The sequence below is a fragment of the Bos mutus genome, chromosome 5 (assembly GCF_027580195.1).
Source record: "Bos mutus isolate GX-2022 chromosome 5, NWIPB_WYAK_1.1, whole genome shotgun sequence".
NCBI classification, from domain to species: domain Eukaryota; kingdom Metazoa; phylum Chordata; class Mammalia; order Artiodactyla; family Bovidae; genus Bos; species Bos mutus.
The window spans coordinates 14,716,433-14,771,872 of NC_091621.1; the positions used below are offsets into that span (position 1 = coordinate 14,716,433).

General features: G+C 53.3%; 5 protein-coding genes and 1 long non-coding RNA gene across 12 annotated transcripts in view; 3 read left to right on the forward strand and 3 right to left on the reverse strand.

The window, feature by feature from the left end:
• The first annotated feature begins 1,715 nt into the window (after positions 1 to 1,715).
• Positions 1,716 to 4,576, forward strand: TMT1B (thiol methyltransferase 1B). Its single transcript, XM_005905882.3, has 2 exons — positions 1,716 to 2,490; positions 3,807 to 4,576. Exons 1-2 carry the CDS (start codon positions 1,993 to 1,995, stop codon positions 4,041 to 4,043), a joined length of 735 nt encoding a protein of 244 aa, XP_005905944.1. The 5' UTR covers positions 1,716 to 1,992; the 3' UTR covers positions 4,044 to 4,576.
• ITGA7 (integrin subunit alpha 7) lies at positions 4,523 to 27,598 on the reverse strand. 6 transcript variants are annotated; one of them, XM_070370335.1, is made up of 26 exons: positions 27,194 to 27,556; positions 22,563 to 22,690; positions 22,383 to 22,462; positions 21,066 to 21,321; positions 20,088 to 20,207; positions 19,048 to 19,255; positions 18,754 to 18,947; positions 18,292 to 18,380; positions 18,043 to 18,170; positions 17,815 to 17,910; positions 17,613 to 17,674; positions 17,317 to 17,486; positions 16,761 to 16,910; positions 15,831 to 15,946; positions 14,556 to 14,748; positions 13,609 to 13,689; positions 13,423 to 13,502; positions 13,209 to 13,283; positions 12,947 to 13,049; positions 10,568 to 10,744; positions 10,246 to 10,377; positions 7,760 to 7,873; positions 7,458 to 7,556; positions 7,234 to 7,359; positions 6,143 to 6,254; positions 4,523 to 5,247 (listed from the first exon to the last, which is right to left on the reverse strand). In XM_070370335.1, the coding sequence occupies exons 1-26, from the start codon at positions 27,397 to 27,399 to the stop codon at positions 5,045 to 5,047; spliced, it is 3,498 nt and encodes a 1,165-aa protein (XP_070226436.1). In that variant the 5' UTR covers positions 27,400 to 27,556; the 3' UTR covers positions 4,523 to 5,044. The 6 variants fall into 6 exon arrangements, with proteins under 6 accessions (XP_070226436.1, XP_070226438.1, XP_070226435.1 ...); XM_070370337.1 differs by lacking the exon at positions 6,143 to 6,254 and adding an exon at positions 20,486 to 20,563; XM_070370334.1 differs by lacking the exon at positions 20,088 to 20,207 and adding an exon at positions 20,432 to 20,563.
• Positions 27,599 to 34,556: 6,958 nt separating this feature from the next.
• BLOC1S1 (biogenesis of lysosomal organelles complex 1 subunit 1) lies at positions 34,557 to 38,227 on the forward strand. Its single transcript, XM_070370344.1, has 4 exons — positions 34,557 to 34,720; positions 35,437 to 35,509; positions 37,605 to 37,737; positions 38,019 to 38,227. The coding sequence occupies exons 1-4, from the start codon at positions 34,660 to 34,662 to the stop codon at positions 38,127 to 38,129; spliced, it is 378 nt and encodes a 125-aa protein (XP_070226445.1). The 5' UTR covers positions 34,557 to 34,659; the 3' UTR covers positions 38,130 to 38,227.
• A 141-nt stretch (positions 38,228 to 38,368) lies between these two features.
• RDH5 (retinol dehydrogenase 5) lies at positions 38,369 to 44,115 on the forward strand. 2 transcript variants are annotated; one of them, XM_070370341.1, is made up of 5 exons: positions 38,369 to 38,614; positions 39,617 to 39,944; positions 40,112 to 40,370; positions 41,987 to 42,150; positions 42,415 to 44,115. In XM_070370341.1, exons 1-5 carry the CDS (start codon positions 38,423 to 38,425, stop codon positions 42,636 to 42,638), a joined length of 1,167 nt encoding a protein of 388 aa, XP_070226442.1. In that variant the 5' UTR covers positions 38,369 to 38,422; the 3' UTR covers positions 42,639 to 44,115. The 2 variants fall into 2 exon arrangements, with proteins under 2 accessions (XP_070226442.1, XP_005905940.1); XM_005905878.3 differs by having other exon boundaries at positions 38,475 to 39,045.
• Positions 44,116 to 44,255: 140 nt separating this feature from the next.
• CD63 (CD63 molecule) lies at positions 44,256 to 47,504 on the reverse strand. The gene is made up of 8 exons (XM_070370342.1): positions 47,424 to 47,504; positions 46,752 to 46,828; positions 45,586 to 45,774; positions 45,348 to 45,422; positions 45,151 to 45,246; positions 44,901 to 45,038; positions 44,570 to 44,653; positions 44,256 to 44,405 (listed from the first exon to the last, which is right to left on the reverse strand). The coding sequence occupies exons 2-8, from the start codon at positions 46,815 to 46,817 to the stop codon at positions 44,340 to 44,342; spliced, it is 714 nt and encodes a 237-aa protein (XP_070226443.1). The 5' UTR covers positions 46,818 to 46,828; positions 47,424 to 47,504; the 3' UTR covers positions 44,256 to 44,339.
• A 1,069-nt stretch (positions 47,505 to 48,573) lies between these two features.
• LOC138987812 (uncharacterized) overlaps positions 48,574 to 55,440 on the reverse strand; it is a 9,768-nt gene continuing 2,901 nt past the window's right edge. Inside the window, exon 3 of the long non-coding RNA XR_011464106.1 lies at positions 48,574 to 50,834. This is a non-coding gene — a long non-coding RNA (uncharacterized lncRNA). The remainder of the gene's footprint in view (positions 50,835 to 55,440) is intronic.

Genomic DNA, 55,440 nt, shown 5'->3' on the forward strand with positions numbered 1-55,440 from the left:
TTGCATCTCTATACATGAACATAAACAATATGGAAAAAATCCATTTACAATAGAAAAGAACAAAATATTTCAGAATTAATCAAGGAGGTGAAAGATGTACAATGAAACCATAAACTACTGCCAAATAAGAGACTCCCATGGCAGTCCAGGGGTTAAGCCTCTGAACTTCCACTGCAGGAGGCACAAGTTCGATCTTTGGTCAGAGAACTAAGATCCCACATGTTGTATGCAGCCATAAAAAAGAGAGAGAGATTATCCAGCCTTAAAAAGGAAAAAATTCTTCTATATGCTACAACCTAGACAATCTTGAGAACATTATGCTCAGTGCAATAAGCCAGTCACGGGAATATAAACACTGTATGACTTCACTTATGTGAGGTGCTTAGAGCAGTCACACAAAATCACAAAGGCAGAAAGTACAGTGGTGCTTGCCAGGGGCTAGGGCAAGGAGAGAATGGAAAGTTACTGTTTAATGGGTGCAGAGTTTCAGTTTTACAAGAAAAAAAGGGTTATGGGGAGGAATGTGGTGATGCCTACACAACAGTGTTAATAGATTTAACACCATTGAACTGTACACTTAAAATGGTGAAGATGGTAAGTTTTATGTTATGTGTATTTTACCACAACCAAAAAAAAAATTAAATGACATTGCCGAAACAAAAGAATATTTGTTGCTGCTGTTGTTCAGTTACCAACTCTTCAGTCCAACTCTCTATGACCCCATGGATTACAGCACGCCAGGCTTCCCTGTCCCTCACCATCTCCCAGAGTTTGCCCAAGTTCATGTCCAAGAATAATTACACATTTTAAATAAATGAATACATAGCCATTCCACATGCAGGTATTTACACATGGGAAATGCAAGCATATATCCACACAAAGACATGTATAAAATGTTCATAGCAGTTCTGTTCATAATAGACAAAAACTGGACACAACCCAAATGTTCATCAACAACTGAATGGATAAATAATTTGTGGTAAATCCATAAAATGTAATACCACTCAACTATTTTCCATAAAAGAGAATACCACAGATCAGTTTTGCTGATTATCAAAAGTTGTTGATTTTCTTTCTCTAAATGAAAACTTCCTTTGGCCACTGTGCATGGGGACTATACAAGAGAGAAATGACAATCATCTAAAATCTCACAAACAGCCTTTTCCAGGGCCAGTGATGGGGAGGATGAGTTTAAACAAGGTCCCTGGTTGGGGCAGGTGCTCTGTCAAAGTCCATTGCCTCTGCCCTGCTGGTCAAACCCACTGCCCGGTCCAGTGGGGGCGCTTAGGGGAAAGGTCTGGGGACAACTCCTGAGTCAAGCAGGGCTGAACTATTTCAGGAAACTGTCCTTTACACAGGGCTGCAGTTGGTGGAGCTGGGGCAGCCCCTGGGCCAGTGCCCAGCAGAGAAGTTTTGTGACCCCGACGCGCCCCCCTCCCAAAGTTAAGACACTTTCGTTTCTGTGCTTCTATCTGGGGCAGAGGCCTGTTACAGTTTACAAAGCCCTGGGGGTGTTCCAGGGGCACTCAACCAGAATCCCCAGCTTACATAAACTGAGCAGAACCTGAGGCCAGGACGTGCCTATGAGTCAGCTCTGCCTTGGCGTTTGGCCCCCCGAAGCTGTGATCTGAGATGGAACTCCCTTCCCCCTCCCTGCAGTCCTCTGAGATGACCACACACACCAACCTCTTCAACCCAGCAGAGCGTCCCAGAACTCAGGACACACCAGCACCACCTGTTTCTTCGCCCCCACTTCCCCCACTCTAATATGCCCCTATGTAATAAAATTTGTTAAAGAGCCTGTGGGACTTTGAGATTGCTGCTCTCTGGAGGAATTCAAACATCCACTCAACCCCAGCAGAGAGGAAACTGCCAATTAGGAAATGGAGCAAAGTCCTCTTGCAAGGTGAAAGGAGACAAGCACAGGTCAGTGGCAGCTAAGCAGAGACCGGCCAGTCTCCCCAGGGAAGCTCCACTCGGGGCCAGGCTGCCATGGACGCCCTGGTCCGACTCCTGCAGCTGCTGGTGTTTCTCCTGACCCTCCCCCTGCACCTCATGGCTCTACTGGGTTTCTGGGAGCCCCTGTGCAAGACCTATTTCCCCTACCTAATGGCTGTGCTGACGGTCAAGAACAACCGAGTGATGGAGAGCAAGAAACGGGAACTCTTCAGCCAGATAAATGGGCTGGCAGGTACCTCAGGGAAGGTGGCCCTGCTGGAGTTGGGCTGCGGCACCGGTGCCAACTTCTGCTTCTACCCAGCTGGCTGTAAGATTACCTGCCTGGACCCCAATCCTCACTTCGAGAAGTTCCTGACAAAGAGCATGGCCGAGAACAGGCATCTCGAGTATGAACGGTTTGTGGTGGCTTTCGGAGAGGACATGAGACAGCTGGCCGATGGCTCCATGGACGCAGTGGTCAGCACCTTGGTACTGTGCTCAGTGGAGAGTCCAAAGAGAGTCCTGCAGGAAGTTCGGAGAGTTCTGAGGCCGGTGAGCAGAAAGGGAAGGATCTGGGCATGGAGCAGCAATGTAGCATCAGCCACCCCAGTGTCCAGGGCACCCAGGATGGTGTATCGCATGTACTAGAGCATGAGTCACCCATCCCCAACTGCTTTTGATCAGGAGATATGATCAGGGCCTGGATGGAGCACGATAGGAAGCACACAGCAGAGCCACCGAACAAAGTGGGGGAAGATCAGTGAAGGACATCTAGGGACATGGTGTTTAAATTGAGACCTGAGGGATTAAGCAGGGGGTGAAGAGAGTGTGGGGAACAAAAGCGTGTTCTAGGTAAAGATGTTAGGAGACATGGAATCCATAACAGGACTTCCATGGTGGCTCAGATGGTAAAGAATCTACCGGCCTACCAGAAGATCTGAGGTCGATCTCTGGGTCAGGAAGATCCCCTGGAGAAGGGAATGGCTACCCACCCAGGTATTCTTGCCTGGAGAATTCCATAGACAGAGGAGCCTGGCAGGCTTCAGTCCATGAGGCCACAAAAAGTCGGACACGACTGAGCAACTAACACACAGAATCCGTAAGATTGGGAGCTGGACTTGGAGAGGAAGGAGTTTAGGATGGTTTCCAGGTTTCTGGCATAAACGACTAGTGGGGGGAGTGAAGGAGGGTAGAGGGAGGTGCCATCTGCAAGAAAGGAGAAACCTGTTCTGGACTTATGAGGTCTGAGGTGCTATGGAGACAGCCAGGCAAGAGACACAGAGGCAGCTGGATGTCTAGATCTATAGGTCAGCAAAAGATGTAGCCTGGAGATTTAGATTTGGAAGTCATCAGCTTGTAGCTGGTAAATTCCAAGCATAGGGGTGAGATCACCGAGGGAGGGTATAGTGAGAAGGAAAGAGCTGGAGAAGCTCTTGCTTAATAAGGAGCCCAAGTACAAGGTGTCCCTGGGATGCTGGCTGAGATGTCCGGAATGCAGGCATCTGGGTCTCTGGGAGGGCTCTGGGGGAGCATCTTTGTATCATCCAGTGAGGTCTGTGCCCCTGGTTCTCCACCTCCCCATCTGTCTGCCCACAGCTAAGCTGTCCTTCTGGTCATCATTTAAAGATCTCTCACCAGGCAACCCCCTGGGTCACCGGAGGCTTTTCACATTGGCTTCGAGTAGACTGGTAGGAGTCAGGGGATGCAGAGAAAGTAAAGAGCAGGATGCTCTCTGCTCCCTAAACTCGCAGACTGGCACCTCCCACTCCACCAGGAGGCTCTGATCGGGCTTGGTCAGCGGGATGGCATGAGGTCAGAGGAAGGTTGCAGAGTGGAGCAGGTAGGTGACGCGCTCTCTTCTCTCACAGGGAGGAGTGTTCTTTTTCTGGGAGCATATGGCGGAGCCGCGTGGAAGCTGGGCCTTCTTGTGGCAGCAAGTTTTAGAGCCCACCTGGAAGCACATTGGGGATGGCTGCCACCTCACCAGAGAGACCTGGAGAGATCTGGAGAATGCCCAGTTCTCTGAACTCCAAGTGGAACAACACCCCCCTCCCATCAAGTGGTTACCTGTAGGGCCCCACATCATGGGAAAGGCGGTGAAATAAGCCTTCCCCAAATCCTGCCTCTAGTCGGTCAGTCAGACGATCCCACCTACCCAAGTCTCCCTTCTCCTAAGAGGGATCCAGGAAGACAGAAACCATCCCTCGCCACCCCCATCTCTCCTTTCCCCATGTCTGCTGGGGGGACATCTAACTTCAACCCTTCTTCAGTGAAAAAGCTCTATTCCCATCCTTACCACAGGAAGAAGAGAGTTATACTCTGTCATCTCCTCAACTGCAAAGTCATGCACTGGGTCTCCCAATTTTTTCCCACCCACCCCTAGGACACCTCCCCATCCCTTTCCCATGTTCCCCCTCCCCTGCTTCTAAGACCACACCCAAGTGCCCCCTGGATGTGATCACAAAAGTCACCAAAGTCCCTGCCAGGCCCCTTCGCCCCCTCCCACCACCACCTGAGCTGTGGGGATGCAGACAGAACAGGCCTCTCTGGAGACCCTGGGCATGAGGAAGCAAGACTCAGCATAAAAGACAGAGGTTGTGTCCTCAAATATTTTTTAATAAATAGACAAAATCCACTATATTGATGCAGCAAACTAAGGTCAGAGGAGAGGGGAAGCTAGGGAGGGAAGAGCCCCTGAGTCAGCAATGTAACCTCCTCCCCACCCTCTGGGCTTAAGGCACTTTCGGGAGACAGGTCCTTGGGGTCCCATTATACAGACTGAGTGGGAAAGGGAGGGGCTAGGGTCCCTTCTCCCCACTTTTGAATCAGGACACCGCTGCCCTTCTCACCCTCCCCCACGACCCATCCCTGATTTACACCCTTTCATCTCACAGCATCATAAGGGGAAGTTTGGCAGGGGGGTGGTCCTCATGGGGGACAGAGATCTGTGCCCCAGAGGAAAGAGATCCTGCCAAATCTGGATGGGACACCAGTAACCCATTCTACCCTCGTCATCCCCAGGAGCCATATCTGGGGAAGGGGTGCAAGGGGCCTATGGGCCAGGCCAGGTGGAGAAGGCTAGGCTGTGCCTGGCACTGTGTGCCCATCAGAGCCCAGCTCTGGGTGCCCATCCCCAGCCAAGATAGGGTGGGCGTCTGGGCCCTCCCTCCGGGGGCTGCCCCAGTTGTTCCTCAGGATGGTACCCGTCTTCTCCTCCTTGAACTGCTGCCGGTCTTCCCGCGGGATCTTCACCGCATGGTACTGGGGTACGGTGGCTTCGGGGTACCGCGCTCGCTTGAAGAATCCCATCTGGAAGAACAGCAGGCCAGACATGAGGAGCCTGTGGGGCACAGCCCTGGAGCACAGGCCCGGCACAGCCCAGTTGCTGTCCCACCATCCCTGGGACAGAAAGAACCAACAGCAGCCTGTGCCAGAAGCAGCCCACACAGGTGCCAACCATCATGGCTGGGTTCCCCCGGTCCTCATGCACAGCAAGAGAAAGACCAGGAAGGGCCTGAGCTGCAGGACCGAGGACGTCTCCCTTGGCGCCTGAAAGAGGGGTTGAAGGTAGAACTTCAGGACCGCTGTCCCAAAGATTTCAACACCCCTAAGCTTTTTAAGAGATGCAACAGCATCCCTGAGAACACAAACAAGATCTAAGGGAAAATATGGCTTCCTAGACTCCTGCGAATTCCAGAATGATTCTTCTCAAGCCTCATACACACAATGCCTGCCTACTGGGCAGCATCTCCCTTAGGGTGGGCCCTCTCCTCTATGGCCCCTCCCTAAGTCATGAGCATGCTGGCCCTTACATACCAAGATGGAAGTGTGCCCCTTGCACACTCACACTCAAGACTTCCTAGGACTCCAACATGCTGGACTGCATGGCATCTCCTTGCACTTGTGTCTCTGCACTCTCATGCCCAAAAAAGGCATGCAGGGCACCTCCCAGCACTCCCCACATGCTCACACTCCAGGAGCCCACCCAACCCTTTCACATGCCTCAGGCTGGGTTATGCTCACCCTTATAACCTCACCCTAACAGTTACCTCCCACCCCAGTTCCTGGAACTCACACCACCCTCATGCAATCTCCTTTCTTCGCTTTGCATATTCCTGAATGCTGGGAACTCGACTTACACTCACATACGTACTCCCTGACACATACAAATCTGGACACACACATGCTCACACCCAACAATTACCCCACAGTCCCTGGACCCCAGCTTCCACAGCTGAGGGCTGCACAGCCAGCCGGGCCCGGTGATAGTTGGTGGGAAAAGATGAGCTCTGGCTGCTCCGACGGAAGAAGCCACACTGGGATATAAGGGAGGAGGGGAGCAGAGGAGGTGGAGGATGGGAAGGCTAAGGAAGGATGGTGGCCCCTATCTCTGCTTTGTCCCCCTTCCATGGGAGTGAGAAGGAGAGATCTTGGATCCAGTTTCTCAAGGGCCTCAATCTCCCTGAAGAATGGCAAGGTTCCCAACAGTCTGGATACCCAGAGGCCTGATGATACACATTTGCCAGAGGCTGTGCCTGGTCTGTGACTGGTCCTGGGGAGGGAGGCAGCTCTCCGGAGGGCCCCCAGGGCATTTGTGGTTCCACATGGCTCAGATGTGGCATGTGGTTCAGGGGATGGCCGCTGATAATGGACGTGATTCTCAGTACTAACATATACATGTGTGTGCTCTTATGTGGAGCCCCGGATGCACACATGATTCTGGCTACACTCTGATCAAGAATGGTTCCATGTAAAGCCTGGTATGTGGCGGCTCAGAGTTCAGTCCTGGAGACAGTTCCCTGGAGGCAGTTCTCCACATTGGTTGGCTTTCTTGAGCCTGGCTTTCTTCCCAGCCTTAGCCACCATGCTCTAGTTAAATCAGACCACACTTCCCTGCCTTCATGACTTTCCCCTCCCATGGTCCTTTTGAAAGGCCCAGACCCACATTCCATTCCCCACATCCAGATCCTACTACCCCACCTTCTAAGGCCCTTCCAGGGCCACCTGCTCTCAAGCTTTCCCTCCCCTGAATTCCCACTGTGCTTTCTTGACTCAGTCCGCTACCTCGTCCTGGACAACAAGGCTCCCCTCCCTGGCTAGACTACAAAAGCCCTGAGAACAAGATCCACATCTGACTTATCCCCGAAACATCCAGGGCCTGATAGAGATGTTGGCACACGTGGGTAAGTGCTCAACACAGATTTGCTGAATAAATGGGACAGTGGGTACAAGAGCCACACCACAGCCTGACAGGAGAGCCCCGCCACCAGTGGCACCACCCTCCCCAAGCCTCACCTTCCACATGAGCAGCACCAGCAGCGCCAATACCAGCAGCCCGGCTAGTACAGCCAACAGGATGACCCACCAGGGGACTCCTTCTGCTGCCACAGCCGCGGGGTCCAGGTACACCATCACCGGGATCTGGGGAGGGAGGGGCGAAGGGCGCAAGGGCTGGAGCAACTGGAGAGACAAGTTCCCCTGGCCGCACTGCCCCATGAGCCTTGCGCCAGGCAGCTCACCACCGTGGAAGCATCTCTGAGCAGCAAGTTCTTGATGGAGGATTTCACAGTGATGTTGGCTCGAACAATCACTTCCAGAGACTTCACAGCTGAGTACTCCTAAGGGAGCAGGGAAGGAGAACCTCCTCCTAATGCCTCCACCTCCCCCCAGCTCCTGAAGCTGTAAATGGAATGGCGCCCAACACAGAGAGTGTTTCTGCCTGCCTTGGGTTGAGAGCATGCTGCCTTTGGACCAGAAGGAAGGAGAAGGACAAGTGGGTCCCAGAGGGGCTACTGGGGAAGAGAAGCTCAGCTGTGCTCACCTCCAGGAAGGTGCTGTTCCAGAGGCGGCCCCAGACGTGCAGCACAGCTGCGCGGTCAAAGCTGTAGAGAGGGCAGCTGAACACCACGCAGTTGGCCGTGCCCCGGGCGCAGTCCTGAGGACCAGAACAGGCAGGGCTCTGAGCTGCTTGGCCCCGCCCCACCAAGCTGCCCAGGGCCCAGCAACCCTCACAGATGTGGTCACCCAGACACAGTCTGCTCAGAGCCTCCCCTCCATCCCTCTAGGAGCCCCCCTTTACCCCAGCTCTTCAGCATCTCTCCTGTTTTCCTTTCCTGACTTTAAACTCTCCTCCTCCAAGAAGTCTTCCCAAACTAACCCTGTGGTCTAGAATAGCAGCCTACCCCAAATCTGGGCTATTTGGCTTTGAAAATGCATGGGGAGCAGGGAGGAGACCTCTTGACAGCAGCAGGCAGGCAGAGTAGCTTCCCCAGTAGATGCATATGTTACCTAATGATGATCTCATTTATTGAGCACCTACTATCTGCAAGGTACTTATCTCATTTAAATTCACAACTGTCCTGCAATGCGCAGATTATTATCATCCCCATTTTTCAAACTAGGAAATTAAAGTTTAAAGAATCCAGTGACCAGTCTCAGGTCACACAGCTAGCAAAGCTGGTGGAGCAGATACTTGAACCCAGGTCCAGAGTGGGCAAAGTTGCACTCCTCCGCAAAGCCCAAACTCACTGAAGGAAGATGTGGCTGCCCCAGGAGCTGCTAAGGGGACAGGGGACTGAGACACTGCTCCTTCCAGGTCTGACCTAAATCTATTTGGTCCAATCTCACCTAATGAACCATCTGCCTAAAAACTAATGTTCTATTCATCACACTTCCCATACAGAAGAATGGCTCTGAGAGTGTTTGAATTCTCTGCGTCATCCCGTATTTTGCCACTGTAGAATAATTCAAGAATCCTTTGTCAATTTGTCTAAAAGTCATTTTAAGTAAAAGAATCCATTTCAAAATGTTTTTAAGATTTTTTTTTTTGATGTGGACCACTTTTGAAGTCTTCGCTGAATTTGTTACAATATTGTTTCTGCTTTATATTTTGGTTTTTTGGCCAAGAGGCATGTGGGATCTTAGACCAGTGATTGAACCCGCACCTCCTTCATTGGAAGGCAAAGAACCCCTGGACTGCCAGGGAAGTCCCCCATTTCAAAGTATTTATCAAGAAGGGTGGCCTTGGGACTTCCCTGGTGGTCCAGTGGTTAAGACTCCATGCTTCCCATGCAGGGGACGTGAGTTCGATCCCTGGTTGGGAAACTAAGATCTCACATGCCACAGGGCACCAGAAAAAAGATAAAAGGTAGCCTTTCAGTAGAAATCAGGTACCTGGAGAAAGCAAGACTATCCATGTAACAAGGAAACAGCAATTACACGAGCTCATACTACCCCCTGGGGGCTTCTTTGGTGGCTCAGGAAATAAAGAATCCACTTGCAATGCAGGAGACTCGAGTTCGATCACTGGGTCTGGAAGATCCTTTGGAGAAGAGAATGGCAACCCACTCCAGTATTCTTGCCTGGAGAATCCCTTGGACAGAGGAGTCTGGCGGACTATCGTCCATGTGATCACAAAGAATCGGACATGACTGAACGACTAAGCACAATCATACTATCCTTGTGAAGCTTCCTGCCATGCTTTCAAGGGGGCCAGGGAAGCTAAGGGCCCCCAGGAAGGATGGACTGTGGCAGGGGAACTTTCACCCAGACAGATACCACCAGAGTTGCCCAAATGCTGCCCTCCCCCTGCAAAGGTCTCTTTTGCCTGTTTTTGCCTCTATTGCCCATCCTTCCGTATGTAGGAGTCACCTTTTTGCCACCAAGCCAAGCACCGCCCTGATCTGTCCCCCGCCCCCACCCCCAACTCTCACTGCCAGCGCCATCCTAGAACGGACAGCACAGAGCCTGCGCTAACCTGCTCAGTGAGTCCATTCGGGAACATAACTACGTGAAACAAGTACAAAAAGGGGAGGCCAAACTGCTTGAAAAGAAAAAACTTAATGAATCACATAAATATACTATCAAGTTAATTATTAGAACTTTTAAAAACCTTTTTGACATGGTGTTTTTAACATGGTGAAAACCATGTCAAATTTCCTTATGCAAACTGACTTTTTGTCCTAAAAGAATTCAAAAGAACTACAAAGAGACCTTAGAGGTGGCTAAAACCATCCCACCCCCTCTAAAATGTGACCTTCCATTTAGGCAGGGAGAATCATCTGCACAGGGAAACAGCTGTAGCTAAGTGCCCTGGTCTCTAGTGAACGGGTGTTGGGGAAGCTGGGGCGGCGGCTGCCCCCTAGGTGAGACGTGTCCAATCAACTTGCCCCAGGTGCCTGACCATCACACCTCGCCACAGGCCACCTCCACCCTGAAGCTCCACGCCCTCCCCTTTGCCCCCACCCTCTGTCATACCACCTCCCCTCGCCCACCATCCTGGCTGTACTGCGTTTGCCCTGTCCTCACCAGGGTGATGTTTTTCTTCTTCTCAGCAGAGGACACTGGCCACCAGGACGTGCTGGGCTCCGGCTGCTCTTGAGGTTCCTGCGACTCCGGAGGCCCCAGCTCCCGCCTCCTCCTGTCCCTGCTGTCCACATCCTGAGGCGGGGGAGGGAGCCCAGTGAGGGTCCCTCCAAACGCAGCAAGGAGAGATGGCACCTCTTCCCCAGCAGCTTCCTCCACAGGCCCCCAGCCCCACGGCAGCCCTTTCAAAGTCTGAACCCCACGCCCCCCACCTCCACACCCCCACTCTGCTTCAGCGGCCCCACCCACCTCGCCTGAGCCTCACCAGCTGGAGGATGTTGGGCCTGGGGGAACAGAGCCCCCTCTGCCCAGGCCCCTGCCCGCCTTCCAGCTCCACCCTCATGGGGTACAGCAACCACTTCCCATTGGCAATCTCATGGGGCCACATGATGTTGAGGAAGGCTGAGCCCAGGGTGTTGAGCGACTGGCCTTGGTTGGAAACCTGTGGGCACAAGAGAGTGTGAAGTAGTAGTGTTAGTTGCTCAGTCATGTCAGACTCTTTGCGACCCCATGGACTGCAGCCTGCCAGGCTCCTCAGTCCAAGGGATTCTCCAGGCAAGAATACTGGAGTGGATTGCTATTTCCTTCTCCAGAGGATCTTCCTGACCCAGGGATCAAACTCTGGTCTCCTGCATTGCAGGCAGATTCTTTACCATCTGAGCTACAGGGAAGTCCCTTGATACTGTAGAAAATGAGATACATTTTGTATCATTTTGTAATGACATAGCCTTACAATTTTCACACACCTCTAAGAATATCTAAGACTAAAATCCCACTATAAGCCAATTGGATTACCAAGTGAGGAAGAATATTCTTTGTTTACTGCTACATTGACTTCACTTCTTTGTGATTGTGAAGGCTGAAAGCGATACAGACGTGACTATTCAACCTTTCCCTGAAGGTTGGTAACCTGGGGGGCAAGGGCATCCAGAGCATGGTGTAACTTTACTTGATCTCTGTTTCCTACTGTGAACTGCAACCCACTGGCAGTTTACTATTTAGCTAGCGGAATCAATTTTACGGGTTGCAATCAGCATTTGAAAAAAAATTAATAGAATAAAATTTAAAAAACACCTGGTTATATCACATGCAGTAAGGAAGGACTGTTCTATAAAACTTTTATTTATGTTAGATATATACATGTTTGGGCTTCCTTGGTGGCTCAGATGGTAAAGAATCCACCTGCAATGCAGGAGACCTGGGTTCAATCCCTGGGTTGGGAAGATCCCCTGGAGGAGGGCAAGGCAACCCACTCCTATATTCTTGCCTGGAGAATCCCCATGGACAGAGGAGCCTGGAGGGCTACAGTCCATGGGGTCACAAAGAGTCGGACATAACTGAGCAACTGAACACATATACATGTTTACTAGAAAATGATATAAAATGTAGAATACTCTAAAGATGCTTGAAAATAGCTGCATTATAGACAATATATAGAAAAAATCGTGAATAAATCAATGAGGACACTCTCATATAGTGTGATTCTTTAATAACATGAGTTCATAGATCAGTAGAGACTTGAAATGCTCTTGAAGCGCTTAAACGTGAAGTCTCCTAGAAAACCCTGGATCACGGTTTTTATGTGAAAGTGCAAGTTGCTCAGTCATGTCCGACTCTTTGTGACTCCATGGACTATAGAGTCCATGGAATACTCTAGGCCAGAATCCTGGAGTGGGTAGCCTTTCCCTTCTCCAGGGGATCTTCCCAACCCAGGGATTGAACCCAGGTTTCCCTCATTGCAGGAGGATTCTTTACCAGCTGAGCCACTAAGGAAACCCAGTTTTTATATACTTTCCCCAAAAAATTTCCATACCCACAAACCCAAAATGTTTTATACATGATTTAGTGGATTCATAGACATGGTAAATTCAATCTAGAATTGTTTAGAACTCCTGCTTTAAATATTTTAAGCTCCTAAAATTTCCTTAGAAAGTAGCAGAATCTCTTTGTCCTTACAAGGGAGCAAAACTCTAGATCTAAAGATTCTGAATGTACTTATGTAAGTAAATGCAAATTTTTATTCTAATCTAATATTTTGCAAAATTCAAGACAGGTAAACAGAACAGTTCGAAGGACAGAATGACATAATCCTAATACACAGAACTTTGAATTCTAATGGACAGGCAAGGAGAGAATCATGGAGGATCCACTGGGAGCTGGTACTTTTTGACATCAACAGAATCAAAGGGTGGGTTCTAAATCCATGAGATGGAGGGGACAAGGCTGCATGGAAGGCTCAGGAAGCATAACTTCCACAAAGACTCAGGATCCTAGATCACACACCATTCCCTGCCCACCCCAAATCTGGGAAAACCTGGAGATGTCCCTAGGAGGTGTGGGGAGGCCCCAGGCAAGCAGGGGAGGGTTCTGAGAAGAGGCACTAGCCCTCCCCCAACGTCTCCATCCTCCAGCAGATGGCCCTGTGCTCTCACAGTGAGATGAGACATTCAGTCAGGAACGAGCAGTAAATGGTCACCTGAGGCTGCAACACAAATACCTGCCCGCAGCCAAGGCCCAGGAGCTAGGGGAGGCCTCAGGCTCGCTGGACCACCAGGCACCAGACGGGAGAAGAGCCACAGCCCCTGGAACAAGTCTCAGCATCTTTTCTGTGCCAAGAAGGGAGAGACCTCACCGGGACACTCACCGTGACCTCGTACTTGACCTTGCTGCCCACATCCCGCTCAGACCGCATTGCACTCTCGCCCCGTACCACACCGGAGAAGAAGAGCTGCTGGGGAATGGCCACCCTGGCGAGGAGGGGTCAAAACAGGGGCTGAGGAGGGGTCAAAACAGGGGCTGAGGAAGGCTGGGGTTTGATAGAGGGTCAGGAAGGTCAGGCCAGTGAGGCAGAGCCCAGGCCTGGGTCTGGAAGTGGCAGTGGAGGTGCGCACCCAGGCAGGGCTTACCCCGTGATGGACAGCGGCAGCTCAATGAAGACACGGGCACGGGCCAAGACTGGATGCAGCTCCTGCTCGCTGATGCTGGTGAGTGGTAGGGGCAGGTGTGGGCAGCGAGCCCAGGCACCACCCCAAGGGGTCACAAGCAGACAGCAGAGCCCCTACTAGGTGGACTGCTAGCCAACAGTCCCCGTCGTCACCCACCCTGGACCCCCAGCCTTACGTGGCCAACAGCAGCTCCACCTCCAGCTCTGTGGTTTCAATGGTGATCCCCGAGGTGCTAAGGATGAGGTAGAAGGTGACCTAGACCAAGAGTGGAGCAAGATGAGAGTCTGGAAGGGTGAGGGGCTTGAAGGGGGGCCACGGGTTAGAGAGCCACTTGGACAGGGATAAGGGCAGCTGTGGCAACCTGGGCGCCTCTCTTCATGGGGTTCCCCAGCTCACACTCGACATGGGAGGCATTCTCATCAGACAGGCACAGCGGCTTCTCCTGGAGTGGAGAGAAAAGGAGAAGTCAGCCTGGGTTACCGAAGCCCCCAAGACCGCACTTCTGAGAAAGTAAATCCTTAGGTAGGTTGATAAGGAGTTTGGGGCCCTGGAGGAGGAGAAAGGGATCCGGGCCCTCAAGGAGGAGAAAGAGACAAACTTTTTTTCTAAATTGCTTTGTCTTAGTCACATAAGACTTAAACTCTGAGTTGTTATGACAACAATCTTTAAGACTAACTTTCATGAAAGTGAAAGTGAAGTCGCTCAGTCGTGTCTGACTCTTTGCGACCCTAAGGACGGTAGCCTACCAGGCTTCTCCATCCATGGGATTTTCCAGGCAAGAGTACCAGAGTGGGTCACCTTTTCCTTCTCCAGGGGATCTTCCTGACCCAGGGATCGAACCAAGGTCTCCCGCATTACAGGCAGATGCTTTACCCTCTGAGCCACCAGGGAAGCCCAGAGCTAATGATTACACAACAAAACAATGCATCTTGCTCAAGGGTCTGTTTTTCCTTAAGCTCTGTACCAGTGATTATATAACAACAATATATGTTGTCCGAGGACATTTTTCTCCTTTTTAACAAGAACCTTCTGACTAATCTTATTAATTTAAGACGTATGTTGTGGGAATGGGTCTGGTAAAAGCCTTGATTAGACTAGGGAGGGGGCCAATCTATCCCATGCCCCTTCTGATGTCTATGTCAGAAGATTTCTCTGTCCTTTCTCACTGTAATAAAACTTTTGCCACACAAAAGCTCTGAGTGATCAAGCCTGATCCCTGGTCCCGAAGCTAAATCTTCTTCAGAAATCACGAATCCGACACAATCGTTCACTGTAAGCTATCACTGCCACCCTGCCCCAGGTCCTCACCACAGGGTCCAGGCCCCGGACTCCGGAGTAGTGCAGAGCAGCAGGGAGGGTGACCAGGAGCTGGGCTTCATGAGCATCATCCCCATCAGCCTGGGGCTGGGCTGGATCCGAGGGTAGATTGGTGACCTTCAGCTCCAGGCCGATGACTGGCTGCCCACTCAGAGCAAACAAGGCTGTCGTCCCATCTGCATCCCTGCAGGATCAGATCCCAGTTGCTCTAAGACCTGAACACCTGCCCAGCCTCTCCCTCCTGCCCCCTCCCCCAATGCATGGGATTCGCCTCCACCCTCTGAACCTCTCCCTCCACCTGGGCCTCCCTAATCTCCACACACTCAAGAAAGAGTCAAGACTGGAGTCAGGGACTTCCCTCGTGGTCCAGTGGCTAAGACTCCAAGCTCCTAATGCAGGGGGCCTGAGTTTAATCCCTGGTCAGAGAACTAGATCCCACTTGCTGCAACTGAGATCCAGCAGAGCCAAATAAATAAAAATTTAGGGGGCTTCCCTGGTGGCTCAGTGGTAAGGAATCCACCCACCAATGCAGGAGACATGGGTTCAATCCCTGATCTGGGAAGATCCCACATGCTGCAAAGCACCTAAGCAGTGGGCCACAACTATTGAGCCTGTGCTCTAGAGCCCGGAAGCCTCAACTACTGAAGCCTGCATGCCCTAGAGCTCATGATCTGCAACAAGAGAAGCCACCATGATGAGAAACCTGCACACCACAACTAGAGAGCAGCCCCGGGCTCACCCCAACTAGAAACAGTCTGTGTGCAGCAATGACAACCCAGCACAGCCAAAAATAAATAGTAAAATTTAAAGAAAAAAAGCACTGAGTGGTTAGCACTTCAGTATATAAAATAAAAATTAAAATTTAAAAATACATTAAAAAAAAAGAAAGACTGGGAATCAGGGAACCACCCTTCTGGTCCCTGGTCTACCGCTTGCTGACCTTGGGCAGGTAACTAAACCTCTCTAGGCTTCCAAGTGGAACTGATAGTAATTCCTACCTCATGGGTTGTGAAGACTGAACAGTGAAGTGTATGTGAACTATATAATTTCAAAAATATGATGAAGGATTATTCTTCCCTGCCAGGTGAGCTGCTATGGGCCCGTCACCCTCCTCATCCTGCAAACTTCCGAGCTGTCTGCAGGCCCTCCCCACCTTCCACCCTCCCCTCTGCAGGTTCAGGCCCCTCCAAGCCCTCCCCAGGGGACTTCCTCTCATACTTTGAACTTTTGCCTTCCCACCCCACCTGCTCCCTCACTCCCCCTCACATGGGCAGAGGCTGAAACTCCGTGTCACTGACGCGGGCGCAGAACCGGGCTTGGACCAGCTGCAGATTGCTCTGGCAGATCTTGTCTTCACCACAGCCTTGCTTCAGGAAGTGGATCTGAGCGGAGATTTGAAGAGGGGGTCCTTCTCAGGGAATGAATGTGTCGCCAAGGCATGTGGCGGGGTAGGGGACCAGAGGAGTAAACAACCTGGACTCAACTTGCAGATCTGCTGCTTGCTAGAAACAGTCTGTGTGCAGCAATGACAACCCAGCACAGCCAAAAATAAATAGTAAAATTTAAAGAAAAAAAGCACCGAGTGGTTAGCACTTCAGTATATAAAATAAAAATAAAAATTTAAAAATACATTTAAAAAAAGGAAGACTGGGAGTCAGTCAGTGTGATATTGAGCTGGTCTCTTAACCACTCTGAGCTGTGTCCTCATCAGTAAAATGATGTGAATCACAGTAAAGTGACTACCAGGCCGTGGCAGAGGCCAGAAGGCTAGTCCACAGCAAGGACACATTTCCTCAGCCTTTCTTATGTGTAACCAAGTCCCAGACTTAGAACATAAAGAGAAGGGAAGAGCATCACTTTTGGACTGGCCATAAGAACCATGCACGGAGCTCCCCTGTCCTCCTCCAGCAGACCAGGTTAGAGATGACCTAAGGACCTTAGAGGCCACATTTGAACATGGCAGACCCCCAGCTCCATGGACATCTGAAAGACTGCCTGACCCCCCTGACTAGGAACACATGATCATCTAGGCCATTTTACATCTGGGGTCCACCTGTCACAGCATCTTGAGATATGAGGAACAACTAGGGTAACAAGGGAAAGAATTCTGCAGGCTATGAATGAGTGTCACTGGCAAGGGGCCATGATGTCTATTACTCCCATCTTTTCCTGGGCTCAATCAGAGCACATGCTCACCTCTGTCCGCTGGGTGCTGGGCTGGTGGGCATTGAGGATGGGGGCCACTGGGGGCAGCCCCTGACCAGGAGCCTGTCGTCGGAGCCGAGGGGTCTGGAGACCATAGGACAGGGTCACGACGATGGCCCGAAGCTTGTCTTTGACATTCTCCTGGGGAGGGAAAAGACAGAAGTGGATGCAAGAACCATCCCCCAGGCCCCAGCCCCACCCAAAGCCCCAGCCAGACCTAGGACAGATCCTGAAGCCTGGAAAGAGGCTCTGGGAGATGAAGGAGAGAGGTGGAGAACTAAGCTAGAGAAGGGAGAAGAGCCAGGACTCAGGGCTTTGAGGATCACACAAAAAGATGGACTTGCCATCACCACCTCCAGGGAGAAGAGAACTTGACAGGAGACGCAAGACGGCAGCAGGTAAGGGAGAGGTCAGCCCACAAGGGAACCCTCCCAAAAGTTGAGATTTTACACTGAGGTGTGAGTGAGTTAGGGAAGAAGCTGAGAGGAATCCAGAAAAAGATGATGCGATGACAATGACCCTCAGAGGCCAAGGGGTCAGCATCCACCTGAAGCTGGAGCATGGTGTCTCCGCAGACTCGGTCATGCTGGTGTTTCAGCCACACGGTGCCTGAGGACTGGTGCTTGGGGTCATCGGGGCCACGGCTCAGGAAGGTCACACGGGGCACCTGGCCCCGGAGCCTCCGGTCTGTGTCCCCATCTAACATGTAATCCAGGGCTGTGGCAGGTGGGAGAGGAGGAGCCAGTGAGCTGGGGTGGGGGCGGCTCCAATGGGCCCTTCTCTGCACCCTGGAGTGACCCACCCTGAAACCCAATGCGGTGGGCGTGGAGGAGCCTTACTCACCCACAGTAGGGCTATAGCTGCTGGGCGATGCAATATAGCTGAAACAGACCCTTAGGTCCATGCTGTGGGAGCAAATGTAAGGTTGATAGGCCAAGGCCTCTCCCCTACCCTGCCCACTCCTGCCCCAGCCCCAAACTGGGCAGACAGGGGAGAACTAGACCCTGGAGGCTCCCCTCCACCCTCCCATCGGATCCCGTCTCACCAGACCAAGTGGCCATTGGCACAGTTGGGCTGTTCTAGGTCGATGGCTCGTGGAAGAATAGAGACCTCGTGGGAGACATGGAGGACGGGCCTGGCCCTGGAGAACAGGGAGTCCAGAGCACAGGAGACATGAGAACGTCAGGCTAGGAAAGGAGGAAGGCCGAAGATCTCGCTCTGCAGAGGGGCTCTGGCCTCGGGAGGGTGAGGGCAATGGGGATGGAGGACTCACCTGAAAAGCACAGCAGTGTCGTCCAGGGAACCCACCAGCAGGTCCGGGTAGTGGTTCCCATCCACGTCCAGGCCGCCCGACAGGGAGTAGCCAAAGCTCTTTATGCCCACGGCCTCACCTTCCAGCACCTGTGGGACCATTACGTCAGCCCCCGACCCATCATCCCCAGCCTCTGCCTCCTCCACCCTCTGCTGCCAGGCCCCCTGGATCCACCCACACCCATTCCCTCACCCCAACCCCTCCCCTCACCTGAGAAGGCTTGGTGACAACCCCCAGACTGCTCCCATGGTAGATAAAGACCTTCCCGTCCCCATCGAAGGGAGCCCCCACAGCAAGGTCTGCAGGCATGGGAGAAAAGCAATCAGACCTGAGGGTGGGGGTGAGGAGGCGCGAGGTCCAGGCCCCAGCTGTCCTTCAGTCACTCAGCTCCAAACCCTGTTTTCTATTTTATTGAGAGGCTACTAAGTCCTGGACACCTTGCATGTGTCATCGTTAATCTCTCAACTACTTTCGACAGGTATCACTAGCTCAGAAAGGGTGTACTTGCCCAGGGCCACAAAGCTGGTAAATAGTAAAGCTCACACAGGAGCCCAGGTTGCTCCTCTCCCTGAGCCCTCAGGGAACCTTGCCCTTGACCTTAGAGGCCTTTCCCCACCTACCTCCCCACCCCCTCTCTCCTCGTCCCCCAGCCTTTCCCATTCCCAGTCACACCTGGGAAGCCATCTTGATTGAGATCCCCCAGGACTGCCAGGCTGATCCCAAACATGGAGTCAAGGGAGCCGCAGAGCCGGAGAGGGGCGACCCCGGCCCAGTGACCCCCCTCGTTCATGTACACATACACGGCACCCCCCAGTTCTTCTTGACGCTCGAAGAAGTAGGGGGCACCCACTACCAGGTCTGTCCAGCTATGGAGACAGGGAGGCAGGAGAAGGAGTCAAGAGGAGAGGCCAGAGGCCCCTCCCAGCCCCAGCCTCCCCCGGCTGCCCTCGCCTCCCTCACTCTGACCCATCATTGTTGAGATCAGCCACGGCCAGCGAGTAGCCAAAGCCGGAGGTCAGGCGCTCCCCGGACAGCGTCACTTCAGGCACCAGGCGACTGGCACTGTCTTTGCGTAGAATGACCACGGCACCCTTGTGGTTGGCACGGGGGGCCCCTGCCACAAAGCTCAGCTCCTCAGCTCGCACCAGTCCCTTCCCCGAGTCGATGGAGAAACCTGGATAGGGGAGACTCACCGGTGAGTTCTCCCCACCAGACTCCCAGCCAGAGTGGGTCTAAGTTCCCCCACCCCGCCCCACCACACAGGTGAGAGCCTAAAGGTGGAGGTGCCCCCCGGGGTATCTCTATCACAGCTGGACCACTCCTCTGCCCCTCCAGACACCCGGTGGTCCTCCCCATCCAGAGACTGGAGCTGGGCACGAGCCGTGGATGGGGTAGCCTTGGGGACTGGGAAGGAAGGAGGAAGGCAATGGCTGGGAGGCCCAGGCGGCTGGGCAGCAGCAGGAGCTGGGCCAGGGCAGCCCCCCATATGATTCCCTGAAACTGCTCTCCCCTCGGCATGCCCAGGAGCCCCCCATCCCTCCAATGCACGCCACTCCTGGCAGGGAGAGGAAGTCTCCACATGGACAGGAGGGGAGGAAACAAGGGGGAAATGGGGAAGAGCTGGAGTCAGCAAACATCCCCCAGGCCTGGTTTCCTCCCCTTCGGCAGAACAATGCAGATGAGACAAGAAGAGGAACTTACCAATACAGCTTGACCTTTCTCCACACATGCCCGCCATCCACCCCTCAGAGCTCCAGCCTCCTTCCTTCCCACTACAGCCTCAGCCCACCTGGATCTTCCTCCATGGAGACCCCTGTTTACAGCCCTCTAGGCTATCACCCCCGGGGCCTCTTCACCTTGGGCCTGGCCACCGGGCTCAGCTCTTCTCTGCAATTTGGTCCCAATGGGTGTTTCTCTGGGTAGGTGCTGGGGGGCAGGGCAGGAGAGGCAGGGAGGCCAGGCCAAGCCCCCAGGGCCCAGGGGTACATGGAGGGGAGCTTACAAACCTAAGTAGCTATTCAGGGCCAAGTCGCCGGCCAGTCCTGGGAGCCGGTCAGCAGGGTCCAAAGTTTTATACACCAGCTGGTCAGGGTCTGAGCTATCAATGTTGGTCACAAAGAGCAACCCTGCGGGGGCGGGGCGGGGAGACACCAGGGCAGGGACATCCAGAGGACGGGCCACAGAGTGCGGAGACAGAGGCAGACAGAACAGCAAGAAGGCAGAAGAGGGAGAGGGAGAAAGAGGACAAGAGAGACAGAGAGACAGAGACAGAAGGATGGGAGTGTGGAGGGGGGGACAAGAGAGAGGAGCAGAGGGTTAGAGTGGCTCCGGGCCGGGGAGGGGTCCCTACCAAAGTAGCTGTTGGCAGGGACCGGGATGAGGCGGGGGTCCTGCTCCTTCTCACCCCCCGCCTCGTAGGGCCCGTCGTCCAGGTGTGCCAGGTCCGCTGAGCCCTGCACACAGAGCTCCACCCTGGCCGTGCCTGCAAGGACAGACCCATTAGTGCCCAGGATGGGGCGTGAAGACCACCCACAGGCCTAGGTGCTCATTAGGCACCCAGGGAAGCCCCTCCTCTCCTCTCCAGCCCCATCTCCACCCTCTTCCCAGTCCAAGCTGCCTGGGGTCTCTCTCTACCCCTGGGCGTGGCATCACACTCACCACGTGTCAGCCCGGCCAGCGGCAGCGTGCGGAGATGGGAATGGGAGTGATGAGGTGTGGGCTGGTGTGTTGGAGCATGCAGGCCCCGGTTGGGCATGTGGGGGCTCATGCCAGCATGTTGCAGAACTCTCGGCCATGCGGAGGACAGGAGATGGATGGCCCCAGTCGTGTGCGTGCCGGCGAGACGCGGTGGGAGGCGTGGCGGGGCCCCGGGGCTCCGTGGTGGTGAACACGCAGGCATGCTTGGCCACATGCTGCCCCCAACCCCCTCTCTGAGGTACTGGGACATTTTGGTTCCCTTCTCCCCTCTCCGGGGAGTGACTCACCCTTCCAGTTATAGGTTCCTGGGGCCCCAAAGAGGAGATAGTGGCTGTCAGGGGAGAAGGCAGCCGCCGTGCCCTGCTGGCAGAAGCCGAACTGTTCGTGGCCCTGGGGGCGTCCCTCACAGAACTTCCACTCCCCACCATCCAGCTCATCTCGGATGGCCAGGTCCTGGCTGAGAACAAAGCAGCGGCCGATCACATCCCTCGTCTCCAGGATCTGGTCTACACGCTGCCGCGCCTCGTATCGGTGTGCACAGGTCTGTGGGAGGAAAGCAGATTTGGTCACTCCACCGTGAGGGCCAGGACCCTGCTTGAGCCACGCTGCCCATGTGCAGGAATTTGGCAGATGCTGCTTCGAGTGCATATACACACGCATGCATGCACGTGCACACACACACACACACCTCTGCCAGCGTCACTTGGGCGCCACCTCCCAGCCTAGCATTAGGCAGGTATATAGAATACATTACCCCCATCCCTGTCTTCTCTGCACCCACTTCTTTGCCCTGGCAGCAAGAAGTCCTTGCTCCACATTCTCCCCTGGCGCCCACAGCATGACTCGGTCACAGAACTCATGCCTCCTTGATCCCGCCAGATGGGACTGTCCACAGCATGCCCAGCTTGGTCCTGTTCCTGAACCTGAGAGCCACCGCCTCGTCTGAAAACAATTCCCTCCCTCTCCACTCTCCAAAGTATTGCTTATTCTGGAAATCCAGACTCAAATCACCCCCACCTGCAGTAGTCTTCACTCTCCGCCCCTCCCTTGAAATGGTATAGACTGGGGACCATGTCACTCACCTAGCCTTAACCATATTCTGCCCCAAAGGGACCTGTATTATCGTGTTTGTGCATGTCAGTGATGAGAATCTCTGTAACTATGCAGGAGGCTCTCTGAGGCATGGACCAGGCTTTTCCCTGTGTTTACATGTCTTCTCTCAGTTCAATGCCCGATACTTAAAAGGTTCTCAGTAAGTTTAACACATGGATGGGTGGATGAACTGTTAGATATTTTTAAATTTGTAAGGACGGAACCATGCCTCACACCTGTTTACATCTCTCAGAAGTTCTTGGAAGCAGACAATCATATCATACTGCCAACCTGAGTTCTGTAAGCACATCTGTGTGTATGCACACACCATACATACACACAAATACACCCTCAACACTCTTGCAAAGCATCACAAGAAGTGGTACCCATCACCATGATATTACTGTTACAGAGTCAAACTGTTTTTCCCTCTTTTTAAAAACAAAATTTCATGTCTTTTTCTATAAAAATGGTAAATATCAAAAGTCAAAAAAAAAAGATATGGTACTCACAACAATCTTGCCCCCAGGCCCCTGGCTCCGAACACTGACTCCCAACCACTGGTTCTCCTTACTCTCCTTCTGCACATCAGCTGGTGGCAGGACACTGGGAATTAGGGGAGGAAAGAGGAGGCCAAGTCCTCCCCTCCCCTCCTCACATGTCCCCCCATCCCAGCCCCACAGAGCCCTCACCTCCCTGGTCGATGTCCACTCTGTAGCAGTCAGTCTCTTTCAGGCTCAGGGAGCAAGCGAAGAGACCTCCAGTGCGATTTGCCTGCTGCCCTGGCAGGGCCAGAGCCTGAGGAGCGCCCACCAGCAGCCTGCATGATGGAGGAGGGGCAGGAACTAGTGGCCAGCGCCCTCCACCTCCCAGAGCCACCCAGGCCCAGCCCCGCAGTACCAGGCAAAGTGTTGAAGGACCAAGGCAAAGGGCCAAAAGTCAGCTTTCCCACGTCCGGTTATGGGCAAATTCATACACTTGGCCACGCAATCATCACATTACGTATGCGCATACTATCTGGGTGAGGGACCGCATAATAGTAGATACACACACACACATTGGCAACCCGAGCAGCCTGGCCCATGCTGCGGATTTGAAAGAACCGCCTGTTCCCAGCACCTGTTCCTGACCAAGCCTTCCTACCCCCCCACCCCCACTCCCTGGCCCCATCTCCGAGCTCTGCCCTCCTCCCCAACCCCAGTTCAGTTGAAACCTTCCCAGAAATGCCAAGAATGCTGGGAGCAAAAGTAACAGCACCATGAGGTGGCCCGGAGATCAGCTTCCGGGGCCAAGAGAGAGACTAGATGTGGGTCCCACTCCCTCACTCCCTATAGGGGATCCATCAAAACCCACCACTCAGCAACCCTGCCAGCCCAAGATTCTGTCAGTCACTTGAACTGGCATAGAGGTGGAGGCCAGTTTCTCATTCTGTCTCCAGTCCCAGCCCCGTTCGCCCCCTACATCCTGAATCCCCTTTCATCCTTCCTGCGGCTCCCCATGTCCACGATTTTCCCCATTCCTCCCCACCCTGCCCCTGCCCAGCCTTCTCTCCTACCTCCCCCTCAGACTCTTTCCCAGCTACAACGTTCTTGGCAGGACAATTTTCCATGATCACAGCCAAGGCTTCTTCCCCAGGGAGGACTGTGCTGGGAATGGAGGCTGCCTGGGTCCCCTGGGGGGCAGACCCTCAGGCCAGGAGTGAAGGAGAGGACGAGGCAAGGTGATGGGCACCCGGCTGGCTACAAGGATCCTCTCTTCACAGAAGGAGACTCAAAAGTGTCAGCAAGACGAACCTTGAGGCCTCTCTCCCCAACTTATTTTCTCCATTTCCCCCACTGGGGCATGGGGCGATATGGCAGACAGGCATCTGTGGGGCGCTGTGCCAGTTCTGATGGGCACAGAGCCACTCTCCCTTCCCACAACTCCTCCTCGTCTCCAAGCAGCTGTCATCCTGCGTCAGAGCCAATGTCACGAGAGGAGGATGGGGAGTAGAAGGGGAGACGGCATACACCGGGCGTATGTTAACAACTATTTATTGAGACTCTATCATCTGAAAGAGGAGGGCATGGCAACCCACTCCAGTATTCTTGCCTGGAGAATCCCATGTACAGAGGAGCCTAATGGGCTACAGTCCATGGGGTCGCAAGAGTCAGACACGAACAAAGTGACTTAGCACAGCACACACATTATCTGCCAAGCCCTGTGTCAGGCACTGGTGAGACAAGGAAGTAATATTTATTCATCACCTACTATGACTCAGGTCCTAGGCTAGATGCCAGGGATGTGAGGAACTAAGATTTATGACTCTACTAGGTGCCAGGTACCAGGCTAGGCATGTTACCTGCATTATCTCATTTAATCTTCATGACAGTCCTATGTAAGGGTTCTTTGCTGTCTTTCAGATGAGGAAACTCACTCAGAGACATTGGTAGCACAAAGGAATTCAAACCCACATCTGCTTAATTCCAATATCCCTACCTTTTCCACCTGATGACTATGACTGACCACCTTCAGAAAAGGAAGAGGGAGATGGGGAGAGGAAGATACTCCGAGCAGAAAAAGAAACTAGGTGGCCTGGCTAACCTCCAGACAAGTCTGTGGTGCCCCCACCTGTAAACACAGAGATGGTGAGCCTTTGGAGGACCCAGGCGGCTTCATTCATCTGCATTTGCCCCATAGGAGGCGTCAAGATGTGTTTGCTGGACCCACATGTCATGCAGATGCACAGAGACACACAGTGTCTCAGTTGGTCAGCGCAGAACTAAGTACCAAGAGAGGCTAACAGTCCATGTTCAATGCTCACATCTCGCCTGGAGGTCACAAGTAGGGAGTTGAAAGAGGGGGAGGGGTCCATACGGAGGAAAGAAGCTGAGTGCATAGCTATGCCCAGCCCCTCTCTTGATGGAGAACAGACCAGACCATCCTGCCTGGAACAAAATTTCCCACACACAGCCTCTACATTCCCTCCACCTCTGCCCCAGCCACACACTCTTTCTTGGCTTCATCCCACGATCCCCAGCCACCCCAGACCTCTGAACAAACAGTAGCCACAGTTGCAGCCACTGTAGAGAGAAAGGCAGCTAGGAGCAAGGGACTATCTGGGAGGCTGGCTAAGTGGAAGTGAAGGAGTAGCCCACTACCTCTGCACCTCTTAATTTCCCACTCACTCCAGGCTCTGACCCAAGTCCAGCCCTCTCTGACTCTCTCAATCTGGGTGGCCCTCTGGGGAGGGTGCTTGGCCTGGAAGGTTGGCTCAGCCCTGGGGGTGCTCCGGCCAAGCCTTTGGATCCAGGCTCACTGTAAGGCACTAAAGCTATGCTCCAGCTCTGTGGATCACCATATAAGAAAAAAGGTACCAACACTTTCATACCACCCACACTGGGCCTTGTGCTATGCTCAGAATTTTACATATGTTAACAAACCTCTCAATATCCACAATTACTCTATCTGGTGGCTTCCCAGATGGCATTGGTGATAAAGAATCCGTCTGCCAACGCAGGAGGTGCAAGAGACATGGGTTCGATGCCTGAGTCGGGAAGATCCCCTGGAGGAGGAAATGGCAACCCACTCCAGTATCCTTGCTTGGGAAATCTCATGGACAGTGAAGCTGGTGAGCTACAGTCCATGGGGCCGCAAAGAGTCGGACATAACTGAGCGACTGAGCACACACACACACAGTCTGTTTGGTAGTACCGTTGATGGTATTACAGTTGATGGAAACAGATGAGGCTGAAACCTCAGAAGGTTGAACTTCAAAGTCTCATCCCTGGGCCACACGGAAAGACATCCAAACTGGTGAGGTTTTTTTGATCAGAGAGTGGTGGGGACAACAACCTGCAACCCCAAAGCCAGGGACTTAGCCAGGGTATCCCACCCTTCACGTGCCACCAGACAGCAAAGCACCCCCTGCTGGAGCAAGAGCAGGGTGAGGGGGTGAGCAGGCCCTTCTGGGAATGCCCCCAGCTTGGCTCTGGGAGACAGAATCAGGGGCCACCTTCAGAGACAAGGGGGAAATGACAAGAGACCAAGCCATTAAAAATAACCTAGAATTTGTCTGGAAATAGCTCAGAGACTTCAGCATGTCCTAAAAAGGCCTCCAGTCCTGGAACTCTGGCAGATGGGGAGAGGGGGGGAGGAAGAGAGACAGAAATGAGGGAGGAAGAGGATAGTAGACTGAAGAAGAGATGAAGTCAATAGCTTTCCATTGCTCCCAAAGTGTAGGGGATCTCTGACCCTGCTCCCTGATGACAGAGATAATGGAAAAAGAAGATCAGAGCTAGCCTCTAGTCCCCGAGCCAGGGAAGAGAAATGAGCTCTTGTCCCTTCCCTCTGCCCCTAGGCCAATAGCAGAGGGGAGGAGATGGTCCCAGTGGACAGCACTGATCCCAGTAATGGACACTGACTGTGGCTTAGGCACTAGCCAAGGAGAGAAAAGTCCCCTGGCAGGAAGGGGTGGGACGCTTTCTCTTTCCTGCCTGTCTTTTTAAAATCGCACACAGAGATGGGGCCAATAGTACAGGAATCGTGACAGTCACAGTCCCCACACACGAGTCTGTCTTTCTCCCACGGGTCCTGAACTGATTAGAAAATAACCAGAATTGTCCTCTGCCCCTCACCCCTCCCTGTCTCCCCCTACTGATGAGATTCTTGGAGCTGGAAATTTCCTGAGGAGGAGGAAGGGGAACAGCCTGGCCAGCATCCCCTCTAGATCTCTCACTGCTGCTGCTGCTACAATTCTGGGGGGCTCTGATTTCTGCCACCCTCTATCTCCAAACTCCCTAGTGCAGAGTGCCAAACCCTCCCAGGTTCCCTCCCAGCCTCCCTGTAGTCTTGAGCCACAGAAGCTCAGGTCTCTCCTGGCCTCCCAGAGCCCTGCTGTTCTCATAACCCCCCATGGCAATGCCCTCGCAGGAAGTTATTTCTGGAATCTATCCTCTATCCCTCCCATGGTACCCTCAGTCTCTCTGTCCTCTCCTTCTTCACCTGTCCTAAGCAGAGGCAAATTGCTCCCTCTCTGAGGGAGTTCAGCCTCCTAAAGAAGGAGGGGAGCCACAGGCCCTGGGACTGGAACAATGAGCAAGTTGGGGTGAAAAGCGAAAGGGATAGCTCCCAGCCAAGACAAGACTCTTGCTCTCCAACTCATCCCCAAAGCGAGATCGCCTGGGTCTCAGATTCAAGGCAGACAAGGCTTCAGGCTGGGGCGTGGGATATCTGGGGGCAGCCTGAGTCTTGATAAGGTTGGAAGATTGAGAGATGGGGCGGAACAGCGGGATGGGCATCTGTGGCTCGGGCGCTGGGATTCTGGGCGGGTGCGGTGACTCACCAGCTCTGGGGTCGGGGCTGCAACTGCCGGTGCAGAGCCACCGAAAAGCCAAAGAGGCTCCCCGGCTCGCCCTCCTTGCGGAGGGCGCCCATCACGTCCAGATTGAAGGCGGCAGCCCCTGGGAAGAGCAGTCCGGCGAGCAGGGAGCCAAAAAGGTAACAAATCCCAGGGGTCCCCCAAGGATCGCGGCCCGGAGTTCCCGCCATGGGGCAACCCCCTGCTCGCGCTCCCGGCGAAGGCAAGGAAATACGCTGGCGCCCCGAATCTCAGATCTCCCGAGGAGGATCTCTGGTCTCCGAGTCTCGCTGGTCCTTCAGGGGGTCCTCCCAGTCTTCCACCTCGCTGCCCCTTTACCTCTCTCCCGCCGCCCCAGCACCGGCCAGGACGACTGCAGCGGCCGCAGCCCCTAGTCCCCCAGCGGCTCCCGCCTCCGCTCCCAAGGGCGCCGCCCCGGCCCCGCCCTCGCCCCGCCCCCCGGCCCGCGGCAGGTGGAGGCCGCCGGGAGTAGCGGAGGGATGCCCAGGAGGGCGGCTCCGGGTAGGAGCAGGCCTTGCTCCCCACGTACCCCCAGCCCCACCCCAGCGCCGGCGCCGCCCCTGCCAGTGCTCTCCCCTTTCCCCCTAACTCCTGCCCTAACCAGCGAGTGATGGAGGCGGCGCCTGGTAATGGGGTAGGAGAATTACAGATAGAAAGGGGTCGAAAAGAGAAGGGGCGAGGTGGGTGAGCCAGGAATGAGAAGTGGATGAGGCTAAAAGACAGTCTGGAAAGAGAGAGACAGAGAAAGAGATGCAGATGAGTCCGGTGTGGTGCCTTAATGCTCCCTTCTTTACCCAAGGACACAGAACACCTCTCCTGCTCTCTGAATCAAACCAATTCCCACCACATCCCATCCCATCCCATCCCATCCCATCCCATCCCTCCGAGCCCAGCAGTGGCAAAGGCTCTGCTAGACACATACATCGTCAGCGTTCGGGGAAATAAGGAAAAGACAGGCAAGAAGAAAGAAAAACTCAGCAGGCCTGGGGGAGGGGAGCAAAGGAGGCGGGTAGAAAGAAAATAGAGCTGGAGAAAGAAGGGTAAGAGTTTGATCAACAAGGAAAGAATGGAAAAAACAGAGGGGAAATAGGGTGGCAGCAGAAGAGGAAAGTGAGCTGGGGAAGGATCGACTGTCAGAGAAGGCCAAGATGAGAGAGATTGCACCCAAGAGGCAAAGGGATGGGAACGATGTCTCCACCTTCCAGATCCTTCCCAGAACCGTAAATTTCCTACCCTCCACAGAGGAAGGGACTGGAGGGAGCAGCGTCCTGGACTGGTCCTCACAGAATCGAGGTGGGGCTTCCCAGGGATGTCCACAGGGACTCACAAGCGGTGTCTCTACCTCTCCCTTCCCCCCAGGCTGAGACAAAGGCAAAGGGGGAGGACATTTTCCAGCTCTGCTATTTATAACTCCAACCCAGAAATGGGGCCAAGAAGAGAGATAGGAAATAATTTGGCACAACTGGAACGTCACTTGCTCCCACCTCCCCTTCCTAGGTCTCTCTTACTGGGTGTTGGTCTTGGGTATATCCATGTGTCCATCTTTCCCTTCTGTCTCTCCCACTCTCTGGTTTTGTCTCATCCGAAACTCTGTCTTTACCCTTCTTGCCTCTGTCCATTGGAATCCTACTAGATTATTTCTCAGTGTCTCTAATGTTTCCTCTGCCCCCTCATACACTGCCATATTCTTAAGATTCTCTCTTCTCCCTCTTTGTCTTAAAAGCTCCAATACATGTTCTTCCTATTCCTCTTCCCAAGTGTCCATTTTCTCTCTTTCTTCTTTTTCCAGGATTATACTTTTTAAAAAATTGATTTTTAATAGGCTCTCACTCTGCTGCCTGGTGGGACAATCCTTGCCCTGGGTGAGTTACCATACATTTGAAAGTTTGTGCCTCCATTTTGGCAACACTACACTTGTGTCCATCCCCTCCAGGGGGAGTAGCATACCTCTAAACAGGTGCTCTCTAAACAGGTAACACAGCAGACTGGCCCTGAGATCCTACTTTTATCATCCCCCAGACAGGCCTTCTGCATCTCTTTTCTATCTCAGAGCCCTGACATTGGAGAAGAGCTGATATGAGAATGCAAAAGAGTAAAATCAGGATGGAAACCAGACTCCTGACTCTCGGCCCAAATATCATCCAACTGGGGTCAAAATGCCTTTAGAGGGGTGGGGGTGGGGGGGAAGGAGAGGGTGGGATATATAGAGAGAGTAACATGGAAACTTACATTACCATAAGCAAAATAGATAGCCAATGGGAGTTTGTTGTATGACTCAGAGAACTCAAACCAGGGCTCTGTAACAACCGAGAGGGGTGGAATGAGGAAGAAGGTGGAAGGGAGGTTCAGAGGAAAGGGACATAGGTATACCTATGGCTGATTCATGTTGATGTTTGGCAGAAACCAACACAATTCTGTAAAGCATTTATTCTTCAATTAAAAAATAAATTGATTAAAACTAAATAGAAGTTTTTAAAAAATGCCTTTAGAGCCCCAAATGCCTCCCTCTCTCCACCTGCAGCTCCTGCCTCCCTCCATCTCTACTCTGCTGATTCTTGCTAAATCCGAGGTTGAGATCAGATGCCAAGAATCTGCTTCTGACCTCCTCTGCCCAAATATTTGAGAAGTCACCTCACCCGCCACAGGAGGAAGGAGAAGGAAAGAAACGAGAGAGAGAGGCCACCCAAAATTAGCCTGGCTATAAATAGTGGGGCAAGGGAGGGCGGGGAACACGCAAAAGTCCCAGACCAGCCTAGTAAATTTAGACTTGTAGATTTTCCCTAAAGGAGAAATGAGGCCAGATTTGGAGTGGAGAGCAGCATTGCAGATTGAGGAGGGAAGGAAGAAGCCGGAAGAATCCAGAGAACAGAAGAAGCTTAATATTTAAATAAATAATCTGCCAGAGAACCTTTCTTTTGAATTCGGAGGGAATGAAGAAGCCGGAGGAATCCAGAGAACAGAAGAAGCTTAATATTCAAATAAATAATATGCCAGAGAACCTTTCTTTTTAATTCGGAGTTCAGGAATTCATTAAATTAAAACTAATGCTGATGCTGTATGATTCCACTCACCTGACATTCTCAAAATGAAAAACTATGGAGATGAAGAACAGACTAGTAATTGTCAGGGGACAGGGATGGGGAAGTGGAGGTGTAAATATAAAAGGGTAGTACAGAAAGTTCCTTCATGGTGATGGAGAGTTCTGTAACTTAATTTTGGTGGTGGCTATTGACCCGTCTAGTCAAGGCTATGGTTTTTCCAGTGGTCATGTATGGATGTGAGAGTTGGACTGTAAAGAAAGCTGAGTGCTGAAGAATTGATGCTTTTGAACTGTGGTGTTGGAGAAGAGTGTTGAGAGTCCCTTGGACTGCAAGGACATCCAGCCAGTCCGTTCTGAAGGAGATCAGCCCTGGGATTTCTTTGGAAGGAATGATGCTAAAGCTGAAACTCCAGTACTTTGGCCACCTCATGCGAAGAGTTGACTCATTGGAAAAGACTCTGATGCTGTGAGGGATTGGGGCAGGAGAAGAAGGGGACGACAGAGGATGAGATGGCTGGATGGCATCACTGACTCGATGGACATGAGTCTGAGTGAACTCCAGGAGTTGGTGATGGACAGGGAGGCCTGGCGTGCTGCAATTCATGGGGTCGCAAAGAGTCGACACGACTGACCGACTGAACTGAACTGAACTGAACTGATTGAATCCATCTGTGGGATAAAATTACATAGAATTATAAATGAATGCATGTTAAAAAAAAAAACTGGGGAAAATTGAATAGGCTTATAGCCTAGTTAACTGTATAATATCTATGTCAGAGTCCTGGTTTGGATATAGTGCTACAGTTATATAAGGTGTCGCCTCTGGTGGAAGCTGGATGAAAGATACACAGGATTTCACATACTACTTTTTGCAATTTCCTCTGAGTCTACAACTATTTCAAAATAATTTCAAAACATTTTTAAAAATTTATAAATGTCCAGACCCAGCAAAGACTCTTGCCCTTTTCTGCCAGCCCCTCCCCCCTCTAAGAGCCCTCTTGCCCTCCATCTGGACTCCCTATTTTTCAGTTCCCCTGGGCCACACACTGCCCGGCTGCCATCTCTAGGTGAGCAGCAGACGCTTCCAGAGCACACACTGCGGGGTTAATATCTCCCCCCACCTCATCTGGCAACAGAGCCTTGGAGCAGATGTCCCAGGGTCAGCCTCTTCCTCCACAGCATAGACAACATGAGGACTTTCTCACCCCACCCACCTCTCCAGCACTGGAATCCTTCTGCTGGCCTCTGAATGTCTCCTGTAGCCAAAGTTTGAACTATGGGCGTGGCTGGGAGAGAAAGGCTATACATGTGATTGAGGGCAGTCAGTGGGGAAACGACTTGACCGCTCTGGTCTTTGAAGATCCCAGGGAAACCCCTTGTGCTTGGGGAGAAGGACTGGGAGATCACTTCCCACGGTGAGTCATTTAGACTGGGCCCCTTTTCTCTGAGCACTGGCCCCAGGCCAACATTTGGAACTCGGCCACACCACCAACGGCCCCCTCTTGAAGCCCAGCCAGATTTCCCAGTATGAGAAGCCTTCTCCACTCACACCATGTCCTGCCTCAGTCCTCACCCAATCCCTAACAACTCAGCAGCTTCCGGCCCGAAGGCTTGGCCCAGCCAGTCAGCCTGAAGCTTGCTAATTAAAGCAGACTCTGAAAGAGAGGCTGAGAAGAACAGAGAAATGAGTGAACAAAAGGAGTATGGGGGCACATTCACTGATTCTAAGGAGAAAAATAATCTGGGTGGGAAAGTGTAAGGAGAGGTGGTCAGAAAGAGATTTCAGATTTCAAGAGTCATTTTCCTACTATGTATGCAGCCTGTGTCCATCTCTACCAAAGGCAGGTGGAGCTGAGTTTCAACAACACTAGAGACTGAGGTTAGACAGTGAGCCACAGGGGCCCAGAAAGAGTAGGTAGAGGAAGACCCTGGAGAGATCAGCTGAGTCTCCAGATACAGGTACCCAGGTCTTCTGCTCAGCTCTAGGGCAAAGGAACAGCCGGTGTGTGGGAAAGGAGGGTGGGGCTGATGTCTGCAGAGCCCTGGCAGTCTCTATACTGATTGTGAAAATGTCAGGCGGTTGTGCCAAGGGGGTGAGGGTAACACAGGATGGGCCTGGCACTCACCATGAGTCACCCTAATCTTAAATTACAGACTCACCACTGAAACCCCCAATGCCAACCCCCCTCATTAGCCCCCACCCTCTGTTTCACAGGTCCACTTGTCACCATCCTCTGCCACCCCTTCCAACCTCTGCTTTTCTCTCCCAGCTTTGGGAGTGAGGCACCGGGCATCTTCCAGTCTGCCTCCAATTTGCTTGCTCACTGCAGTTGGAAGCAAAAGCCAGAAGGGGGGAGGACTGGCAAGGCTGCCCTTCGGTGCTCTCATTCTTCCCGCTTCTATTGATCAGCTCCTCTCTGGAGTGGCACCTCTTCCCAAACATTCCTCCCCTGCTGGTATTCCCTTCAACTGATGCTCCACAGGCATAGAGAGTCATAGTGACAAGAGACAGGGAGCTGTCCCCCAAAGAGCTCTGGGCCTGCCCCTGCTGGGGTCTCTCCTGTAGTTTCTGCAGTATAGTACAGGGGTTACACTCAAGCTCTGGCATCAGATAGCCCGGCTCTGTATCCTAGCTCGACCACTTATGAGCTCTATCACTGCACTGCTCTGTATCCTAGCTCGACCGCTTATGAGCTCTATCACTGCACTGCTCTGTACCACAGATTCTTCATCTGCACATTGTTATACTTCACATGACTATTCTCAGAATTACATGAAATAATACATGTAGAGTGATTCACACATGGTATTACTCAGGAGATATTGTTAAAGAAGTATCCATATAATAAGCACAGACACACAAACACAATATCCAACACTTTTTTTAATACTTATTTATTTGCCTGCATTGGGTCTTAGTTGCGGCACATGGGATCTAGTTCCTCAACCAAGGATCAAACCCTGGGCTTCCTGTATTGGGAGCGTGGAGTCTTAGCCACTGAACTACCAGGGAAGTCCCAGCCCAACACTTTTTATTCAGAGTTTTTATTTTGGCACTTAATGTTCTGCTTTCTGCTGCCAGTTAACCACTTCACTCACTAATCCTTTGACAGCTGGGCAGCTCCCTGGGATTTAAGATGCAGTTCTGCAAAGAGTTGAATGAACTGATCAGTAATCTTCAACTTTGACTCAGAAATTCAAGAATGTTCTATTCTAAATCAGTCAGCAGCCATTTCTCCTCCCCCTGCAAGTACATATAATGAAGTCAATTTTCAACCATGTAACTGAAGTGAGAGAACACCAAAGTTTTGAAAACAGCTTTAGATATGGTTTAGTGCAGTGGTTCTCAACCTTGGGGGCACATTACATTCACTTGAACAACTTTTTAAAAAATACTTATACCAGGCCTCCACCCTCAGAGATTGGTCACGGACCAAGGCATATTTTTTAAAACTTCCCCAACTGAGTCTAACGTTTAGCTAAGGCTGAGAACTGCTGATTTAATCCAATCTTCTAATTTTACTAAGGAGAAAACCAACATCCAGCGTAGATACACAACTTGCCCAAAGCCACCCAGCATGTCAGTGTACGGCGCACCAAGAGAGAATGTTGTAAGAGCGAGTACATGTTGGTGATGTTTATATTTTTTTCTTGTTGGGGTTAATCCCAGAAACACTTCATTAGTTCAGAGAGGTGTTATATAATTTACCTTCTACTTTGGCAAGAGCACTTGTTCTGCTGGTAAGACTGAAATAAAATGGGCTTGCATTCCCTGACCACAAAAGGACAGAGATGGAATGGCACATTCACCACACATAGCCAGCCAAATTAGCAAAGCTCCCTAGGAGGCCGCTGAAAATGCCTAAAACGCTGAGGGACTCTGGCGGGGTGGCGAGAAGAGACAGGGCTTGAAGAGAGAGGACAGCATTCCCCCTCTGGAGGGAGGAGCTGAGGATTCACTGAGAACCGGCCAGAGCTGCCAGGAGGAAAAGGCCAGGGAAGGAAAAGAATTTCAATGAGTCCTGGGAACCTCTGCTCCCGCAACAACCGAACCATGATAGACAGCCTGGCAACAACAACCCTCCTAGGATCCTGGGATCCAGAGGAGATTAAAAACTGTTCTGCAACCTGAGTACTAAAGAAAACGTCTTCCCACACTTAGCAAAGTGAGTTCCCAATAAAGACAAGAGCTCACCTGCCCCTACTATCACCTCCCTTCCCAGCCAAGATCCTCTCTACCTACCACCCCAGGTCTCAAGAGGAGGGCGGTTCCGGGCCTCACGTGACATTGCGGCCACGTGACCCCGGCCCGGCGGGAGCGGAGCTGCGAGGTCTAGTTCCGCGAGTCGGAGGGGGGCTGGGCACGCCCTACCCCGAGCCCGCCGCGACCATGCTGTCCCGCCTGCTGAAAGAACACCAGGCCAAGCAGAATGAACGCAAAGAGCTTCAGGGTAAGCCGAGTATCCAGCCCGCCGTTTTCTCTCCCTCCGCGGCCTAGCCTCAGCCCGGAGCCTGGATCTCAAGTAACGGCCCAGATCCGGGGAAGGGCGCGGGCTTGGGGTAGAGGAAATTACAGGAGCTTTGGTGGAGGTGAGTTCCGTTCCCCTGCCAATGGCTCTGGTCCCTTTAGCAGCATTAGCGTCCCCCTTGGCAACGTCCCCCGCGCTGTGTCCGCAGTATCCTAGCCCCGCCCCCTGTTCACGGAACGCTGTGCCGATTGGTCCAGGGGGCCGCTCGTCCTGGAAGTGGGAAGGAAACCTCCTGAAGAGAGGAGGGTGTTGAGGACCCGACAGGACTGGGATTCTTGGAGGCCTGAAACTGCCGAAATGGGGATGGGCCCCTTGTGTCCTGAATCCAGGCTGGGAACCCCAGAGTTACCAACCTTTAGGCCAAACCAGTGGGGAAAATGTGCCTGAGAGTCTGGAGTCCTGGTCGCTGCCAAGGACTTAGCGTCCCTGGGCGAATCGCTTCCCTTCTCAGGCTACCAGTTTCCTCACCTCGAAAATGAAAGAGCTTGCTTTATGTTTTGCAAGGCCCTGTCAGCTCTGGCACTCTGGAATTACTTGAGGTGTTCCCATAGCTAGCAGAATAATGAATGGGTGGGGAACCTTAAGCATCACTCCTCAAAAAAACAAGTCTATCTAATCCCTTTTCCCCCTCCACCCAGAGAAGAGAAGGCGAGAGGCCATCACTGCAGCGACCTGCCTGACAGAAGCTTTGGTCGATCACCTCAATGTAGGGTATGAACCTCTTTGCGTCAACACGAACACTCCTCCACCCAAGTTTAGGCACTGGCCTAGCCTTCAGGCTGCTCCTGAGGGGATGAGCTGTTCCTCTCATTCCCCTACCCTCCCCCACCCAGCTTAACTTTTATGGAGAGAGTCTTGAGTCAGCTCTGACCCCTAACATTGGGCAGGGGGGAGCAGCTGTGGCCAGTGGAGAAGCAGCCAGATTTCCCTTTCCCAACAATAACCTCCCTGGTGCTCACGACTTGATGCCATCTGGCCACGTCCCTTCACCCCTCCAAGTCCAGCTGTCACTTCCAGCAGGAGGGAGAGCACCGTCCTTCCCTACAGCTTCCCACCCTCTCCTTCTGCACCTCCCACCCTCTGGCAAGTCTGGAGAGCAACTGGCAGGAAAGAGATGACACAGCTGGTGAGGGTGAGGGCAGAACCTATGCCAGGAGCCACCGCAGAGCCAGGCTGACACTCCCTCATCCTTCCGGGTCTCCAGAGACCACCCCTTGCTCCCATCCTAAGTAAGGATGCCAGTAATGACCAGATACATGGGAAGGAGTAGAGAACATTGCCTCTTGACCCCAAGTGACCCAGAAAAGTGCAGAGATGATGATTTGATAGCCAGGCCATCTGTTGGGAGAAAGGAGGCAGTGTGATGCCTTCTACCCAGGGCAAGTGGAATAGCTTGGTTGTGAATTCAGAGACTGAGTCACCCAAGTGAGCCAGGCAGGGACTATCATCTTCATTGCTCATCTCAGGAAGATTAGGGGAAGAGAAGGCTGTGGTTGGAACCTCTGACCCCCCATCCAGTTCTCCCCCACCACTCAATGTGAATGAGAGAAAGCAGGAGGTCAATGGGGTAAATGGGGATTTCAGGAGCTCCCAGGGGAAACTTGAAGCATTGGGAGCCCCCTGCAATTCCTGTTTCAGCTCCTATAACACCCCACACTGTGACCCAGCTATCTCCCAAAGAGAAGGGACAGGGTCGACGCCTTCCCTCCCTCCCACGTCGGCGCCTCCTGGGCTCTGCTGTGAGGTTGGCCCAGGTTTCTCCCGCTTCTCTTTCTTTGCTTGGGGCCACCCTATGTCCAGCTTAGAGGGCAGCTAAGCCAAAGCCAGATTAGAAAGCCTTTTGTGTTGCTGCCCACAGCTCCTCTCATTCCCGGGAAAGGAAAACAAAGGCTCAGTCTATCTCAGCCCCTGTCAGGTGTCCATCCCACTCTCTGGAACAACCCCCCCACACACAACCCCCTTGCTCCCCTCCAGCCCCGACAGATTCCAGTGGGTGGGGGCACCGGATGTGGAGTCTCGCAGCTGACCTAGAACTTTGGGGCGGAGAATGAAAGATTCATCAACCAATTAGGGATAACAATTGTTGCACAATTACTGGGGGGGTGGGGGTGAGTGGGCAGAGGACTGGGGATACCAACCTCATGGCAGTAATGGAACTGCAGCGAACTGTGATTAAGGAGAAAAGAAAGACTATTGCCTAGAGCAGAAGGAAGAGAGAGAGAGTGCGTGTGTGTGTTCGTTCATCTGTGTGGGCGAAAGGAGGATTGGGAGAGAGACAGAGCCAGGAAGCAGCCCTTGGGATGTCTTCTCTTGACCCTGAGTTCCTGGGGAGGGGGTTGCTCTCCCATCCCACCCCAGATTCAGGGAGGGGCCCGATTTCCCTTCCCAACTTCTTGCACTGATCCCTGGCCTCCCAATCATTGCCAGATGTGTCCCTGCTGCTGGATTTTCCCAGCCTCCCCATGGCCTCTTTTCCCTCCCAGCTTCTTCCCCAGTGGTACCCCCTCCACCCCTGCCGACCAAGTGCACCCTCCCTTCTCTCCCCCAGCTTTGGGAGCTCCTTTTGGGGCAGGAAATGGTCTGTATCTAGTTAGCTCTCCTGGGAATCCTGGGAGTGGAAGGAAGGGACCGGGCTCACTTGCATGCTCTTGTAGTCACTTGCCTTACATCCAGGAATGGCTGAAATCCCAAGGTTTTCTCCATCCTGACTCCTGAGCAGCCTCCTACTGCAGCCCTGGGATGTTAGTTCTGGAGACCACTCCCCACCAGCTGGGTGATATGGCCTCCCTCCTCCTCCAACCTCTAGTGTGGCCCAGGCCTACATGAACCAGAGGAAGCTTGACCATGAGGTGAAGACCCTGCAGGTCCAGGCAGCCCAGTTTGCCAAGCAGACAGGCCAGTGGATCGGGATGGTGGAGAACTTCAACCAGGCACTCAAGGTAAGCCACACTGCCTGCCTCACCAGCCTCATCCTATGACTCCATTGACTGCACCCTCAGGGGCTCCCCTCTGGCCTAGGGTTAAAAAGGAAGTGCGGATAGTCCCAGAAAGCCCAGAAATCTATGGCCCCAGTGCCACAGAAGTTAGAGGAAGAGGTAAAAGCAGCTGGTGGGTCCAAGCAAAGCCCTTTCTAGGGGATGGATGGAATGTGCCCCCATCCAGCCCCTGGAGCCACACCCCACCCACCCTGACTCCTGGGCTCCCACCCCCTCCCTTCCAGGAAATTGGGGATGTGGAGAACTGGGCTCGGAGCATCGAGCTGGACATGCGCACCATTGCCACCGCGCTGGAGTACGTCTACAAAGGGCAGCTGCAGTCGGCCCCCTCCTAGCCCTGCCTGCTCTCCCTGCCCCGAATCTCCCACCTGCCCCGGGCGGGCAGGAGGGAGGCTGACAGCCCATGAATAAAACACAAGCCTCCATTTCTTCATGTTTGTCTCCAGGAACTACTAGCTTCTTGTGGGGGGCGGGGATGGAAGATTCAAAGGCTCTTCCTCTTAACAGATGCTACCTTTTGGGTGTCTCTTTTGGGTAGGGACTGGAACCAGCTTCCTCTTAAGGTCTCAAGTCTCTTCTCCTCCTCGGGCCTTGTACCTGTTGCAGGTACCTTCCGGATAAGCAGAACATGGGAGTTCCCCACCCCTCCCCAGAGAAGGGCAATGGGCCCCATCCCAAGCCTCCCAACCCAGGACTTCCATTTCTGGCAGAGGAGAAACAAAACAGAGAGCAGTCCTGGTCCAGCTCTGGCTCTCTGCCCCTCCACGTGCTCACGGCCTCTCCCAGCCTGGTGCTAAGCAGTGTCATGAGTCTGGACCAGGTGGGAGATTAACTCGGGTGTGGGAGCACTTCAGGGTGGGGAGGGGGAGGAATGACAGGTCCAAGGTTACTGACAGAGGGGGGCAGCTGCCATCCTGGACAGATACCCTCGTCTTAACAATCAGTGACAGAGAGAGCCAGGAAGCCCCACTAGAAAAGACCAAGCCAAGGGGGGAGCCGGGCGCTCCTGGCCGGTGCCAAGCCCTGGCTTCAGCCCACAGGCCCAGCTTCCCTGGCTCCTCCTCCCCCACCCCACCCCCGCCAGCCCCACATGCACTTAATACTTCTGGTACCCAGTCCACCCGCCACGGACTTTGGCCTTAGCTGTAGCTAGTGTGGGAGCCTGGGAAGACCTGGACCACAAGTTTCTCGAGCAAAACAAAAGGAACAGCTTCAGGTGCTATAGTACCTGCCAACAGCTTTCCCGAGGAGGTAAGCAGGGTGCTGGGGGGAGGGGAGGGGCAGTGGCTATGAGAAGACTAGTGATATTGAAAACTCAAAGCCTAAAGCTTGGCGGGTGTCCCCTCATACTTTATCCCCTTTGATCCTCCACAGCTCCCAGGTGGGCATGTTGGGCGTTAGCCCTACTTGGTAGATGAGAAAACAAGTTCAGAGACACAGGGCAGTGCTCAGCCTCACACAATAAGTTTGGAGCCACCAGGACTAGAATGCAGGGGTCCTTTATGTGTTTCCAAAAACAGGGCTCAGCTGGTTTAGTGGGAGCTGAGGCAACAACAAAGATCCCTCTGCTCCCATGCAGCCGGTCTGCTCAGGACCCAGCTCATGACCATTCAGTTAAGTTACCCACAGATACAGGGTCTGCCCAGATCGTCACTTTACTTAGATGAACCATAGTTTGTCTGCAGGTTATCTGCCAAGCAGGTAATTTGTCAATTTGCTCAAACCAGAGACTTCCAGCTAGGCAAGGATCTGAGGGGTGAGGGCTGGAGGGCCAGCGTCGGCTAGACACGTCCCCCTGCCCAGCCTCGGCTGCCACCTGCAGGTCACCTGGGCTCCAGCCATGTGGCTGCCTCTGCTGCTGGGTGTCTTGCTCTGGGCAGCACTGTGGTTGCTCAGGGACCGGCAGTGCCTGCCAGCCAGCGATGCTTTTATCTTCATCACCGGCTGTGACTCGGGCTTTGGGCGGCTCCTTGCTCTGAGGCTGGACCAGAGAGGCTTCCGAGTACTGGCCAGCTGCCTGACACCCTCGGGGGCGGAGGACCTCCAACGAGTCGCCTCCTCCCGCCTCCACACCACCCTGCTGGATGTCACAGATCCCCAGAGCATCCGGCAGGCAGTCAAGTGGGTGGAAACGCATGTTGGGGAAGCAGGTGAGTGTGGCGGGGGCCACGGGGATAGGCATGTGAGGTGTGCACACACAGGGGCTGTGGAAAGCCAGAGAGACTGTGTGGGGGGAGTGGCAGGGCTCAGATACCCCCAGGAAGGAGAGGGGCAATGGGAATGCCTTCCCTACCCCACGCCTCTCATCCACCCACAGGGCTTTTTGGTCTGGTGAATAATGCTGGTGTGGCTGGCATCATTGGTCCCACCCCATGGCAGACGCGGGAGGACTTCCAGCGGGTGCTGAATGTGAACACGCTGGGTCCCATCGGGGTCACCCTCGCCCTGCTGCCCCTGCTGCTGCAGGCCCGGGGCCGAGTGATCAACATCACCAGTGTCCTTGGCCGTCTGGCAGCCAATGGAGGGGGCTACTGCGTCTCCAAGTTTGGCCTGGAGGCCTTCTCTGACAGCCTGAGGTGAGGAGGGCAGGGACTCCGCTCCCAATTCAGGGGGAGCTTGCTCAACCAACAAATTAGCAGCTGCCCACCACATGGCATGGTGGAGTTTAGGGCTTAAGAGACAGTTTAGGGCTCGACTTCCTGGGTTCAGATCCCAGCTTTCACTCGTGAGCTTGGTGACCTTAGTCAGTTACTGTTTTTTTCCCAGTTTGTTCCTCCTGTTAAATCACGATGAGGCCTGCCTCGTGGGTGAGTAAAATGAGGGTATGTGTGAGGCTCCAGCAGAGCCTGGTACATAGAAAATGCCCCCAAAATCCCACTCTCTTAGTGTTATTGTTTCTAATGATAACCATTACTTACCATGAGTACCTTTACATAACACTTTCTCATTCAATTCTCCCTAAAATCCTGTAAGGGTAGGTGTTAACACCCTTAGGGGATGGGCTTCCCTGGTGGCTCACACAGTAAAGAATCTGCCTGCAATGCAGGAGACGCAGGTTCAGTCCCTGGGTTGGGAAGATCCCCTGGAGAAGGGAATGTCTATCCACTCCAGTATTCTTGCCTGGAGAATTCTATGGACAGAGAAGCCCGGTGGGCCACAGTCTGTGGGGTTGCAGAGAGTCAGACACGACTGAGGGACTCACACACACCACACTAACATACCCAAAGTCACCCAAGACCACACACTGGTGGGAGCACTGGCACGTATACCTACAGAGCCTGATCCTCATGTCCTCCGGCCCCTATTTAGACAATAACGTTCAAAGTCCCATGAGAGCACAAAGCAGACTCAACAACCATAGGAACAGGGCCTGAATTTGGAACAGACCTTTGATTCCCTCAAGCTGAGCCCACCTTCTGAAGGAAGCCCTCCTCTGTCACCATCACACGGCAAATAGCATCAATATCCACTTTTGTCCCTATGCCTCAGTCGTTTAATTTTCATTTAATCAGCATCATGGAAATATACTTTCAACTTGGACTTGGGTAGTCTGCTCTGGGTACTCCCACTTTCCCCCAGCAAACACCAGTCTAATTTTTCCCCAGCAAAGATCCAGCACTTTCGACCCCGTGTTTTGGGATCTAGGGAACATGGTTCTTCCAGTTCAGGAGTTGGCAGATTGTGCTTCCAGGGCCAGATCTCTAGCCAGCTGCCTACAAGCTAATAATGGCATTTGCATTTTTAAATAGTTACACTATAATCAGTTATGTAAGTACCTACATAATATTTAGATCTGCAATGCTGACAATATTTACTATCTGGCCCTTTAAGAAGTTTGCTGGTCCCTGCTCTACGTGCTAGAAGAGAATACAAAGGAAGAAAAACTCAACCTCCTTGGGACTTCCCTGGTGGTCCAGTGGTTAAGACTCTATGCTTTGACTGCAGGGCACCCGGGTTTGAGCCCTGGTCGGGGAACTAATATCCTGCATGACACAACATGGCCAAAAAACAAAAACAAATGAAACTCCGCCTTCCCTCTGACCCGCTTGCCCCTCATCCCATGGCAGTGGGGATGTCTCTTCCTGTCAGAAATCCTGACCCTCTTCCCATCTCAGCATCCCTACACATGTCCCTGAAGGTCCTTTCCCTATAAAGACAAGAACCCAGAAACCTCTGTCTGCCCTCACTCCAGGCGAGATGTGGCTCCTTTTGGGGTACGGGTCTCTATCGTGGAACCTGGCTTCTTCCGAACCCCTGTGACAAACCTGGAAACTTTGGAGGACACCCTGCAGGCCTGCTGGGCACGGCTGCCTCCAGCCACACAGGCCCTCTATGGGGAGGCCTTCCTCACCAAATGTGAGTAGCTGGGCCCCCGAAGGGGCGCATGAAGGGAAACAAGGGTGCCAGAAGGCCAGTCCTGCATCAGCCTGCTGGGAGGAGACATGCAGGGCAGGCAGGGAAGGGATGAGGGAGAAGGGGGTGCCATAGGAGAACACCCCAGCCATAGGCAACCTGCCCACACCCCAAACTGGGGAGGGAACTGAGAACCCCAAGAGACCCGGCCTGGGGTGGGCTGGAGCAGGACAGGGACACTGATCACAACCGTCCACTGGGCTGCAGACCTGAGAGTGCAGCAACGTATCATGAACATGATCTGTGATCCGGACCTGGCCAAGGTGAGCAGGTGCCTGGAGCATGCCCTAACTGCCCGTCACCCCAGAACCCGCTACAGCCCAGGCTGGGATGCCAAGCTGCTCTGGTTGCCAGCCTCCTACTTGCCAGCCAGCCTGGTGGATGCTGTGCTCGCCTGGGTCCTTCCCAAGCCTGCCCAGACAGTCTACTAAATCCAGCCTTCCAGCAAAAGATGGCTGTTCAAGGCAAGGACTCTGATTTATTCTGTCCCCTACCCTGGTACTGCCTGGTGCGTGGCATAAAACAGTCACTCAATAAATGTATTATTCAAAACAAAAAACACTGTGGGTGGGCAGAAATGAAGGTGCACAGTGGGAGTTCAGTTCAGTTCAGTCGGTCAGTCGTGTCCAACTCTTTGCGACCCCATGATCCGAAGCATACCAGGCCTCCCTGTCCATCACCAACTCCCAGAGTTCACTCAGACTCACGTCCATCGAGTCGGTGATGCCATCCAACCATCTCATCCTTTGTTGTCCCCTTCTCCTCCTGCCCTCAATCTTTCCCAGCATCAGGGTGTTTTCAAATGAGTCAGCTCTTCACATCAGGTGGCCAAAGTATTGGAGTTTCAGCTTCAGCATCAGTCCTTCCAATGAACACCCAGGACTGATCTGCTTTAGGATGGACTGGTTGGATCTCCTTGCAGTCCAAGGGACTCTCAAGAGTCTTCTCCCAACACCACAGTTCAAAAGCATCAATTCTTCGGTGCTCAGCTTTCTTTATAGTCCAACTCTCACATCCATACATGACCACTGGAAAAACCATAGCCTTGACTAGACGGACCTTTGTTGGCAAAGTAATGTCTCTGCTTTTGAATATGCTATCTAGGTTGGTCATAACTTTCCTTCCAAGGAGTAAGCATCTTTTAATTTCATGGCTGCACAGTGGGAGATTGACCCCATTTAACTCCTAACCTAGGCTGGGGCTTCCCTGGTGGCTCAGTGGTAAAGGATACACCACACCTGCCAATGCAGGAGACGCAGGAGACATGGGTTCAACAACCACCACCACCTAAGCTGACATCCTCCGGGGTCTCTGGCGTGTTTAGTACCTGCAAAACATCTAGTACCCACAGGGGGCGCAAGGGGACAGTCTTGCGTGTTTGAAGCTGCACCTAGAGACGTGGCCACCAGAGGGCACTGTTGGATGTCTCCTTTCTGCGTGAACTAAGGTTGAAGTCCAGTGTTAAAGAGTGGGAATAGGGGTGTGGAGAGCTGGTGAAGAGGAGTCAAGGCCAAGCTGGGTGGTTTCCATGGAAAAACAGGCACCCACCTCTTAAATTCTTCTATTATCTAAAGTAAGTCAAGAAGGACATAAACTGGCCACACAGGTATAAAAGTGACTTGTCACCACCCTGAAAGAAGCCAGGCCCCCTTGAGGATTAGTGGAGCAGGGAGTTGCTGGGACGTCTGAGGTGGGCAGAAGGCCAGGGAGAAGATGTCGACGGTGGATATAGGCCGGCCTCTCCCAGGTAGGACCTTTGTAGGGAATCCCATTGACTTGGGAGATGGCTTCATGAACCCTTCAGCACTGAGCCTGGCAGCACAGGGAGGGCAGTGGGCCTCAACCTCCTCTGGATCCCCATATCCACTGCCAGACCAAAGAAAACCTTGAGCAAAATCCTCCTTTTGCCCCCTCCCCCCCTCCAAACAGGCCAGCCTTTCCCAGAGGTGCAAACAGAACAGGGTCCCAGAGGATGGGAACATGGATAAAGAGGGATAAGGGATAAAGTATCGCTCTTTAAGATAAATTGAGACTCTTTCTCTTTGGGGTCTGAAAAAATAATCCGTTTAATTGAAAAACCTGGAGTATATTACCCCACTCCCCTGGATGAGGGGGCTGAAGAGACAGACCCCCTACATCACCTCATAGCCACTTCGGATGCTCTTCACAAGGCAGCATGCTAAGACAATACCCAGGATCTAGAAGGACAGAGAGAGATGGGGGTGAAGAGGGGTCAGGGAGGCAAGATAGAGACCTACCCAAGAGACCCCAGAGACAACCAGGGCTCCCCTCCACAGACCAGTCCCCTGCTCAGCACCCTCCCACTGCCCCTAGTTCCCAGATGCTCAAGGGTGCCTCTCACCTCCACAAAGGCAATGCCCAGGGCTGCCGCAGCCACCACCAGCACATTCTTCCTCAGCCAGGCCGCAATCTTCTCCACACAGCCCTGGCGGGTGGCAGGCACACAAGACAAGACCCGGTCAGAAATCTCCCACACCCCACTCCCTGCCCACCTGGCTCCCCCACCCTCTGTCCCTTTCATCCTATCCCCAGCATTACCAGATCCCCTCCCGATCCCTGATGCCTAATTTCCCAGAGCCCCAACCTTCTTCACCTCCACCCCTGGTCCCTCTCACCTCCTGAAACATTTCCCAGCTTTCCCAAGTCCCCTACTATCTCAGCCCCCTTCCTACCTCAGTATGGATGTCCTTCACAACGAAATTAATCCCACAGTTATGAGTGATATTGACGCAGCAGGAGTCAGGGACTTGATTGGTCACGGCCAGGATCTTCTCCCAGTCTGTGTAGTTAGCCGCCCCGCAGCACTCAAACTGGGGGAGAGCAGAGATATGGGGGGAAAGGCTGTTAAGTGACCCTCCATCATCAACATGGAGGTAAGAATCTCCTTCTCCTACTACGCCTGCTCCCAGCAACCCCACTCACATCTTTCTGCATCTTATCCAGGATCGATGCCGTCTGGTTGTCTTTTGGATAATTCTTCATCTGCTGCCGGAAGTCCTTATTAAATTCTGATCTCACCTGGGAATAGGGAGGAGCACCATGGAGGTCAGAACTTAGGGCACCGGGTCTCAGAGCAGCCACACCTCTGAGGCAAGGACTTCCCCTTATTCCCTACTTACCTTGTCTCTAAACACATAGCCAGCAATGGCTGCAGCCACTTCAACTAGCATGATAAGGGACAAGAAGATGGCAAACTGAAGGTGCAAAGGACAGGAGTCAGGTTAGAGTCTGGGTGGGAGGACCCTGCCAGTCTCAGGAACATTCAAGGTTTCCCTCACCCACCCACCCCCCAAACCCTGCCCAGAGAAATGCCCTTTCGGCAGCCCCAGGCACCCACGCTGGCCCACAGCCACTCACTGTGATCATAAGACAGTAGTTCTCCTTGCAGGCTCCACAGCAGCCCACAAAGGCCACCAGGAAGAGGAAGGCCCCCACTGCGATGATGACCACAGGCAACAGGAAACTAGGGGTGGCCCCATGGGTGATAGTCTGATTCAGGACGAGGTGGGTCCCTACGCCCACAGCAATCAGTCCCACCGCACAGGCCTGTGAGGAGGAGGGCAGGTCAGGACTCAGAAGACCCAGCACCCACCAGCCCCCCACGGTGGAAGGTGCGGGTGACCCAGGACACAGATGGAAGCCCACTCCAGAGAGACGGATTCTCACACCTCCAGGAAACTTTTGACAGTGGGGGAGGAGGCTGACCCATCCTTGCCCCACAGTGAGGGCTAGGCAAACTGTTCAAGGCTCTCTGGGAGAAAGCCGTCAGGAGGAACCACACCTTCCTTCAAGCAATTTCTCACCAAATGCAAAAAAAGAGAAGTTTCCAGTAAGCCTTGATCCCAGGACACACATGCCTCACAAAGAGCAATGCTTCCTTTGAGCCTCTTCCTATGCGCCTCCAGGGCTCCCAGAATTGCCTTCTCACTATCCTCCTCAGTGACCACATCCTCACCAGCTGTGAGGAGGGCTCCTCAGGCCTCCTGGGCCTGGGAGAAGGGAGGGGTTTTAAAGGGGTCAAAGTGGCCGGTCCCTCCCTGTACAAACAGTAGCCTCTCAAGCCAGGAGCCCAGGACTGGAGCGATAGAGATGGGCAGAGCCCTTACCCACCCCAAGCGGCCGCGAGGGGTGATGAGGGAATGAAGAGGGATGAAGGAGTGGCGGGAGAGAAAGAACAGAGAAGCGGGGAGCAGAGGCGAGGCGCAGAGCTGCGATAGTATCAGAACAGGCAGTTGGCTGGTTGCCCCACTGCCCCATATCACAGGAGGCTGGGTCACCAGACAGGAAGGGCCCGGAGGGCTTACGGAGAAGGAGACCGGCCTTTGTCGGCCCAAACCAGCCTCAAAGTTTCCCGAAAGCTGGAGAAAGGGACGGCCGCGCTGGCTTCGGCTGTAGCCCGGGCTTTTTCCTCCCACATCTGGTCTCCAGCTGCCTTCATTGTTGGCCGCTCACCCCTCATCCCTCCGGAGCCAGGTCGCCCCGCACCCTGCCAGCGCGCCGCGCCGGCCCCGCTCCCCACTCACGCAGAAGACCAGCAGGAGAACGTAGAGCAGAAACTTGACACATTTCATTCCTCCTTCCACCGCCATGGCTGCCTGGCCTGGGGCAGAGGGGCGGGCGGGGGGATCAGAACCGGTCGAGGCGGGATCTCGCTTTCCGAGCTCCCCGCCGGCCCTCGAGACCTCCCCTGAGCCGCCCCCATTCCCGGCCCCTCCCACCCGGAAACCCGCGGTCAGATCCACGTCTTCCAGCCTCCTCCTCTACCCGCAGAAGAGAGGTGGGGGCGCCCGCAGCCCAGCCCGGACCCCGCCCCGCCGCCTCGCGGGGCCCTGGACCCACCCGAGGGCGCTGGCAGCGGCCAGGACCGAACGCCTACCCTCGGCCCTCCAGCCTCCAGGTGTTAAACACCCCTCTCCACTAAACCAGTCACGGAAAACTCTCCTCAGCCCCAGCCCGACCCCCGAGACCTTTCCCCTGGGTTCTGATCACCGACGAACAGAAGTGCGGCCGGCGTCCCCGCACCCCAGCCCGTCCCGGGCCTCCCGAACTTCACCAAGTTGAAAAGTTGCGGGGGCCTCGGAAGCGGCGGGGAGCGCGGCAGATCTGCGGAGGCCTGGGGCGAGCCCCCGAGCTGGGGGCGACCCGTGACCCCCTCCCCACTCCCCGCCGCAGCCTCTAGGGTCCCGCGGCCTCACCTGGGCTCCCGGAGGCTGTGTGCTGCTCTCCCGCCGCTGCTCAGGGGCTCTCTAGCTGCACCCCCTGGCTCCGGCCCCGCCCGGCGCGCGGCTCCGCCCCGGCTCCAGCCACAGCCCCCTCCCCCGACGAGTGGCCTCCAGCCTCCCTCATGTGACGGGGGAACAGCTGCGGCCTGAGTCACTGGGCTCATATGGGGAAGGCCAAGCCCCCCGCCCGGTCGAGGTCACGTGGCCCCCGCCCGGAGACAGCGCCCACCCCCACCAAGCGAGGGCACCAAGGGCAAGACCTCGGGGTGCCTGAGGCCCTTTTGGCGCCCCCAGAAAGGGGCCACCTCGGGGTAGGAGAGCGGGACCCGGCGCCGCCTAGATCTTTCTGGCTCAGGGAAAGGGAGGAGACATGTGAAAGCTAAAGGAGGGAGAAGCCGCCCGGAGTTACTCTCTGAGCGCCGGGTCGGGCTGCAGAGCTGAGGCGAGATGACCAGATGGTCTTCAGAAGGCCTCCTCATCCTCCACCCAGAGCCCACCCTCTTCCTCTCGCTCCAACTCCTTTCCAGCCCCCGACCCCTGCCCCAGAGTCAACAGGGAACTGCTGGCTCTCTGGGATCTGGTGGGCCCAGAATAAACTTTAAGAAAGGCCCCAGCCTCAGAGCCTCCAGCGTTCTAGAGTGGGTGTTCCTGTACCCGTCTCTTAACCCCTCCTCCGTTTTCTGGAGCTCCAAAGTAATGAGCCGAGAAGTGGAGGAAGCCCTTCCCAGCACCATGTCACCCAGCCAATCAAAACACGTCAGAGTCAGGCTCCTCCTTCTGCGGGAGGGTGGCCGAGGTGGCCTCCCACCCCTCTGGGATCTCCCTGTTGCGATGGAGGTTTGGGGGCGACCCTCACGCGGGCATGGCATATATACCCTGGATTGCCCCATCGCATCCTGGTGGACAGCCCAGAGGGCAAGGCCAAGACAGGACTGGAAGGTGAGGGGGTGGTCTCAAGCTGCCTCCCTCCCTGTGAGCCATGGTGGTCCCCAGGAGCTATGTAAACAGTTCAAGAGCATAACCAGCCACTACAACCTGCCCCCCCCTCCCCCACCCCCGCAACCCCGCCTGGGCCCCGCCCCTTAGATTCTTCTCAGCCAGCCTGAAGAACCATTTCCTGACCCTCAGTATATGTCAAGGAAGGAAAGAAACTAAGAGCAAAAGGAAGGCCATCTGGGCTGGGCTGAGAACCAGCTTCCAGGACCACAATCTTCCAGTAAGACACACCGAGGCCCTTGTGGACCTGGCGTGCCTGCATGCCTGCTAAGTCGCTTCAGTCCTGTCCAACCCTGTGCAACCCCATGGACTGCAGCCCACTAGTCTCTTCTGTCCATGGCACTCTCCAAGCAAGAACACTGGAGTGGATCGCCATGTCCTTCTCCACTTCTGGACTTTGTTTCCCAGTTATCACTGCAGGTGAGCTGTGCAGGAGGAACCAAGATGCTGAAGTAAGGAGTATTCATCTGTTTCTGCCAGCCATGTGCTGGGCACAGGGCCAGTGTGGCAAGAGAATTGGTGGCCCCGTGCTGTGCCAGCAGGCAGAAGCAAGCCCACGCTGTGAACAGAGGCAGAAACCCCTGGTGGCAGCTGGATGAGCTCAGAGGGAGGGACGGGTGGTGCCTCTGCCCCAGAGAAAAACAAAAAAGAATGAATTTCACCAAGGTGCTTGGTGCTCTCTGAGGTGTATGTGTTAGTCACTCAGTCGTATCCGACTCTTTGTGACCTCATGGACTGTAGCCCACCAGGCTCCTCTGTCCAAGGGATTCTCCAGGCAAGAATACTGGAGTGGGTTGCCATACCTTCCTCCAGGGGATCTTCCTGACACAGGGATCGAACCTGCGCCTCTTATGTCTCCTGCATTGGCAGTCGAGTTCTTTACCACAAGTGCCACTTGGGAAGCCCTACTCTCTGAGGTGACCTTAAACAATAAAAGGGCAGTCGCTCAGTTCCAGGGACAAGGAAAGGGTCAAGTGTAAAAAGGATTAGTTTTAAAAGTCCATGGCAGGAACTTTCCTGGTGGTCCAGTGGTTAAGAATCTGCCTTGCAGTGCAGGAGACACTAGTTCGATCTCTGGTCCAGGAAGTCCCACATGCCATAGGGCAGCTAAGCCTGTGTAACACAACTACTGAAGCCTGCACTCCCTAGAGCCTGTGTTCTGCAACAAGAGAAGACACTGTGATGAGAAGCCCACACACCACAAGTGGAGAAAGCCCACATGCAGCAATGAAGACCCAGCGCAGCCAAAAATAAATCAATTAAAAAAACGAAGCCCTTCCAGTGCAGGGGCATGGGAACTAAAGATCCCTCACGGCATATTGGGGTTGGCTGGTTCACAGGGCTGGGGAAGGATGCGGTGACAAATGGTGGGCAGGGAGGTGGTCTGCAGTCAAGACTGAGAAACTTTAGCTACCAAAACACTAAGCATAATGCTTGGTCGTTGACTGAATCTAAAGACATTTTAGGAAGAACTTGTCATTCAGTTGCTAAGTCATGTCTGACTCTTTGTGACCCCATGGACTGCAGTCTGCCAGCCTTCCCTGTCCTTCTCCATCTCCCGGAGCTTGCTCAAACTCATGTCCATTGAGTCAATGATCCCGTCCAACCATCTCATCCTCTGTCACCCCCTTCTCCTCCTGCCCTCAATCTTTCCCAGCATCAGGGTCTTTTCCAGTGAATCAGCCCTTCTCCACAGGTGGCCAAAGTATTGGAACAACTAGGCAAATATGAATATAACAGAAGATTAGACACGAGAAAATAATGTTATTAATGATAGTACGATTATATAGGAAATTTTCTCTATTTTTTTAAAGATGCATACTAAAATGTTTCAGGGTGAAATGTCACATCTGTAATCGACCTTGGAATACTTCACAAAACAACAGATGAAGTGAAAAGAAGACAGTCTGACATGTACACCCATGGCTGATAGGTGTCAATATATGGCAAAAACCACTACAATATTGTAAAGTAATTAGCCTGCAATTAAAATAAATTTAAATTTAAAAAAAGAAGACAGTCTGGGTGACACGACTGTTAAGAACCTAGTGGCTGTGTAGGGTGTGTTCTCAGGGCAAAGGGGAGGGTGGGAAATTACCAAGAGGGTGAATGCCGACCTCCTGCTGAAAGGAGGAGGAATGAATGCTGGCACATCTTGGTCCACGGGAGGGCTGATAAAGGCCACAACCAGGGAAAGGAGGGGAAATCCTTGGAGGGGCCTTTCAGAGAGAAAATCAAAACAAGGTGACTGCCTACCTGTGGGAGCAGAAGAGGAAGTGGGAAGACTCTGAGATAACTCAGAGTTTCCAGACCTGGGAGCCCAAGGGAGAGGTGGTGGTCACCAAAGGCAGGAGACACATAAGGTGCAGCCGGGTAGAGATGTCCCACCTGGAAGTAGGAATGTGAGACTCAGGAGAGAGGAGTAGTCAGACTAGAGAGAGAAAGTGATATTGAAATTCACAGACAGAGCATCCCTGGTGACTCAGGGGTAAAGACTCCGCCTGCCAATGCAGGAGACATGAGTTCGATCCCTGGGTCAGGAAGATCCCCTGGAGAAGGGAATGGTTACCCACTTCAGTATTCTTGCCTGGAAAATTCCATGGACAGAGGAGCCTGGTGGGCTACAGTCCATGGGATCGCAAAGAGTCAGACGTGACTGAGTGACAACAACAGCAAATGCACAGATGGGTGAAGGCCAGGGTGAGAGAACACTGAGACAGGATTTCAGAAAACCCTTGCGTGTAAGGAAAATGGGGGAGGGGTTAGTAGCAGTGAGTGATCCGAAAGGGAAAGAAAGTTGCAGAGCTGGGCTCCTCACTCTGCCAGGCCCAGTGCCCGGCACTTAGAGCCATGAGTTCTCTCAATCCTAATGACAACCCAGGAGGGCTGTGTGATTTGTCCTGTTTCGAAAGTGAAAGTGTTAGTCACTCAGTCGTGTCTGACTCTTTGAAACCTCATGGATTGTAGCCAGCCAGGCTCCTCTGTCCACGGAATTCTCCAGGCAACAATACTGGAGCGGGTAGCCATTCCCTTCTCCAGGGGATTTCCCCAACCCAGAGTACGAACCTGGGTCTCCTGCATTGCAAGCAGATTCTTTACCATCTGAGCAGAGATAAGGAAACTGAGGCTCAGAGACAGGGAGTGACATGGCCTGAGTCCAAGCTAGTAAAAGGCATTGTTAGGATTTGAACCCAGATCTCTGGGGGTTCCAGAGCCTCTGCTTCTTCCTCTGTCTCACTTTCTCAGAGGCCAAGAGAAAAGAGAATTTCAGAGTAGGAGGAGGGGACAGTGGCCAGAAGCACTGAATAGTAAAGAAAGGTGAGAAGCAAGAGAAGGCCATTGAGTGGGGTGGCATTTTCCAGAGCAGAGCCAGGGCAGGATCCTGAGCACCCCCTGGGTGAGTGTGGAGGCCTCCAGACAGGCAGGGGTGGAGCTGGGAGGTGGCTCAGGAGGATGGGACCCTCCTAGAGGAACACCAGGGGGAGGGCTGGAAACGCACTGCAGCCAGGGTGGCATGCTGGCAGCAGCTGGGAGAGAAAGAATGGGGCCAAGGAGACCCAGGGGAACAGATCTGTGTGGAGCTGGAAGGGGGACGGCAAGAAAAGTCCATTCCTAGTCACATTCCAATGGCACCCCACTCCAGTACTCTTGCCTGGAAAATCCCATGGATGGAAGAGCCTGGTAGGCTGCAGTCCATGGGGTCACTAAGAGTCGGGCATGACTGAGCGACTTCACTTTCACTTTTCACTTTCATGCATTGGAGAAGGAAATGGCAACCCACTCCAGTGTTCTTGCCTAGAGAATCCCAGGGACAGAGGAGCCTGATGGGCTGCCATCTATGGGGTCGTTGGACACGACTGAAGTGACTTAGCAGCAGTAGCAGCAGCAGCAGTCACATTCCTAGTCATGTTCATAGAGACTGTTATTGTTATTGTTCCACTGGGTATACAGCTTCTGATTCAGAAGATAAAAAAATCCGGAGACAGACGGTGGTGACAGCTGCACAACACATGGATGTACTGAGAGCCACTGAACACTTTAAAAACAGTTAAAATGGTAAATTTTGTGTTATGTATATTTTAACACAAAATTTTGTATTGAAGTTTAGTTGACTTACAGTGTTGGGTTAACTGCTGCTGTCTAGCAAAGTGGTTTGGTTATACACATATATTCTTTCTTATATTCTTTTCCATTATGGTTTATCCCAGGACATTGAACATGGTTCCCTGTGCCACACAGTAAGACCTTGTTGTTTATCCATTCTATATATAAAAGCTCGGGGAATTCCCTAGCAGTCCAGTGGTTAGGACTCCATTCTTCCACTCCAAGGGGCACAGGTTTGATCCCTGCTCTGGGAATTAAGATGGCATCACCGATGCAATGGACATGAACTTGGGCAGACTTCGGGAGATGGTGAGGGACAGGGAGGCCTGATGCACTGCAGTCCATGGGGTCACAAAGAGTTGGACACAACTGAGTGACTGAACAACAACAATTGGGAACTAAGATCCCACATGACTCAACACCGCCAAAAGCATAAATAAAAAGTGGGGGTCAAAAACCTTATATCTGCTAACCCCAACCTCCCACTCGATCCCTCCCCTAACCCTCTCCCCCTTGGCAACCACCAGTCTCTTCTCTATGTCAATGACACTATTTTTTTTAAAAAGAATGGCCTTCCCCGCTAGCTGGGAAAGTTGGCATAGAGCCCTGGGTACCTCTGAGTGGGGAGGCAGCTGACCTCAGACCTGGCCCTTAACATCACATCCTTCAGAGCCTCCAGCACCAACTCCAAGGGCTAGTGTCCAGAAATGTCACCTGACTAGCTGGACTTCCCAGGGTAAAGAACCCGCATGCCAGTGCAGGAGATGCAAGAGACACGGGTCAGGAAAATCCCCTAGAGAGGGAAATAGCAACCCACTCCAGGATTCTTGCCTGGAAAATTCCATGGGCAGAGGAGCCTGGCAGGCTACAGTCCAAGAGGCCACAAAGAGTAGGAGATGACTAAGTAACTGAGCACACAGATACATACATACACTTGATTGCTCAGGCTTCTGTCCCTTGGGTGCCTGGCACCGGTCAGTGGTGGGTGAGCTGGGGTAGGCTTCTCCCCTCCCACTCCCCTCCCTCTCCCCACACAGCGGAACCAAGCTACTCTCTAGCTCTCCAACCAGAGCCAGCAGCAGGGCATGGAGGCCACAGGTGTCCCAAGAAAGGGTGGTGCCATCTGAGAGCACGTAGGCATTGCCCAGACCCAGTGCAATGCACAGCAGCTTGCAGCCAGCACCCAGGGCCTCCCACAGCCCAGATCTGCAACAGACCTCTTGTCCCCTCCACTCAGCAGGCCCCTGGCCTGAGCCCCACTAGGAGGGGCCGGCCCAGAGGTGAGGCTGCTAGGCTGGGTCCTCAGCTCTCTGCCCCCATTCTTACCCGCCCCTCTCTCAGGTGCTCTGGTGGGAAAGGGAGGTCCCAGTGAACTCCTGCCTGTCGAGGTCCTTAGGGGTAGGGGAGCACGGGAGAGGAGCCAGGAGGCATGAGGAAGGAGAGGAGGGAAGAGAAGGGGAGAGCTGAGGAGGGTGGGAGAGGAGTGTGGAGACACAGGAGCAAATAGAAGAGGGGAAGACAAGGGAGAAGTTGGGGGAGAGGGCAGGGGAAACAGAGAAGAAGGATGAGGTACAGGGTAGGGAGAAGGCAGGAGGAGGAGACAGGGATGGGAGAGAGAAATAAAAAGGATGCCCTCTTCACTGGGAGGACAGGAAGGGTGACGTGGGAACTTCAGATCCAGAGGTCGGGTCTGAACTGGGGACCTGAGATTGCAATCCAGAAGCCCTAGCTTTGGATAGGAGGGAGGTAGGGGTGCTTGAGAGCAGCTCTCAGATCTCAGGGCTAGATCAAAACAAGGGCAAGCCTGGAGATGTTCTGACTGCCTGAGTCTAGAGGCACAAAGAGGAGACTCCAGTCACTGTGGGGCCAACCCCAGCTCGGGGCAAGACCAGCTCACTGCACTATGGTACCCAGGGGAACATCATTGCCAGTCTGCTCACCTCCTCACCGTGAGGAAAGGAAGGCTCAGAGAGATGAAGCCATGGACTCAAGTACATCCTGCAAGTGAGAACCAGGGTCTTGACACAGCAACTCTGGTGCCGCATGCACCATGTTTGCCACCAGCAAGCAACACCCTGAGGTCAGAAGCTTTGGTGACAGACAGGCTCTGCCCTACATGAGTAGGTGACTTTGGCTAAACTCTCGCCCTCCCTGAACCGCAGCTTCTCCCACTGCCTTCCTCACAGCACAGGACAGTTGTGAGCATCAGAGGAGAATGAAAGGGACAGTTCTGTTACCTTAAGGATTGTTGTTATTCAGTCTCTATATCGGGTCCAACTCTTTGTGACCCCATGCACACCAGACTCCTCTGTCCTCCACTATCTCCCAGTGTTTGCTCAAACTCATGTCTAATGAGTCGGTGATCTAAGTATCTCATCCTCTGCCCCCTCTTCTCCTTTTCCCATCAATCTTTCCCAGCATCAGGGTCTTTTCCAATGAATTGGGTCTTCACATCACGTGATCAAAGTATTGGCGCTTCAGCTTCAGCATCGGTCCTTCCAATGAATATTCAGGGTTGATTTCCTTTAAGACTGATGGGTTTAATCTCCTTGCAGTCCAAGGAACTCTCAAGAGTCTCCTCCAGCACCACAATTCAAAAGCACCAATTCTTTGGTGCTCAGTCTTCTTTATGGTCCAACTCTCAAATACATATATGACTACTGGAAAAACCATAGCTTTGACTACATGGATCTTTGTCTACAAAGTGATGTTTCTGCTTTTTAATATGGTGTCCAAGTTTGTCATAGCTTTTCTTCCTAGGAGCAAACGTCTTTTAATTTCATGGCAGCAGTCACCATCCCCAGTGATTTTGGAGCCCGAGAAAATAAAATGTATCACTGCTTCCACTTTTTCTCCTTCTGTGTGCCACAAAGTGACGGCACTGGATGCC

Coding starts and splice junctions, on each gene's coding strand:
- TMT1B (XM_005905882.3), top strand. CDS start 1,993: ATGGACGCCCTGGTCCGACTCCTGCAGCTGCTGGTGTTTCTCCTGACC. Junction 2,491..3,806: donor TTCGGAGAGTTCTGAGGCCG/GTGAGCAGAAAG, acceptor CTTCTCTCACAG/GGAGGAGTGTTCTTTTTCTG.
- ITGA7 (XM_070370334.1), bottom strand. CDS start 27,399: ATGGCGGGAACTCCGGGCCGCGATCCTTGGGGGACCCCTGGGATTTGT. Junction 20,564..21,065: donor AGGAACCTATAACTGGAAGG/GTGAGTCACTCC, acceptor CTGTCCTTGCAG/GCACGGCCAGGGTGGAGCTC. Junction 19,256..20,431: donor CCCTGCCAACAGCTACTTTG/GTAGGGACCCCT, acceptor TCCCCTATCCAG/GTTTCTCCATCGACTCGGGG.
- BLOC1S1 (XM_070370344.1), top strand. CDS start 34,660: ATGCTGTCCCGCCTGCTGAAAGAACACCAGGCCAAGCAGAATGAACGC. Junction 35,510..37,604: donor GTCGATCACCTCAATGTAGG/GTATGAACCTCT, acceptor TCCAACCTCTAG/TGTGGCCCAGGCCTACATGA. Junction 37,738..38,018: donor ACTTCAACCAGGCACTCAAG/GTAAGCCACACT, acceptor CCTCCCTTCCAG/GAAATTGGGGATGTGGAGAA.
- RDH5 (XM_070370341.1), top strand. CDS start 38,423: ATGGGAGTTCCCCACCCCTCCCCAGAGAAGGGCAATGGGCCCCATCCC. Junction 38,615..39,616: donor GTGTCATGAGTCTGGACCAG/GTGGGAGATTAA, acceptor TGCCACCTGCAG/GTCACCTGGGCTCCAGCCAT. Junction 40,371..41,986: donor GCCTTCTCTGACAGCCTGAG/GTGAGGAGGGCA, acceptor CCCTCACTCCAG/GCGAGATGTGGCTCCTTTTG.
- CD63 (XM_070370342.1), bottom strand. CDS start 46,817: ATGGCGGTGGAAGGAGGAATGAAATGTGTCAAGTTTCTGCTCTACGTT. Junction 45,775..46,751: donor TTCTCCTGCTGGTCTTCTGC/GTGAGTGGGGAG, acceptor TCCTCCTCACAG/GCCTGTGCGGTGGGACTGAT. Junction 44,406..44,569: donor TGGGCATTGCCTTTGTGGAG/GTGAGAGGCACC, acceptor CTGTCCTTCTAG/ATCCTGGGTATTGTCTTAGC.